Below are 72,089 nucleotides of genomic sequence, written 5' to 3'. Positions count from 1 at the left end.
TCTAGAGTGTAATGAGGGATCTGTGACTATGTTTTACTGTGTTCTGTGCTACATGGGCTTCCTGGCTCTTGTCAGCTTCACTGTGGCCTTCTTTGCCAGGAAGTTACCTGACAGTTTCAATGAAGCAAAATTCATCACTTTCAGTATGCTGGTCTTTTGCAGTGTCTGGGTATCTTTTGTTCCAACCTACCTCAGCACCAAGGGAAAATACATGGTAGCTGTGGAGATCTTTTCTATCTTAGCCTCTGGTGCTGGTCTTCTGGCTTGCATTTTTGCTCCTAAATGCTACATTATTTTGTTGCGACCTGAGTTGAACAACAAGGAACATCTAATAAGAAATAGGTCCTGAAGAATTTGCATCTCTTCATCATACTTTTTAGTTTTTAATTCTATAGTTGCTCTATGTAGATTTTCCGACAGACTTCCACATTCTTCTAATATGAAATTTTAATTTGGGAAACTGAATTATGATTTGTAAGGGGAAAGGATTGTGTCTGTATCCCATCCCTCCATTGTACTGTATTTTTTTGCTTTTCAGTAATTTTTGCCACTGCTGCCCGCCCCACCCCTGGCAAGATGCTTTTTGAATGTTAAGAAGTCAGCTGAAAACAATCTCACTTTCAAAGTGTCCTGCGTCATGTTGTCTCCAAACTTTTGATGGTGGTGTGTAATGCTTGTCACGTTGTTAAAAAAAATCCTCTATACTTTCCAGAGAATGTTAATATGTAGCTAAAGTGTGAGAGAAAACCTTTCTTTAAAATATAACAAACAACCATTCCTTTTTTTCTGGGGGTACTCAAGGGTTATGAGCTACCGGCACATGTTTTGTTTTTCTAAGAAGAAAAGTGCTGCAAATGTTTCTTAATTCCAAAAGGACTCCAAATCCTTCGCTTAAAAATTGCCTTTAATGTAATAATTAACTACACAATTACCTAGTCAGGAGGACAGTAATTAGTTACTATGTTCAACCAAACCCCTGTGGAGTTTCAGTTGCCACTAGGAAAACAAAGAACAAAGACTGTGAAGGTAATCCTAAATATCCCAGTACAATTCAGAGATAAAGAGAGGGATTGGGAACAGACCAAAGCCTACAGTGGTGATCTTTGTTATTCCAGGCTTCAGACCTCTCAGGAAAATGCAAAATGTTCAATGCAGGCAGTTTTAATGGCAAAAGTTTAATGCTTCTACTATAGAAGAAAATATAGGTTTTTATATATAGAGGGAAGATTTGCCCTTGTACCGAGGATGGCGATTTTAATCATTTTCCTGCTGGTCCTGTTTCCGTGCATGACATGCAAGGCACATATTGTTCAATGTAATATCTATTATCCACAGCCTCCTCTTCACACATTCCACCATCCAGGAGATGTCATCATTGGTGGGGTTGCTTATCACGCTGGATTCATCATCAGTGAAATACACTTCATGGAAGAACCCCGGCAAAAACTGGGAGAACGATTTTTGTATGGCCTTACTGACTGTTTTCCTCCTATGTATTTTATTCACTTATTTTATTTAACAAACTATTGTCACAGGGTGAATGGGTGCTATTGCTGCAGCCTTAGAAATCTGGCTGCTTGGCTTGAGCTGTAGGGAAAACATCACTGCACTTCCTGCAGCAGTAGGTAATATTGTGCTCATGAGATGTTGTTGAACTGAACTAGAAGTTCTTATCAGCCCCAGCCAGGATGTCCAATGGGCAGGTATTAGGGAGTTGTGGTACAAAAAGCATTTGGAGGAGGGCAGCACACCCTGAGTTAGTGGGTGGGTATATTATATATACCTACAGATGTATTACAATATATGAGTATGTGTGTTGGCGTGTGTATATACAGTCATACCTCTGTTTACATATCCCTTTGGATATGTAATCTTCAGGTTACAGCCACGGCAAACCTGGAAGTGTATGCTTCTGGGTTCCACCATATGCGCAGAAGCGCTCAATCTCGCTGCGCATGTGCACAGAGTGCACCTCTATTTACATAATTTTTGGGGTGCATATGGACCCCCAGAGGGAGGGTCCACTGTACATCAGTATTTGCCATGGATAGCTAAGGCACATTTCCCTCCATAGTTACTCTCCTCTCTACTTGTGTCTTCCTGTTCATCTCCACTCTTACCTCAGTTGGCTGGCTTTCCTTCTTTTAATAAATTTTCTTCCTTAACAAAATTGGACTTCTCAAAAAGTTTGCTTGAGGCTTGTTTAGTCCTTTTTACTCTATTGGTTATTTATTTAAAACTTATTTTAAGGAGACTTGCATGCTAATACAAAACTAATGGAGCAATCCTATGTGCAAGAAGCTGGTGTAAAGCAAACTGGTATAAATTAAAGCAGCATAAAGTTACACCAGATCCAAACCTAATGCAGCCGAAAAGCAGCTACTAATGCCCTGCAGGGAGAGGGAAAACAAAGAATTTAAAAACGGTATTCTATGCCAGGTTGCCATCTAATGCGACTAAGCAGAACATGCTTATGATCCAGTTTAATGCCCTCCCTCTGTGGTCCCACGCCGCCATGCCCCCAGTATGTCCACATTTCAGATTTAAACTGTTCAGGCAGCTCAAGCTCAGGTGGCTCAATATGGGCATCTTGAAACCCTATAAAGAACAACCATGCAAAGAAAACACAGTAAATAAAATTTCAAGGGAAAAGAAAGCATTATGTTCACCAGCATGTTTAGCAAAGATTTCTTAAGCCTATGGTGAATATTCACCCCTTGCCTCTGTTCAGCTACGCTTTTAGTTTCATTTTGAATTTTCAAAAAAAGAAAAAGCTAATGATGAAATATTATAAGGTGTGTGATCTTCTAAATGTGACCACTCCTATACTTCAGCCTTTATATTTATGTAGGCCAACATAGAAACATTATATATAAATACTGTAATGGTTAATTATTGATAAAGAGGATCCAGAACACAGCAGCAATCACTAAATTAAGTTTGGAATATCCTTCTGATACAGAATCACACTCTTATTCCAGCACAGTCAGTAAGCATTACCAGCATATCCTGGCTTTGGCATTTGCAGTAAAAGAGATCAACGAAAACCCTCAGATTTTACCCAATCTCACATTGGGCTTCCACATCTATGACAGCTATAACAATGCAAGGAAGACTTATGATGCCACAATGCGACTTCTATCATCATTGGAAAGAGTCATCCCTAACTACCTATGTGACAGCCAGAAAAATCTAATAGCAGTTGTTGGAGGACTGGATGTCCAGATTTCCATTAATGTGGGAACTCTCTTGAATAACTATAAAATTCCACAGGTAGGAGAGCTCTGCCCGCTTGTGTGTGTGTGTTGGGAATTTTAACACTCATATTCTTAGTCCCACCATTTTTCCTATTCTATTGTGCCAAGACATTATAGTGGTACCTTGGTTTGCAATCAGTCTGGTTTGCATACGCTTGGATTACAAACATGTCAAGCTTCATATTTTTAGAAATCACACTTCTAAACTGGAAAAATGGGATTCTAATCTGCTGTTGTTTGTACCAATTTTTTATGCTCTGAGCACTGCTGCTTCTTTTGTTTCATTGGTAGGATTATATTTAATTAAAGATGAGTTAAGTGATGAGATGAAAAACAAAAGAAAATACACTTTATGATTCATTCATAATTCAGAAAAAGTGTAAATACAGTTCGGAACTATATAAAAATAGCCTATATAAAAAGGGACCCCACACTGCCAAGTGAATGCTGAATAAAATTTGAAGCAAAGCTATAGTGCTCTGAACTTTGGTAACTGATATCCAGGCAACAGGGAAAGTTTAAAGGGGATAAAGGGGATATTGCATGTGTACACCCAGATATGAGCAAGAGGAAGATTGGCCTCTCCTGAAACCTGGGATAATTCTTTTGTGCACCTATAGCATGTTACGTAGAAATACAGAATATAGGAATTATAGTAAAACATTGAGAACCTTCACTGTCCTGATTATTTACAAACTCTTCTATGAAAATATATATATATATTTGGCAAGAGAATTGCTGTCGGTAGAGCATCCACTTTGCATGAATAAGACTCCAGGTTCAATACCCAGCATTTCCAAGTAGGACTGTCTGAAATTCTGCAAAGCACTAGATTCCAAAAAGGGAACAACACTAGATTCTAACCTACCTTGATTGTTTTGAAACTTTTAAGATGCAACATACATTCTATTTTTACTATCTTTATTCTTTTCCCCCTATCTCTCTCCAGCTCATATATGGCTCTGTCCCAATGATGAACGATAGAAACCTAGGACTTTCTTTCTATCAGATGGTACCCCACGAAGCCATTCAGTACAAAGGGATTCTCTCTTTGCTTCTTCATTTCAGATGGATATGGATTGGCATCCTTGTAATAGACAATGATAGTGGTGAAAGATTGTTACAAACTGTTTTGCCAATGTTTTCCCAGAGAGGTGTCTGTTTTAACTTTATAAAAAGAGTCCCTTTGATAAGATCTGTCTCTAAACTGAACAAAATGCTAGAAGATGGGTCAGAAATACATAATGCAGTAATGAGCAGTACAACCAATGTAGTTGTGTTTTATGGGGAATCAAATTCCATAGTGTTTTTAAGATGGATTCCATATTTTGCAGAATATCCACCAAAGCTACCCAAAAGTATAGTGTGGATAACGACAGCCCAAATGGAACTCACTTCACAATTTTATCAAAGGGACTGGGAAACAGAAATATTCCATGGTATCCTCTCCTTCACAATTCACTCTAATGATGTACCAAATTTCAAACAATTTATTAAGAGTCGAAATCCTTTGAGAACAAAAGAAGATGGTTTTATCAGGGACTTCTGGCAACAAGCCTTTGGCTGTGTATTCCCAAACACTAATGTGGTAGATGTGGAGGGGAATATATGCACCGGGGAGGAGAAACTGGAGAGCCTTCCAGCACCATTCTTTGAGATGGGCATGAATGGCCACAGCTACAGCATCTACAATGCTCTATATGCTGTAGCCTATGCTTTGCACGATATGTCCTTACAAGCAATGGAGGACAGAAGAGGACAGAAGTATCAGTTATGGCAGGTAATAGGCTCAATATTGTCAAGTGGCAGAGAACTACAATTCTGCTACAATAGACCCAAATATATGTAATATTACTGTCTCCCCAAACTCTGACCATCCTCATATTTCCAACTCCCCTTCATTTCCCATCCCAGACCACCAGCCTTCTCTCATTTTGAGCACATTCATAGTATGCATTTTTATTATGTTCCTGATCTATGTAGGCTATATTTAAGTGTTCTTTAGGTTATTGAAATAGTATGCAGTTATCACTTTAGGAACTCTTCTTCTTATCCTTCCTTATCTTCTTGAGTGATCACCATCTGACTGTTTCATCCTTTTAATCAGCCAGGTCCAGCCAATGGACAGTGTCCTCCATATATTGTTAAACTACTGTTCCCATCAACCCAGACTATTGTCCATGCTGTTTAGGGCTGACAGCTATTCTAATAAACAGACATCTGTTGAGTACCACATTGGCTAGTTCTATTCTATATTGTGCAATAGGCAGCATTATGGTTGCCACCTGATTAAGACTTTAATGCATCTGACAAATTTATGATCCAAGGACAGCCTTTCTGGAAGTGGATATATATGAACATGCATGCCTCTGAGTTCACTTTTCTACAAAACAAAACAAAACAAAAACCACATTATGTGGTGTAAGAAGTAGGCTTTTTCACACTGTGTAAACCCAAAGTACAAAGCACGTTCAGTTTGGGTGGTGGTGGAGTGGAGGGTAGCACCTGAGAGATGTGGGGAGCCAGAATGCTAGGTTCCCAGTAGGTGTGTCACTGGCAAATGGGGCAAGCTACCTCTGCCAACAAAACACAAATGAGGGGTATTTTAACTACCACCTCTTCTTTTCCTTTATGGTCCAAGAACTTTCTATATGAAAGTGCATAAAATTATTTTATCAGCCTTTGTACTGGTATGAAAATATTTTGTTGGTATATTGTATTTTGGAAATCACTTTGAAATCTCTAGGAATTGCAGCTAACAATTTCTCCTGTCCCTGAATCACACAGCACATTTGTAATGAATACAACACCATAAACAATATCAGACCTTAATACAGAAGATCCAACTGCAGACTTTTCTTAACTTTTGTCTTTTCCTTTCTTATTGAGCTCCATCACTTTCTCAGAAGTGTCTCCTTTAACAACAGTGGTGGGGACAATATTTCCTTTGACCAGAATGCGATGTTAAAAGCTGGATTTGATGTGATCAACTGGATTGTTTCCCCAAACCAATCATTTCATAGGCTGAAGGTTGGGAATGTTGATCCCAACCAATGGTTGACCATCAATGGGGATGCCATAACATGGCCCAACCATTTTAACCAGGTAAGCCTCAGTTATCACCCATCTGAGAAGACACCTAATTCTGAGTAAGCACTAGATGGGGAAAAACTCACCATCAATGGAGATGCCATAACATGGTCTAACCATTTTAACCAGGTAGGCCCCCACTGTCAGCCATTTGAGAAGAGAGTGGACACTGTCTATCTGTCTTGATGTCAGAAATTAATTTCATCAGACAATGAGGATGTCCAATAAACACAACATAAAAAATTGTAAGAAGCACAATAAATGGATTGAAAAAATGGGGTTCTTTTAGTTGCTATATTCTTGTCTATACAGTGGTACCTCAGGTTAAGAACTTAATTCATTCTGGAGGCCCTTTCTTAATCTGAAACCATTCTTAACCTGAGGTACCACATTAGCTAATAGGGCCTCCCACTGCCGCAGTGCCACCAGAGCACGATTTCTGTTCTCATCCTGAAGCAAAGTTCTTAACCTGAGGTACTATTTCTGGGTTAGCGGAGTCTGTAACCTGAAGCGTCTGTAACCAGAGGTACCACTATATTAATTTAGAAGTTGTTTGGAGGGGGAGAAGTACAACTAATTATATTGACACTAGTTTAAGTATACATGAAATCACAATCAATGTCATTTAACATTTAACCAAGCTCCATTCATTCAAGTAGATGGTTTCTTAAAAGTCTGTGGTACCACAGTTGTGCTAATATAGGGAATGAACACTTGCTCGTAGCATTGATCATACCTTACTAGATGGAGGCATTACTTAGGAAAATAAGAAAAATTTCCCCAAATATTCTTATCTCATTATTCTCAATTTTATCATTATGCTCTCTCATTTGTGGATTAGTCTCTGCCTGTTTCTTTATGTACTGAGAGATGCCATCCTGGCTCTAGGAAGAAAGTGAAAGAGGGAAGGCCATTTTGCTGCTATGATTGTATCCCATGCTCAGAAGGAGAGATTTCAGTCCAGGAGGGTAAGAATTATACAGATACCATACAGAGCAAAGGCTGAAAGTCAGAGGAATGAGTGATATCAGAATTAATTTTCTTGCATGTTTGAAATGTGATACAAACATTTCTCTGTCTTGGGGGACAATAGAGGAGTGTGCCTTTCGGAGTAAAGTCAAACCTTTGGAAGATTATAGTGCCTGCTGTGACTGTAGAGACCAATATGGAAGAGACATGTTTTGTTGCAGCTGGGGCAGCTGAAGGCATCCAGTTGTGCTGCTGCAAAAGCACCATAGCATTTCTTCTCCCTGTGCGCCTGCCAGCAGTCCTTCCTCCTTTGGTTACTGCTACGGATGAGCAATCTGACTGCCTGTTTCAAGGCACTGCAGTTGTCTGACAGGGATACAATATATATTATACTATGAATATCAGAACATGTTTTTTAAAGCCATTAAAATACAGGATTGCTGCACAATATGTCTATTTCCCCCCCCTTCAAAATCAGACTCCCCCCCCCCTCCAGACATGTATGACTGTAAAAAATGCTCAGAAGAAGGCTCTCCAAACAATAATCCCAATATGTGTAAGAAAATAAGCTTTTTGTCCTGTGAGGAAACTCTGGGCATCAGTTTAGCCTTAACTGCTAGCATTATTTTGCTTACAGATTATTCTAACACACAATGTTCTTCACAGATGTCAGTTAAAACTCCAAACACCACTTAATAGGGATTCACCAGACAAGACAGAAAACTTTCGTAATCAAACATCTTTAAAGATTAAACAATAGCCATTAAAACATAGTTCAGGTAGACATGATTTCTACAGAATATGTGTTCACATTCTCTGATTAAGACCATGTATTTCCATTTTCAGACATGAACTATTGTAATATATACTCAGAAGAGTGGGAAGGAAGGTGTGGCCATCACCTCCCCCTCCAGAAATAGGGTATTCCGGTAAAGGAATCTGGGGGTCCTGGATCTCATCTGAAGTCCGCTTGAGGGGCTAGGGCCATGCCAGGACCACAGGAAGACCGGGATGAACTTCAATCGATCTTCACCAATGTTGCTCCCTTATTTGGTGTTTACCCTTACAGACTGCCAACCAGAGAGGCAGGAGTCAGTTATAGCCCCTGGCCAATGCCTAGGACAATACCACGTAATAAAGTTGTGGCCTAAATTTTGCACAAAACCTTAAAACTAAAATGATGTGTCCGTTTAAAGTTATTTACTGGGAAAGGGCTTGGGGGCCTTGGCCGCAACATAATTCAGGTAGACATGATTTCTACAGAATATGTGTTCATTTCTCTGATTAAGACCACGTATTTTCATTTTCAGACATGAACGAGTGTAATATATGCTCAGAAGAAAAATATTCAAATAATAATCAGGATATGTGTATTCCCAAGGAAACAACCTTTTTGTCCTATGAGGAACCTCTGGGCATCAGTTTAGCCTGCTTTGCTTTTACTTTTTCTGTGCTCACAGTTCTAGTCCTGGGAACATTTTTGAAGCACCACCACACACCCATTGTCAAAGCAAACAACAAAGACCTCACTTATATGCTGCTAATTTCACTCCTGCTCTGCTTCCTGTCTGCATTGCTATTCATTGGAAAACCTGAAATTGTGGCGTGCCTCCTCCGACAGACAGCTTTTGGCATTATCTTCTCAGTGGCCGTTTCTTGTGTGTTAGCAAAAACCATGACAGTGGTTTTGGCTTTCATGGCCACCAAGCCAGGATCCAGGATGAGGAAGTGGGTGGGGAAGAGACTGGCTATTGCCATTGTGGTGTCGTGTTCCTTTATTCAAGCAGGCATCTGTACTGTGTGGCTGGCATCTTCACCCCCATTTCCAGATATTGACATGCACTCAATCACTAAAGAAATTGTACTGGAATGTAATGAGGGCTCCGTGACTATGTTTTACTCTGTCTTGAGCTACATGGGCTTCCTGGCTCTTGTCAGCTTCACTGTAGCTTTCTTTGCCAGGAAGTTACCTGACAGTTTCAATGAAGCGAAGTTCATCACTTTCAGCATGTTGGTCTTTTGCAGTGTTTGGGTATCTTTTGTTCCAACCTATCTCAGTACCAAGGGAAAATACATGGTTGCTGTGGAGATCTTTTCTATCTTAGCATCTGGTGCTGGCCTGCTGGGTTGCATCTTTGCCCCCAAATGCTACATTATTGTGTTGCGGCCTGAGTTGAACGAAAGGGAACATCTAATAAGAAATAAGACCTGAGGAATTTGAGTGCATAGAATCCATGTATGAAGAGTGATCACCAGACAAGGGGTTAAAATTGGCTTGTTCTGCTATATTATCTTCTTTTCTTCATTGTTTTGCATGCTCCTGTGTTGAATAAAATTGTTTAATTGTACACTGCAATGGAAAATAAATCTGTAATGTGTCTGTATTTAGGTTGTGAAGCATAGCATGGAAACTTCTATTGAAGCTAAAGAAGAGCTGAGAGAAAAGTTTAGCAGTTGTTTATCTTAGTATCACATGAAACCTCTAAGGTGTTTAGCTTAGAATCACATGAAACCTCTAGTGTTACATGTCCATTTTCTTATCTCTTTCCAAGAAAAGAACCTCAGGCTAATGGAGACTGGAATGGAGGAAAGACAAAGCTTGGAATTTTAGCACTCGAATATATATATATATTGGAATCCAAGTGTGCTACACTTGGACAAGTATAAGACATAATTCAACTATCTGAATGTAACTTTATTTGTTTCAAGTTGCTTCAGAGTAAAGTTCTGCAGTAAATCTTTTGAACCATATTTTTGCACTGAATAATTTTTATTTCAAGGAGTCAGCTATTATTCACATTATTTGCCTCCATATGTGCACTGTCAATGGCCTCAATAGCCCAGGTTCCAAGATCTTTGGGGGAAGTCCCTTTCTAGTTCTTGCCACCCTCACAGGTTCCCTTGGTAGCGAAGCAGGAAATGGCCTTCTCAGTGGCTACATAAAGACTTGGGAACTTCCTCCATAGTGAATTTAGATAGACTCTCTCCCAGTTGTCGTTCATTCAGCAAATGACAGCAGGTGTCAGCAGGTAACAGCAGGGAGACAGGCCAGAATACATATGGAGTCTGTCAGTGCCTATAGCTTGATGGATCACATGTCAATATTACTAAGCGTCTCACAGTTGGCGTTCAAACTCATAACTCTCTGGTAAAAGGGGTGCTTTGAGGCAGTTAATGCTTCTCAAGTGCCCCCCCCCATATCCTGACCAACATCCTCTTGTTTATTGTGGATTTATGAGGGAACATTTATTGAGACCGCTCATAGTGCAATAAGAAGGAGACATGGGCATAAGGTATCCATGAATAAAGGTAAAGGTAAAGGTACCCCTGCTCGTACGGGCCAGTCGTGTCCGACTCCAGGGTTGTGCGCCCATCTCACTTAAGAGGCCGGGGGCCAGCGCTGTCCAGAGACACTTCCGGTTAAGTGGCCAGCGTGACGAAGCTGCTCTGGCAAGCCTGCACCAGCACATCACACGGAAACGCCGTTTACCTTCCCGCTATAAAGCGGTACCTATTTATCTACTTGCACTTAGGGGTGCTTTTGAACTGCTAGGTGGGCAGGAGCTGGGACCGAATGACGGGAGCTCACCCCGCCATGGGGATTCGAACTGCTGACCATACGATTGGCAAGTCCTAGGTGCTGAGGTTTTACCCACAGCGCCACCCGCGTCCCTGAATACCTTGTTGCTAACCCCTACCACAAATATTTGAATCCAGTGTCCTCTTCATGCTGCAGGTCATTCCAAACTTTACCATGCCTTCCTACCTAACTAAAGTGTGAGGGAAATCTTCTCTCCAGGATACATGACAAACAATTTTTCTTAATTCCTAAAGGACTCCACACCCTCCATTTAGGAATTGTTGTTAATGTAATAATTAACTACACAATTAGCTAGTCAGAAGGGCTGTCATTTGTTATGATATTCAGCCAAACCCCTGAGGAACTTTTTTGACTGTTAGCAGAACAGAGAGCAAAGAGTGTGAAGGTTGTCATAAATATATCCAGTAAAAGTCAGGGATATGGAGTGGCTCTGGGTACACACAGGGGTTCACAGCTCTGCTCTTGGATACTCCAGCCTTCAGACTTCTGTACTGAGGATGGTGGTTGTAGTCATTTTGCTGCTGGCTCTGCTTCCTCCAATGGGATGCCAGACTCACGCAGTTCAGTGCAATATCTGTTACCCACAGCCTCCACTTCACAAATATCATCAACAAGGAGATTTCATAATTGGTGGAATTGCTTATGATGCTGGTGTCATGCTCAGTGAACTAGCCTTCAGGGAAGAACCCCTGCCAACATTGACAGAACCATTAGTGTAAATCATGAATGATTGTTTTCTTTTCATTCCAAGTATTGTATTAATTTATTTTATATAATAATAAGATTCCACTAGGACAATTTGTGCTAGAGCTGCAGCTAAAGAACACAAAATGGAGGCATAAATCCTATCCACCAAAAGCTAGTGTGAAGTGAGATGCTGCAAATTAATGCAGCATAAAGTTACACCAGATCTAAACCCTGTTCGGCAGCAGGGCTCCTGCTGCTGCTCTGTCCATGCCTGGCTGAGGAGGAAAAGCATACTATGCTAGATTGCAAGGTCACATGACTAACTGAACATGCTTAGGATCTAGCAAAAGTTCTGCTCTCTGGTTCCACCTCTGCCTTGCCCCTGGCATGCTCCTTTTTTCAGTCTTAGACCAGCTTGGCTCAACCAGCTTCATCACAGCCATCTGAACCCTCCATTTTCTATGATCACTAAGTTATGCTCATGTATGCTAAAATGAACTGGGGTTGAGGAATTAATACCAACTGAGCAAGGTTAAGCCAGAGATCCATTGAATTCTAAAATGCTCATCCTGGTAGATCTTGCCATAGGATTGCCTCCCCAATCTGCTCCATCTTCACCAGTTAAAAAAAACAAAAACAAAAAACCCACCATCCCATCTGTTTTGTTAAAATATAACAAAACAGATGGGATGGTGGGTTGTTTTTTTGCTTATTTTCAAAAAAGCTTTATAATAAAATAAATGATAAAAATCTAAAAACTTATTTTAATCAGAATGGAGAGTTTTATATTGTAAATGTGACTGCTTACATAGTTAATTTTTTATATTTATGTAGGCCACCTTATAATTATATCCAACTTATATATAAATACTGTAATAATTGATTGTTAATAAAGGAGACACAGAACACAGTGATAATAACTAAACTAAGTATGGAATATCCTTCTGAAAAAGAATCTCACACTTCTTTCAGCATAGTCCCTAAGCATTACCAGCACATCCTGGCTTTGGCATTCACAGTCAAAGAGATCAATGAAAACCCTCACCTCTTACCCAATCTCACTTTGGGTTTCCACATCTATGACAGCTATTGCAATGCAAGGAGGACTTATCATGCTACAATGCTACTTTTATCCACAGAGGACAGATTTATCCCTAACTACATATGTGAGCAACAGAAAAATCTAATAGCAGTCATTGGGGGAGTGGATGCCCCAATTTCCATGAATGTGGCAACGCTCTTGGAAAACTATAAAGTTCCACAGGTAGGAGAGCTCTGCCTTTCTCTTTCCCTCCCTCCCTCTATGTGTCCTCCCACATTTCCTATTCTATTATTTCCAGACATTAATGTGAGTCTTAAAAATACGGAGACTTCCTTTTTTATGAATCTCACATGCAAACTGAGTTTTAGGATCCTGTTTCTGATATGGTTTTTAAGATGCTGTGAGTGTTGCTGTTCCTTTGTGTTACTTTATTTATTTCAGGAATTTAAATGTGCAATTTTGGGTTGCTAGTTGACATGGCTGGAAATGATTTTTTCCTCTCAGCCTGATTGGCATTTGATTGGGGTTTGTTGCATATTTCCTTATTTCACTGCTGTCATTTGTCAAATAACGTGCTTAACTGGGCAATAAGAATTTTCTTTTGTGTTACTGCATTTATTTCAGGAGGAGTTTAAAATGCAATTTGGGGTTACTAGGTGACAGGACTGGAAATGAATTTTTTCTCTCTCAACTTGATTGGCATTTGGTTGGGGTTTGTTTCATGTTTCCTTAGTAAAATTGTGTCCTTTTTTGTTAGGTGGAAGAAAATTGTTTGTATGTTTGTATGATGGGGGAAATGGCATCAGGCAGGATCAACATAGTATAGGGAGCCCCCATAAGGGGCCATGAGATGGGCTTGGGCTGGTACAAATCCAGCAGATCCATTCCATCGTCATGGAGCTTGTGGAATATGAACTGATCCTGTCGCTAATGGCATGCCAAATATTACACTTCCTGCTGATGTTAATCAAAATTTGGTCTGATTTTATCCCATAACCGTTGTACAGTCTGATTATTTCACTTCTCTCATTGGTCAAAAAATAAGAATTTTGCTCTGAGAATGTTGCTGTAATCAAGCAATTATAGATGCAAACTTTGAGCAAGGAAATCCTCAGTGTATTTCCTCTCAGTGCATAAATCCGCTTGATCGCTATTGATCATTGTATATTCTTTCAACCATGAATGCCTAACTCAAGGATTTGAATAGTCAAATTCAGTACCTGATGTTGTATTTCTAAGGGTTGCTAATATAATATATGGGTGTAATTCACTGGCAAAATCCATTTATCAGTGGAAATTAGAGCGGGGTGGGGTGGTGTTGGTGTTTTGGGTTGTTGTTTTTTTGCAATTTTCTTGCTTCCTTTTGCCCTCAAACTTGAAAATATCTGCTGGGGTGTGGTCCCCAATCCTCTATAACAGATATATTTCATTCTTCATAGAGATGGAATTGTGAGAATTCATTCTCTGATGGATGGCTATTTATCCTGGGTGCCTTAGTAGAGATTCTTGCTTTGCAAGGGCTTGGACTAAATGACTCTTGGGGTCCCTTCCAACTCTACAATTCTATGAGATTCTATAGTTGGCTTCCATCAGCAGAGGTGAAAGCAGTGGTTTCCAGTTTCCATGAATGGATTTGAAAACTTTAATATGCAATATGCATTCTATTATTATCGCCTTTCTTTTTCTCCACTAAAATTCCTTTAGCTCATATATGGCTCTGCTCCACTGAAGACAGATGGAACCCCAGTAATTTCTTTCTACCAGATGGTACCTAATCAAGCACTTCAATACACAGGAATTCTCTCTTTGCTTCTTTATTTCAAATGGATATGGATTGGAGTACTAGTAATGGATAATGAAAATGGTGAAATTTTTTTACAAACTGCTTTACCAAAATTTTCCCAGAGAGGTGTCTGCTTTGACTTTATAAAAACAATGCCTATCTTTATGTCCACATCTGAATTGGCTGGAATTCTTGAAGATGGATTAAAAATACATAATGAACTTATGAATAGTACAGCCAGTGTGGTTGTGTTTTATGGTGAATCTTATTCCATGTTGATTTTGAGATGGATTCCGTATTTTGCAGAACATCCACCAAGTCTACCAAAGGGATTAGTGTGGATAACAACAGCTGAAATGGAACTCACTTCCTCAGTTTATCAAAGGGATTGGGAAACAGAAATATTCCATGGTGTCCTGTCCTTCTCAATCCATTCCAATGACCTATTAGCATTCCAAGCATTTGTTGAGAACCGAAATCCTTTAAACACAAAAGGAGATGGTTTCATCAGGGACTTCTGGGAACAAGCCTTTAACTGTGTATTCTCAGATCCAAATGTGGAAGATGTAAAGGGGAATATTTGCACTGGGGAGGAGAAATTAGAGAGCCTTCCTGCTCCATTCTTTGAGAAGACCATGAATGGCCACAGCTACAGCATCTACAATGCTGTCTGCGCTGTAGCCTATGCTTTGCATTGCATGTCTTCAACTAGATTCAAATATGAAGCAATGGAAAGAAGAGGTGGATGGAAGTATCACAATCAACAGTTGTGGCAGGTAACATACTAAACATTGTCAAGAGGCAGATCAACATAAGTGTGCTACAATAGTTATTAATTTGCATCAATTTCTTCACATCCTAATGTATTTAAATATCACTTTAATACCCTTTCCCCCTTTCTGTCCTTAAATTCCTAGAAGGTTTCCAAATTACTATTTGATTTCCTCAGACAGCCAAGTTCACCCAACTGGTTGCGCCCTCCATATGTTGTTGGACTTCAATTCCCATCTTCCAGGCCATTTTCCATAGTGACTGGTGCTAATGGCATTTGTAGTGAAAGCCCTGTTATATATTTTGTGATAGGTAGCCATTCTGTTATGAATTTTGCGCATCTGATTCATTTTGTTAAATTACTGAGCCTGACCCAAGCCTTCTGGGAGCAGATCTACATGAATATGTATGTCCCTTGAAGTCACATATTTTATTTAAAAATAATAACATATTATGTTGTCAGAAGTAGGCTTGTTTGCTGACTCAGTTAGCCCAAACTGAAATGGTGTTGGCATTAGAGACTATTAAAATACTAACCGTATAGTTCAACACTCTTGAAAACATAGAAACAGAAGCTTTAGAACCTAAAGTGCTTTAAAGTCAATTTATTATAATTTCCTCTCCCTTCTTTATTAAAATTTATTACCCTTGGTATAGGTTTTTATATTCTCGTCTTGTATTTTGTGTTGTATTTTGCAATGCTACCTTCCAAGTGGCTGCATATGCATGAATAAGTATGGCACTTGAATCACATATTAATTTTTTTAAGAAATACTGTATGGTGTCCAAAGCAAGCTTGTTTTCTCACTGAGTCAACACAAACTAAAATGGTGTTGGCCTTATTTACTATTAAAACATTGTGCTTCAATACTCTCAAAAATATAGAAACAGAAGCTTCAGAACCTAACGTGCTTTAAATTCATTTTATTATAATTTCCTCCTCCTTTTCTGAATTATAAAGAGTGAGCTTCTTTATCATGAATACTTTCTCACTCAAAAACCATAAACAAGGAATGACTTTACTATCAACAATCCAACTGCAGGCTTTTCTCAACTCTTCCCTTCTCCTCTTTAAACCAGCTACATAATTTTCTCAGACGTGTCTCTTTTAACAACAGCAGTGGGGACAAGATTTCCTTTGATGAGAATGGGGAGTTAGTGGCTGGATTTGATGTGATCAACTGGATTGTTTCCCCAAACCAATCATTTCATAGAGTGAAGGTTGGGAATGTTGATCCCAACCAAGGGTTGACCATCAGTGGGGATGCCATAACTTGGCCCAACCATTTTAACCAGGTAACCATTTTAACCAGGTAAGCCTCAATGGTCACCCATTTGAGAAGACACCTGGTTCTCAGTAAGCACTTGCACTCTGCCCTGATGTGTAAATTTAGTAAAATCAGACAATAAGGAAATGCAATAAAATACTGAGGGTCTGATTTGGAACTTTTTAGAACATGGAAAAATTACATTGGATGGATGAGGAAGTAGTTTGGAGCTAGTATTTTTTTAAAAAGATCCACATCTTGACCAGTTTATGTATACATGAAATCACAATCTATGCCATTAACCAAGCTCCATCCTTTCCAGAAGATGGTTTCTTAAAATTCTGTAGTACTATAATTATCATGTTAATTAAAAAAAGGTGCACTTGCTAGCAGCATTTGTGACACATTACTGAAAGGAAGTATCACTTAAGTACACCTAAAAGTTGGCTTCAATATTCTAATCTCACAATTCTCAAAATTACTATTCTGGGCTCTCATGTATGGATTAGTCTCAGCCTCTTTCCTTATGTACTGAGTGGTGCCATCCCGGAACTAGGAAAAGAGTGAAAGATGGGGAGCCATTTTGCTGTTATGATTGCATCCCATGTCCAGAAGGGAAGATTTCGGCTCAGGAGGGTGAGTATTCTGCACACACTGTACAATTGAAAAGTGAATGGGTTTAGCTGGAATTCACAGGAATGTGCCTATTCATTAACAACTTTATACCAGGTTTAGCATGTGATTGAAATGTTTGTTAAGCCTGTAGGTAGTTGCTGAAAAAGAAACTGGTTTGTCTCTGTGATTATTTGCCTCAAAGTCCTTGTCAGGGAAATATGTTGGGTATAAAGTACAGTGGCTTTTGTACAGTAGCTAGATAATGGGCAGTACTAGTAACAGTTTATCAGAGAAGATAACTTCCAAATATTTGATCAAGCTTCAAACACACACAGACACAGAGGGGGAGAGATAAAAAATGATTTTCTGACTTATCATCAGTGGCAATAAACCTGAAAACAAATGTTTTAGGAATGAACTTAACTTGGTCCAGTCTTTGAAGAGTGTTTAGATCCTTCAATTGTTGCAAAAGCAGGAGACCAATTCTTTATGATAGTTGGATCCCACAATCTATTCATCTAACACAACACACAATGCTACAGATACATTTCCATGATAAAATGGAAATTTACAAAGATGGAAGGAAGAAATGAAGAATGAGCAGAATACATGATCAACCTAAACAGAGCAGTACAGACGAAAATAATTGGAAATTCATAAAAAGAAAAATTTAGGGCTTTTTTTAATCCATTAAATTTTAATGGATTTTTTAATCCATTAAATTTAAAAGGGATTGCAACTTTTTGTTCCAGTAGAGGAGGACTTTCAAAATTACTATGCTTTGCATTTTTCTATGTGAATAATTTTTAGCATTTTATTAAGGTGAAAATAATATATATCTAGTCTAGTGGTTAAAACGCGAGGTTTTTATCTGTGACACCAAGGTTTAAAGAACGCTTTCAATACCACACAAAATAGGCATAACTACTAGCCTTATTTTGCTTACAGATTATTCTAACATACAATGTTCCTCGCAGATGTCAGTTAAAACTCCAAACACCACTTAATAGGGCTTTCGCCAGACAAGACAGAAAACTTTTGTATATCAAATGTATGACATTGTACATTAGAATACAAATATCATTACACATGAAAAAAATAGCCGTTACAAATGTGATCCTCCTAAATCGAGGATCCTAGTTGTGCTTGGGACCCTTAAGCCACCCCCACGGGGTGTGTTGTTGCTAGGCGTGGCGATCACACAGGGCCCCTGGACGTTTCACGGTCTATTGACCCTGTGCCAACACTGCGGTTGCTTTCTTCGCTGCTACCACCCCGTTTCTCACGGGGACACACGGAGTCCAGACAGTTGTTAACATAAACAAATAATCAAGTTTATTTTTAAATGCAGGAACAAGCGTATGGTTACAGTTTATTTTTCTCGCATTAGTTTCCTAATCTTAGTTCCTAACACTTCCAAACTGATAATTCCAACTATCTATCTGACTCAACCTAACAATTCCTCTCACTCTCTCACAATACAACTCTACCAACCCCCTGCCTATTCCTCCCTCTTCCTTCTCCAACACCCAAGCTTCAACTCCCAACTGACAAACCTCTACTCCCAACTCCCAAACCTCAACTGACTTTCAAAATCTCCCACTCCTTCTTTTACTCCCCCCTTGCATTCTCACTGGCCAATCACATCACACCCATTTTAACCCTTTACTTGACCCATCCTAGGAGGCAAACGCCACACTAGGTGTGGCCCAAGCCGTGTCTGTTGGGCCCCAGGAACGCGCTTGGCTGTTTGGGCCAATTGGGGCGAGTGGCATGATCCCAGGGACCTATAAATGTGGCAGCACAATGGGGGTGGGGCACTTGCTTCACGCTGATGAACACCCGCCCTCCCTCCCTATTTTAGGTGCTACTGTTTTGGCTTTGCTTTGGATTGGCTCGCCTGCTTTAGAGCAGGGGCTGGGTAGGGATTTTTCCATTTGGCAGATTGGCTTGGTTTTCGCCTATCCCCTTAGCAATCATCACAACTTTGTAAGGTTTGGAGGTTAGGCATTGGTTTATAGAAATGTGTGGGAAGGAAGGTGTGGCCATCACCTGCCCCTCCAGAAATAGGGTATTCCGGTAAAGGAATCTGGGGGTCCTGGATCTCATCTGAAGTCTGCTTGAGGGGCTAGGGCCATGCCAGGACCACAGGAACACCGGGATGAGCTTCAGTCGATCTTCAACAATGTTGCTATCTCAGCTGGTGTTTACCCTTACAGACTGCCAGGCAGAGAGGCAGGAGTCAGTTATAGTCCCTGGCCAATACCTAGGACAATACCACGTAATAAAGTTGTGGCCTAAATTTTGCACAAAAACTTAAAACTAAAATGATGTGTCCGTTTAAAGTTATTTACTGGGAAAGGGCTTGGGGGCCTTGGCCGCAACATAATTCAGGTAGACATGATTTCTACAGAATATATGTTCATTTCTCTGATTAAGACCACGTATTTTCATTTTCAGACGTGAACGAGTGTAATATATGCTCAGAAGAAAAATATCCAAATAATAATCAGGATATGTGTATTCCCAAGGAAACAACCTTTTTGTCCTATGAGGAACCTCTGGGCATCAGTTTAGCCTGCTTTGCTTTTACTTTTTCCTTCATCACAGTTCTGGTCCTGGGATCATTTTTGAAGCACCACCACACACCCATTGTCAAAGCAAACAACAAAGACCTCACTTATATGCTGCTAATTTCACTCCTGCTCTGCTTCCTGTCTGCATTGCTATTCATTGGAAAACCTGAAATTGTGGCATGCCTCCTCCGACAGACAGCTTTTGGTATTATCTTCTCAGTGGCTGTTTCTTGTGTGTTAGCAAAAACCATGACAGTGGTTTTGGCTTTCATGGCCACCAAGCCAGGATCCAGGATGAGGAAGTGGGTGGGGAAGAGACTGGCTATTGCCATTGTGGTTTCCTGTTCCTTTATTCAAGCAGGCATCTGTACTGTGTGGCTGGCATCTTTGCCCCCATTTCCAGATGTTGACATGCACTCAATCACTAAAGAAATTGTACTGGAATGTAATGAGGGCTCCGTGACTATGTTTTACTCTGTCTTGAGCTACATGGGCTTCCTGGCTCTTGTCAGCTTCACTGTAGCTTTCTTTGCCAGGAAGTTACCTGACAGTTTCAATGAAGCGAAGTTCATCACTTTCAGCATGTTGGTCTTTTGCAGTGTTTGGGTATCTTTTGTTCCAACCTATCTCAGTACCAAGGGAAAATACATGGTTGCTGTGGAGATCTTTTCTATCTTAGCATCCGGTGCTGGCCTGCTGGGTTGCATCTTTGCACCCAAATGCTACATTATTGTGTTGCGGCCTGAGTTGAATGAAAGGGAACATCTAATAAGAAATAAGACCTGAAGAATTTGAGTGCATAGAATGCATGCATAGAGTTCACAAGACAAGGGGTTACAATTGGCTTGTTCTGCTATGTTATCTTCTTTCCTTTATCATATTGTGAGCCCCTGTGTTAAATAAAAATGTTTAATTGTACACCGCAATGGAAAATAAATGTGTAATTTGTCTGTATTTAGATTGTGAAGCATCGCATGGAAGCTTCTATTGACCCTAAAGAAGAGCTGAGAGAAGAGTCTAGCAGTTTTAGATTAAGTGGGGCTGTATCTCATATGGGTCCATCACAAGGTGTTTAGCTAAGAATCACATTAAACCTCTAGTCAAAACAAAATAAAAAAATTCCTTCCAGTAGCACCTTAAAGACCAACTAAGTTAGTTCTAGGTATGAGCTTTCGTGTGCATGCACATGTGCATGTATCTGAAGAAGTGTGCATGCACACGAAAGCTCATACCTAGAACTAACTTAGTTGGTCTTTAAGGTGCTACTGGAAGGAATTTTTTTATTTTGTTTTGACTATGGCAGACCAACACGGCTACCTATCTGTAAATAAAACCTCTAGTGTTACAAGTCCATTTGCTTATCTCTCTCCAAGAAAAGAGGCTCAGGCTAATGGAAACTGGAATGGAGGAAGGACAAAGTTTGGAATTTTAGCACTCGAAGACATATATATTAGAATCCAAGTGTGCTACACTTGGACAAGTATAAGACATTATTCAACTATCTGAATATAAATTTATTTGTTTCAAGTTGCTTCAGAGTAAATCAGGAGGAGAGAGGGCCTTCTCAGTGGCTACACACAGACTTGGGAACTCCCTCCATAGAGAATTTAGATAGACTCTCTCCTAGTTCTCCTTCCTTCAGCAAGTGACAACAGGTGACAGTAGGTGACAGCAGGCAGAATACATATGGAGTCTGTCAGTGCCTATAGCTTGATGGATCACAGGTCAATCTTACTAAGCGTCTCACGGTTGGCATTTAAACTCATAACTACCTGGTAAAAGGGGTGTTTTGAGGGAGTTAAAGCTTCTCAAGTGCCCCCCCCCCCCATATCCTGACCAACATCTTCTTGTTTAATTGGATTTATGAGGGAACATTTATTGAGACCGCTCATGATGCAATAGGAAGGAGGCAAAGGCATAAGGCATCCATGAATACCTTGTTGCTAACCCCTACCACAAATATTTGAATCTAGTGTCCTTTTCATGCTGCGGGTCATTCCAAATTTTACCATGCCTTCCTACCTAACTAAAGCGTGAGGGAAATCTTCTCTCCAGAATATGTGACAAACAACTTTTCTTAATTCCTAAAGGACTCCACATCCTTCATTTAGGAATTGTTGTTAATGTAATAATTAACTACACAATTAGCTAGTCAGAAGGACTGTCATTTGTTATGATATTCAGCCAAACCCCTGTGGAACTTCTTTGGCTGTTAGCAGAACAGAGAGCAAAGAGTGTGAAGGTTGTCATAAATATATCCAGTGAAAGTCAGGGATATGGAGTGGCACTGGAAATGGACAGGGGTTCACAGCTCTGCTCTTGGATACTCCAGCCTTCAGACTTCTGTACTGAGGATGGTGGCTGTAGTCATTTTGTTGCTGGCTCTGCTTCCTACCATGGGATGCCAGACTCACGCTGTTCAGTGCAATATCTGTTACCCACAGCCTCCACTTCACAAATATCATCAACAAGGAGACTTCATAATTGGTGGAATTGCGTATCATGCTGGGGCCATCGTCAGTGAACTAGCCTACAAGGAAGAACCCCTGCCAACACTGACAGAACCATTTGCGTAAAGCCTAAAAGATAGTTTGGTTTTCTTTCCAAATATTTATTAATTTATTTTATATAATAAAAATTGCCACTTAGATAATTTGTGCTAGAGCTGCAGCTAAAGAACAAAAAATGTAGGTAGAAATCCTATCCACCAAAACTAGTGTGAATTAAGATACAGAGAATTAATGCAGCATAAAGTCACTCCAGATCTAAACCATGTTCGGCAGCAGGGCTCCTCCTGCTACTCTGTCCATGCCTTGCTGAGGGAAAGCAAGCCTTTAAAATAGTGTACTATGCCAGGTTACCAGGTCACATGACCAAGCTGGACATGCTTAGGATCTAGCAAAGGCTCTGCTCTCTGGTTCCATCTCTGAGATCCAGTACATCCTAAATGCTCCTCTTCGTGGATCTTGCCATAGGATTGCCTCACTAATCTGCTCCATCTTCACCATAACAGCTTTAAAAAATAAACACCATCCCATCTGTTTTGTTATATTTTAACTCTATTTTTAAATGAGCTTTATAATAAAATAAATATTTAAAATCTAAAAACTTACCTAAACCAGAATGGAGTGTTTCTGGAGAGCCTCGGCCCAGTATACCTGAAGGAGGGTCTCTACCCCCATCCTTCAGCCCGGACACTGAGGTTCAGCTCTGAGGGCCTTCTGGAGGTTCCCTCAATGTGAAAAGTGAAGCTACAGAGGGCCTTCTCTGTAGCAGCACCCATCCTGTGTAATGCCCTACCATCTGATGTCAAGGAAATAAACAACTATCTGACTTTTAGAAGACATCTGAAGGCAGCCTTGTTTAGGGAAGTTTTTAATATTTGATGTTTTATTGTGCTTTTAATACAGTGGTACCTTGAGTTACAAATGCCTCAGGTTACAAACGCTTCAGGTTACAAACTCCACTAACCTGGAAGAGTTACCTAGAGTTGAAAACTCTGCCCCAGGATGGGAATGGAAATCATGTACTCGCAGTGCAGTGGCAGCAAGTGCCCCATTAGTGAAAGCATGCCTCCAGTCAAGAACAGTTTCAGGTTAAGAACTAAACTGAATTAAGTTCCCTCCCATGAGATGTCAAATAAATAAACAACTATCTGACTTTTAGAAGACATCTGAAGGTAGCCCTGTTTAGGAAAGGTTTTTAATAGTTTGTTGGGAGCCTCCCAGAGTGGCTGGGGAAACCTGGCCAGATGGGCAGGGTATGAATAATAAATTGTTGTTGTTGATGATGATGGTGTTGTTGTTGTGGTAAATGCCACTTCTGACATAGTTAATATTTTATATTTATGTAGGCCACCTTATCAATATACCCACCTTATATATAAATACTGTAATAATTGATTGTTAATAAAGGATTGTTAATAAACACCGTGGTAATAACTAAACTAAGTATGGAATAATAAGCTTCCATACTTATATGGAATAAGCTTTATAATGAAATAAATGATAAAAATCTAAAAACTTATTTTAATCAGAATGGAGAGTTTTATATTATAAATGTGACTGCTTACATAGTTAATTTTTTATATTTATATCCAACTTATGTATAAATACTGTAATAACTGATTGTTAATAAAAGAGGCACAGAACACAGTGATAATAACTAAACTAAGTATGGAATATCCTTCTGAAAAAGAATCTCATACTTCTTTCAGCATAGTCCCTAAGCATTACCAGCACATCCTGGCTTTGGCATTCACAGTCAAAGAGATCAATGAAAACCCTCACCTCTTACCCAATCTCACTTTGGGCTTCCACATCTATGACAGCTATTTCAATGCAAGGAGGACTTATCATGCTACCATGCTACTTTTATCCACAGAGGACAGATTTATCCCTAACTACATATGTGAGCAACAGAAAAATCTAATAGCAGTGATTGGAGGAGTGGATGCCCCAATTTCCATGAATGTTGCGACGCTCTTGGAAAACTATAAGGTTCCACAGGTAGGTCAACTCTGCTTTCTCTTTCCCTCCCTCCCTCTATGTGACACCCCACATTTCCTATTCTATTAATGTGCGTCTTAAAAATACGGAGACTTCCTTTTTTATGAATCTCACATGCAAACTGAGTTTTAGGATCCTGTTTCTGATAAGGTTTTTAAGATGCTGTGAGTGCTGCTGTTTCTTTGTGTTACTTTATTTATTTCAGGAATTTAAATATGCAATTTTGGGTTGCTAGTTGACATGGATGGAAATGATTTTTTTCTCTCAACCGGATTGGCCTTTGGTTGGGGTTTGTTTCATATTTCCTTATTTCACTGCTGTCATTTGTCAAATAACGTGCCTAACTGGGCATTAAGAATTTTGCTCTGAGATGTTGCTGTAATCTAGCAATTATAGATGCAAAGTTTGAGCCAGGAAAACCTCAGTGCATTTTCCTCTCAGTCATAAATCCACTTGATGGCTCATGATCAGTCTATATTCTTTCAGCTATGAATCCCTAACTTGAGCATTGGAATAGTCTAATTTAGTTTCCTGACGTTGTATTTCTAAGGGCTGCTAATATAATATTTGGGTGGAATCCACTGACAAAACCCATTCATCACTGGAAATTAGAGGGGAATGTTTTGGGGGTTTTTTTTGGCATTTTCTTGCTTCCTTTTGCCCCCAAACTTGAAAATATCTGCTAGGGGGTGGTTCCCAATCCTCTGCAACAGATATATTTCATTCTTCCTGGAGATGGAATTGTGAGAATTCATGCTCTGATAGATGGCTATCTGTCCTTAACAGAGGTTCTTGCTTGGCAAGGGCTTGGACTAGATGACTCTTGGGGTCCCTTCCAGCTCTACAATTCTATGAGATTCTATAGTTGGCTTCCATCAGCAGAGGTGAAAGCACTGACTACCAGTTTCCATCAATGGTTTTGAAAACTTCAGTATGCAACATGCATTCTATTTTTACAACCTTTCTTTCTCTCCCCTAAAATCCCTTTAGCTCATATATGGCTCTGCTCCATTGAAGACAGATGGAATCCCAGGAATTTCTTTCTACCAGATGGTTCCTCATCAAGCACTTCAATACACAGGAATTCTCTCTTTGCTTCTTTATTTCAAATGGATATGGATTGGAGTACTAGTAATGGATAATGAAAATGGTGAAATATTTTTGCAAACTGTTTTGCCAAAATTTTCCCAGAGGGGTATCTGCTTTGACTTTATAAAAAGAATCCCTATGTTTAGGTCCACTTCTGAATTGGATAAAATTCTTGAAGATGGATTAAAAATACATAATGAACTTATGAATAGTACAGCCAGTGTGGTTGTGTTTTATGGTGACTCTTATTCCATGATGATTTTGAGATGGATTCCATATTTTGCAGAACATCCACCAAGTCTACCAAAAGGTATAGTGTGGATAACAACAGCTGCAATGGAGCTCACTTCACAGCTCTATCAAAAGAATTGGGAAACAGAAATATTCCATGGTGTCCTGTCCTTCACAATCCATTCCAATGACATGCCAGCATTCAAAGCATTCGTTGAGAGCAAAAATCCTATAAGCACAAAAGGAGATGGTTTCATCAGAGACTTCTGGCAACAGGCCTTTGACTGTGTATTTGCAGATCCAAATATGGAAGATGTGATGGGGAATATTTGTACTGGGGAGGAGAAACTAGAGAGTCTTCCTGCTCCATTCTTTGAGATGAGCATGAATGGCCACAGCTACAGCATCTACAATGCTGTCTGTGCTGTAGCCCATGCTTTGCATTATATGTCTTCAACTAGATTCAAATATCAAGCAATGGAAAGAAGAGGTGGATGGAAGTACCAGAATCAACCGTTGTGGCAGGTAACATGCTCAACATTATCAAGAGGCAGAGCACCATAAGTGTGCTACAATAGTCCTTAATTTGCATAAATACTGTGTCCCCAATTCCTTCCCATCCTATGGTATGTAACATAAATCTCTTTAATAACTCTTCTTCCTTTCCATCCTTAAATTCCTGGATGTTTTCCAAATTACTGTTTGATTCTCTCAATTCAGCAAGTCCACCCAACTGGTCATGCCCTCCAGATGTTGTTTGACTACAATTCCCATCACCCCAGAACTCTTTCTACATTGACTGGGGCTAATGGCAGTTTTAGTGAAAGCCCTTCTCCGTATTTTGTGATAGGTAGAAATTCTGTTATGAATTTGGTGCATCTAATACATTCTGTTGAATAATTCATCCTGAACCAGGCCTTCATGGAGCAGATATATATGAATATGTTTGCCGTTTGAAGTCACATAGTTTATTTAAAAATAATAATAGATAGAAAAAGAACTTTCAGAAACTAACATGTTTTAAAGTCAGTTTCTAAGCATTCCCCCTACCTTCTTCATTATCAGCTTTATTAAAATTTACTACCCTTGGTATAGGTTTCTATATGTTCATCTTATATTTTGTGTTGTATTTTGCAATCCTACCTTCCGAGTGGGTTCATATACATGAAGAAGTTAGGCACTTGAATCACATTTTTATTTATTTTTAAAAAAATACATTCTGGTGTCTGAAGTTGGCTCATTTTCTGAGTCAACCCATACTAAAATGGTGTTGGCCTTATTGACTATTAAAACATTAACAGTGTTTCAACACTCTTTAAAAATAGAAACAGAAGCTTCAGGACCTAATGCGCTTTAAATTCAATTCATTAGAATTTGCTCCTCCTTTTCTGAATTATAAAGAGTGAGCTTCTTTATCATGAATACTTTCTCACTCAGAGACCATAAACAACGTATGACTTTACTATCAACGATCCAACTGCAGCCTTTTCGCAACTCTTCCCTTCTTTTCTTCAAACCAGCTACATAATTTTCTCAGACGTGTCTCTTTTAACAACAGTTGTGGGGACAAGATTTCCTTTGATGAGAATGGAGAGTTAGTGGCTGGATTTGATGTGATCAACTGGATTGTTTCCTCAAACCAATCATTTCATAGAGTGAAGGTTGGGAATGTTGATCACAACCAAGGGCTGACCATCAATGGGGATGCCATAACTTGGCCCAACCATTTTTACCAGGTAAGCCTCAATGGTCTGGTTTGTAACTTTTTAGAAAATAGAAAAATTACAATGATGGATGGGGGCAAAGGGGGTCGCTAGGAAAGGGGGCCCGCTAGGGGTGCCTTGGAAGATAGCCGACAATACCATCCATCCAGCTTGCACGAGGTAATTAGAGGCTGATTATCGGGAGTAAATCAGTCTCCCTCGTCTTCCCAGGGGTTTGGGAAGATGCTGCCTTGCCCGCGGTTGCCATAAATTACCCCCGGGTTCAGAAGAAGGAGGGGGTGAGAGGCACTGGGTGGAAAGCCCTCAGGCAGGCTTTGGAACTTTCCGACGCTGCTTCCAAGAGCGAAACTGGTTGCGTTGCTTAAGAGAGAAAAAAATTGGAGAAGTAAACGCACATGCTTCGAGTGAGGTCAGGAGTATTTTATCTGCTAAATAATTCCACCACTGAAATGATGAAGAATGGGACGGAAGGAATAGAGGACAGCATCAAAGATCACAGACATATTGGTATGTGGAACGGAACAGAAAGGGGGGGACTTTCTTCTTTTTCAATATGATTTCCCTAACAACCCTCCCCCTTAGAAGAACCGTCACTACAACTAATTGCAAGTGGGATAAAAAATAAACTGTGCGGGGGGAATACAAATTAAGGTTTTATTCTGTGAAAGATTTGGAAAGAAGAAAGGCTCTCTTTGTGACGCAGTTACAAAAGTGATCCAACACCGAGAGGCAGACCTTTGCTGCAAGATCGGTAGTCTTAGGGAGGGTGAGCCGTCGTTCTGTTATCAGGTTTGGATCGTGAATTCAAAAGGGCGATAACTCTCCTAGACAGACTAATTTATGATGCAGCGGGTCTGGGAAAATTAACGAGCGGACATTTAGACTGTATTTCATCAGAACAGAACAAGATGGTGATGCCTGCTCGAATGGGACTATTGGACTATTGGATCTATGTAAGTGAATTACGAGAGAGCATTACAAAGTTCACACAGAAATATAAACAAGACTGTTTCTTTCAACTCACTTGTGGAGATAATTCGGAGGTGACTGAGAAGAAAAAGGGTAACGACAAGGAAGAAGACGGGATTGTGACTATATTGTAAACATCAAAGCAGCAGGAATATAAGATGATTGGACTCCTACTGATCTCGAAGCATGGGTACCCCCCACAAAAATTTAAAATTAGGCAAAATATTTGGATTTTATGATTTGTATTGGTATAATTTGGAATAATTTGTATGATGTGATATGATTTGGTAAATGGAAATTTAATAAAAATTAATTTTTAAAAAAGAATGGATGGGGGAAAATATTCCTGTCTATATTAATTGAGAAGTTGTTTGGAGGAAGTATGAAGAACAAATCTCTTGACTGGTTTATATATACATGAAATCACAATCTATACTGTGAACCAGGCTCCATTCTTTCCAGAAGATGATTTTTTAACAATCTGTAGTACTATGATGATCATGTTAATATAAAAAAGATTCTAGCAGCATTGGTGATACATTACTGAAAGGAGGCATCACTTAAAAACACCTAAAACTCGCATTCAATATTCTAATCTCATAATTCTCAAAATTACTATTCTGGGTTCTCATGTTTGGATTAGTCTCAGCCTCTTTCCTTATGTACTGAGCGGTGCCATCCCGGAACTAGGAAAAGAGTGAAAGATGGGGAACCATTTTGCTGTTATGATTGCATCCCATGTCCAGAAGGGAAGATTTCAGCTCAGGAGGGTGAGTATTCTGTACACAAACTGTACAGTTTAAAAGCAAATGGCTTTAGCTGCAATTCAGAGGAATGTCCCTACAAATTAATGACTATATACCAGGTTTAGCATGCGATTGAAATGTTTGTTAAGGTGGAGCCTGTTGTTGTTGTTGTTTAGTCGTTTAGTCATGACTGACTCTTCATGAACGGACATAAATCGGACATCAGGAATCACAAGACAGAGAAACCAGTAGGAGAACACTTCAATCTCCCAGGACATTCTATACAAGATCTCAAAGTAGCTGTTTTACTACAAAGGAATTTCAGAAATAGACTGGAAAGAGAAGCTGCTGAATTACAACTTATCACCAAACTTAAAACCATGGAGAAACCTGGTCTGAACAAAGACCTTGGATTCTTATCTCATTATACATGACAAAGCCATTTTTCACCTTTTCACCCCTTGCTTTTTCCTGTAAGACCTATTGCAGTCGTTAAGAGTCGTCAACAGGCTCATCACAGCTATCTGCCAATCACCCATTCCCACCACCCTTCTGAGTAATACCCCTCGCCAATTTCTCACTATATAGAAGGGTCTGGAAACTTCTGTTTCAGTGTATCTGAAGAAGTGTGCATGCACACGAAAGCTCATACCAAGAACTGACTTAGTTGGTCTTTAAGGTGCTACTGGAAGGAATTTGTTTTATATGAACCTTTGTTGGCAAGGTGATGTCTCTGCTTTTTAAGATGCTTTCTAGGTTAGTCATTGATTTTCTCCCAAGGAGCAGGCGTCTTTTAATTTCGTGACTGCTGTCACCATCTGCAGTGATCATGGAGCCAAGAAAGTAAAATCTCTCACTGCCTCCATTTCTTCCCCTTCTATTTGCCAGGAGGTGATTGGCCCAGTGGCCATAATCTTCATTTTTTTGATGTTGAGCATCAGACCATATTTTGTGCTCTCCTCTTTCACCCTTATTAAAAGTTTATTTCATTCCTCCTCACTTTCTGCCATCAAGGTTGTGTTATTTGCATATCTGAGGTTGTTGATATTTCTTCCAGCAATATTAATTCCGGCTAGGGATTCATCCTGCCCAGCCTTTCACATGATTAATTCTACATATAATTTTGAACCAATCAGTTGTTCCATATCCAGTTCTAACTGTAGCTTCTTGTCCCACATAGAGATTTCACAGAAGACAAATGCAGTGATCAGGCACTCCCATTTCTTTAAGAACTTGCCATAGTTTGCTGCGATCAACATAGTCAAAGGCTTTTGCATAGTCAATGAAGCAGAAGTAGATGTCTAATCCAGCACATGTTTGCAATTTGGTCTCTGGTTCCTCTGCCCCTTCAAAATCCAGCTTGCACTTCTGGGAATTCTCGGTCCACAAACTGCTTAAGCCTGCCTTGTAGAATTTTAAGCATAACCTTGCTAGCATGTGAAATGAGTGCAATTGTACTGTAGATGGAGCATTCTTTGGCACTGCCCTTCTTTGGGATTGGGATGTAGACCGATCTTCTCCAATCCTCTGGCCACTGCTGAGTTTTCCAGACTTGCAGGCATATTGAGTGTAGCACCTTAACAGCATCATCTTTTAAAATTTTAAATAGTTCAGCTGGAATATCATCACTTCCACTAGCCTTGTTATTAGCAGTGCTTTCTAAGGCCCATTTGACTTCACTCTCCAGGATGTCTGGCTCAAAGTCAGCAACTACACTACCTGAGGTGTACAAACCATCCATATCTTTCTGGTATAATTCCTCTGTGTATTCTTGCCACCACTTCTTGATGTCTTCTGCTTCTGTTACGTCCTTAACACTTTTGTCCTTTATTATGGTAATCTTTGTACGAAATGTTCCTTTCATATCTCCAATTTTCTTGAACAGATCTCTGGTTCTTCCCATTCTGTTGTTTTCCTCTATTTCTTTGCATTGCTCGTTTAAGAAGGCCTTCTTGTCTCTCCTTGCTATTTTTTGAAAATCTGCATTCAATTTCCTGTATCTTTCACTATCTCCCCCACATTTTGCTTGCCTTCTCTCCCCCACTATTTGTAAGGCCTCGTTGGCTCCCCCACTATTTGTAAGGCCTCGTTGGACAGCCACTTTGCTTTCTTGCATTTCCTTTTCATTGGGATGGTTTTAGTTGCTGCCTCCTGTATAATTTTGTGAGCCTCCATCCATAGTTCTTCAGGCACTCTGTCCACCAGATCTAAATCCTTAAACCTGTTCCTCACTTCCACTGTGTATTCATAAGGGATTTGATTTAGATTGTATCTTACCGGCCCAGTGGTTTTTCCTACTTTCTTCAGTTTAAGCTTTAATTTTGCTATAAGAAGCTGATGATCTGAGCCAAAGTCAGCTCCAGGTCTTGTTGTTGTTGACTGTATAGAGCTTCTCCATCTTTGGCTACAGATAATATAATCAATCTGATTTCGATGCTGCCCATCTGGTGATGTCCATGTGTAGAGTCGTCTCTTGTGTTGTTGGAAAAGAGTGTTTGTGATGACCAGCTTGTTTTCTTGGCAGAACTCTATTAGCCTTTGCCCTGCTTTGTTTTGAACTCCAAGGCCAAACTTGCCAGTTGTTCCTTTTATCTCTTGACTCCCTACTTTAGCATTCCAATTCCCAATAATGAGAACATCCTTTTTTTGGTGTCATTTCTAGAAGGTGTTGTAAGTCATCATAGAATTGGTCAATTTCAGTTTCTTCAGCACCAGTGGTTGGTGCATAAACTTGGATTTCTGTGATGTTAATAGGTCTGCCTTGAATTTGTACTGAGATCATTCTATCATTTTTGAGATTGCATCCCAGTACAGCTTTCGCCACTCTTTTGTTGACTATGAGGGCCACTCCATTTCTTTTATGGGATTCTTGCCCACAGTAGTAGATATGATGGTCATCCGAACTGAATTCGCCCATTCCCATCCATTTTAGTTCACTGATGCCCAGGATGTCAATATTTATTCTTGCCATCTCATTTTTGACGACATCCAACTTACCAAGGTTCATGGTTCTTACATTCCAGGGTCCTATGCAATATTTTTCTTTACAGCATTGGACTTTCCTTTCGCTTCCAGGCATATCTGCAACTGAGCGACCTTTGGGCTTTGGCCCAGCCGCTTCATCAGCTCTGAATCTACTTGTACTTGTCCTCCGCTCTTCCTCAGTAGCATGTTGGATGCCTTCCAACCTGAGGGGCTCATCTTCCAGCGTCATAACTTTTATATTCCTGTTGTCTTTGTCCGTGGAGTTTTCTTGGCAGGGATACTGGAGTGGCTTGCCAGTTCCTGCTCCAGGTGGATCAGGTTTGGTCAAAACTCTCCACTATGACCTGTCCATCCTGGGTGGCCCTGCACAGTATAGCTCATAGCTTCTCTGAGTTATTCAAGCCCCTTTACCACGGCAAGGCAGTGATCCATGAAGGAGGTGGATCTTGTAGGTAGTTGCTAAAGAAGAAAATGGTGTGTGTCTGTAATTATTTGCTACAGAGTCCCTGTCAGGGGAAAAGGTGGGGTATTAAGTACAGCAGCTTTTGTAGAGCAGCTAGATAATGGGCAGTACTAGTAACAGTTTATCAGACAAGATAACTTCCAAATGTATGATCAAGCTTCACACACACACACACACACACACACACACACACAAATGGAGCTCTCAAAAATGGTTTTCTGACTTATTAATGACAATAAGCCTGGGGAAAACAGGTTTTAGGAAGGTTAAGAGGAATGTACTTAACTTGGTCCAGTCTTTCAAGAGTGTTTAGATCCTTCAACTGTTGCAAAAGCAGGAGACTGATTCTTTATGATAGGTGGACTCCACAATCTATACATCTGACACAACACACACTGATACAGATACATTTACATGATAAAATACAAATTTACAAAGAAGGAAGGAAGAAATGAAGAATCTACAAAATACATGACCAACCTAAATAGAACAGCACAGATGAAAATAATTGGAATTCATAACAAGAAAAGTTTAGGGTTTTTGCTCTATTTTTTAATCCATTAACTTTAAAAGAGATGCAACTTTTTGTTCTAGTAGAGGAGGACTTTCAAAATTACTTTGCTCTGCATTTTTCTATTTGAATAATTTTTAGCATTTTAATAATATAAAAATAATATCTATCTACTCTAGTGGTTAAAATGTGAGGTTTTTATCTAGGACAGCAAGGTTTAAAAAATGCTTTAAACACCACACAAAACAGCCATAACTCCTAGCATTATTTCGCTTACAGATTATGCTAACACACAATGTTCCTCACAGAGCTTATTAAAAGTCCAAACACCATTTAATAGGGTATTTTCATAATCAAATGTATTACATTGTACAATAGAATACAAATATAATTACACATGAAAAAATAGCCATTAAAACATAAATCAGATAGACATGATTTCTATAGAATATGTGTTCACTTTCCCTGATTAACACCACATATTTTCTTTTTCAGATGTGAACGATTGTAATATATGCTCAGAAGAAAAATATCCAAATAATAATCAGGATATGTGTATTCCCAAGGTAACAACCTTTTTGTCCTATGAGGAGCCTCTGGGCATCAGTTTAGCCTGCTTTGCTTTTACTTTTTCTGTGATCACAGTTCTGGTCCTGGGAACATTTTTGAAGCACCACCACACACCCATTGTCAAAGCAAACAACAAAGACCTCACTTATATCCTGCTAATTTCTCTCCTGCTCTACTTCCTTTCTGCATTACTATTCATTGGACAACCTGAAATCGTGGTATGCCCCCTCCGACAGACGGCTTTTGGCATTATCTTCTCAGTGGCTGTTTCTTGTGTGTTAGCAAAAACCATGACAGTGGTTTTGGCTTTCATGGCCACCAAGCCAGGATCCAGGATGAGGAAGTGGGTGGGGAAGAGACTGGCTATTGCCATTGTGGTTTCCTGTTCCTTTATTCAAGCAGGCATCTGTACTGTGTGGCTGGCATTTTCACCACCATTTCCAGATGTCGACTTACACTCAATCACTAAAGAAATTGTACTGGAATGTAATGAGGGCTCCGTGACTATGTTTTACGCTGTGTTGAGCTACATGGGCTTCCTGGCTCTTGTCAGCTTCACTGTAGCTTTCTTTGCCAGGAAGTTACCTGACAGTTTCAATGAAGCGAAGTTCATCACTTTCAGCATGTTGGTCTTTTGCAGTGTTTGGGTATCTTTTGTTCCAACCTACCTCAGCACCAAGGGAAAATACATGGTTGCTGTGGAGATCTTTTCTATCTTAGCATCCGGGGCTGGTTTGCTGGGTTGCATCTTTGCGCCAAAATGTTACATAATTGTATTGCGACCTGAGTTGAATGAAAAGGAACATCTAACAAGAAATAAGACCTGAGGAATTTGAGTAAATAGAATGCATGCACAGAGTTCACAAGGCAAGGGGTTAAAATTGTCTTGTTCTGCTACGTTATCTTCTTTCCTTTATCATATTGCGAGCTCCTGTGTTAAATAAAAATGTTTAATTGTACACTGAAAAGGAAAATAAATCTGTAATGTGTTGGTATTTAGATTGTGAAGCATGACATGGAAACTTCTATTGAAGCTAAAGAAAAGCTGAGAGAAGAGTCTAGCAGTTTTAGATTAAGTGGGGCTGTATCTCAGCTGGGTCAATTACAAGGTGTTTAGCTTAAAACCACATGAAAGCTCTAGTGTTACAAGTATATTTGCTTATCTCTCTCTGAGAAAAGAGCCTCAGGCTAATGGAGACTGGAATGGAGGAAGGACAAAGTTTGGAATTTAAGGTCTGGAAGAAATATATATTGGAATCCAAGTAAAGTGAGCTATGCTTGGACAAGTATTGGATATTATGCAAGTATCTGAATGTAACTTTGTTTCAAGTTGTTTTGGAATGAAATTCTGCAGTAAATCTTTTGAACCATATTTTTGCACAGAAGAAGTTTTATTTCAAAGAGTCATTTTTTATTCATATGATTTGCCTCCATATGTGCACTGTTAATGGCCTCAGTAGCCCGTGTTCTGAGATATTAGGGGGAAGTCCTTTTCATGTTCTTACCACCATCACAGGTTCACTTGGTAGGGAAGCAGGAAAGGACCTTCTCAGTGGCTACACACAGACTTAGGAACTCCCTCCATAGAGAATTTCCCCATTGTCCTTCCTTCAGCAAGTGACAACAGGTGACAGCAGGTGACAGCAGGCAGCCAAACAAGAATACATATGTCAGTGCCTATAGCTTGATGGATCACAGGTCCATCGTACAAAGTTTCTCATAGTTGGCATTCAAACTCATAACTCTCTGGTAAAAGGGGTGCTTTCCCCTTATATTCTGACCAACATCCTCTTGTTTAATGTGGATTTATGAGGGAGCATTTATTGAGACTGCTCACAATGCAATTGGAAGGAGACACAGGCATAAGGCATTCGTGAATACCTTGTTGCTAACCCCTACCACAAAGATTTGAATCCAGTGTTCTCTTCATGCTGCAGGTCATTCCAAACTTCACCATGCCTTCCTATCTAACTAAAGCATGAGGGAAATCTTCTCTCCAGAATATGTGACAAACAACTTTTCTTAATTCCTAAAGGACTCCACATCCTTCATTTAGGAATTGTTGTTAATGTAGTAATTAACTACACAATTAGCTAGTCAGAAGGACTGTCATTTGTTATTATGTTCAACCAAATCCCTGTGGAACTTCTTTGGCTGTTAGCAGAACAGAGAGCAAAGAGTGTGAAGGTTGTCATAAATATATCCAGTGCAAATCAGAGATATGGAGTGGCACTGGAAATGGACAGGGGTTCACAGATCTGCTCTTGGATACTCCAGCCTTCAGACTTCTGTACCGACGATGGTGGTTGTAGTCATTTTGCTGCTGGCTCTGCTTCCTCCGATGGGATGCCAGACTCACACTGTTCAGTGCAATATCTATTACCCACAGCCTCCATTTCACAAATATCATCAACAAGGAGAATTCATAATTGGTGGAATTGCTTATCATGCTGGTGTCGTTGTCAGTGAACCAGCCTTCAGGGAAGAACCCCTGCCAACATTGACAGAACCATTTGTGTAAAGCCTGAATGATTATTTGCTTTTCTTTCCAAATATTGATTTGTTTTATATAATAAAAAAAATTCCACTGGGATAATTTGTGCAAGAGCTGCAGCCACTGAATAGAAAACTTAGGGAGAAATCCTATTCACCAAAAGCTAGTGTAAAATAAGATGCTATAAATTAATGCAGCATAAAGTTGCACTACATCTAAACTTGTTCAGTAGAAAGGCCCCTGCTTCTATGCCTGACTGAAGGAAAACAAGCCTTTAAAATATGTACTATGCCAGGTTGCCAGGTCACACAACCAAGCTGGACATGCTTAGGATCTTGCAAAGTCTCCCGTCTCTGATTCCACCCCTGCCTTGCTCCTGGAATGCTCCCTTTTCCAGTCTTAGACCAGCTTGGCTCAACCAGTTTCATCACAGTCAGCTTGGTAGAGATGACCAAGTTATGCTGATATATGCTCAGCTGAACTGGGATTGGGGACTTAATGCCAACTGAGCGTAATTGAGCCAGAGATCCTGTACATCCTAAAATGCTCATCCTGGGGGATCTTGCCATAGGATTGCCTCCCCAATCTGCTCCATCTTCACCATGAAAGTTTAAGAAAATAAACACCATCCCATCTGTTTTGTTATATTTTAACTTTATTTTTAAATAAGCTTTATAATGCAATAAATTATAAAAATCTAAAAACTTACTTAAATCAGAATGGAGAGTTTCTGGAGCGCCTCGAATCAGTATACCTGAAGGAGATTCTCCACCCCCATCATTCAGCCAGAACAATGAGGTCCAGCTCCGAGGGCCTTCTGGAGGTTCCCTCCCTACGAGAAATGAGATTATGGGGAACCAGGCAGAGGGCCTTGTCAGTAGTGGTGTCTGCCCTGTGGAACGCCTTCCCTCCAGATGTCAAAGAAATAAACAACTATCTGACTTTTAGATGACATTTGAAGGCAGCCCTATTTAGGGAAGTTTATAATGTTTGGTGTTTTATTGTGCTTTTAATATTCTGTTAGAAGCCGCCCAGAGTGGCTGGGGAAACCCAGCCAGATGGGTGGGATATAAATAATAAATTATTGTTATTGTTGCTGTTGCTGTTGTAGTAAATGTGACTTGTGACATAGTTAATCTTTTATATTTATGTAGGCCACCTTATAAATATTCTCACCTTATATATAAATATTGTAATAATTGATTGTTAATAAAGGAGACACAGAACACAGTGATAATAACTAAACTAAGTATGGAATATCCTTCTGAAAAAGAATCTCACACTTCTTTCAGCATAGTTCCTAAGCATTACCAGCACATCCTGGCTTTGGCTTTCACAGTCAAAGAGATCAATGAAAACCCTCACCTCTTACCCAATCTCACTTTGGGCTTCCACATCTATGACAGCTATTGCAATGCCAGGAGGACTTATCATGCTACCATGCTACTTTTATCCACAGAGGAGAGATTTATCCCTAACTACATATGTGAGCAACAGAAAAATCTAATAGCAGTGATTGGAGGAGTGGATGCCCAAATTTCCATCAATGTGGCAACAGTCTTGAATAACTATAAGGTTCCACAGGTAGGTCAGTTCTGCTTTCTCTTTCCCTCCCTCCCTCCCTCTTTGTGATCCCCCACATTTCCTATTCTATTATTTCAAGACATTAATATGTGCTTTGAAAATAATGTGACTTCCTTTTTTATGAATCCCTCATGCAAACCAAGTTTTAGGCTCCTGTTCCTGTTATGGTTTTTAAGATGCTGCACAGTAAGTGCTGCTGTTTCTTTTGTGTTACTGTATTTATTTCAGGAGTAGTTTAAAATGCAATTTGGGGTTACTAGGTGACAGGACTGGAAATGATTTTTTCCCTCTCAACTTGATTGGCATTCGGTTGGGTTTGTTTCATGTTTCCTTAGTGAAATTGTGAAATTTTTTTGTTAGGCAGAAGAACATTTTTTGTATTAAGGGGGAAATGGCATCAGGCAGGATCAACAGAGTATAGGGGAGCCCCCATAAGGGGCCTGAGAGGAGAACTGACCACAGCACCCTCAAACTTGGGTTCCGTATCTGCCTGGTTGGAATCTCCTCCCTGGATGCCCAGTGAGAACTTGATTGCTTGGCTTGAACCATGGCAAAGTTGAACCCTGGCCAACACCCATGGGATGGGCTTGGGGTGGTCCAAATCCAGCGGACCCATGGCATCAACATGGGACTTGTGGAATGGTGAACTGATCTTGCCCCTAATGCCATGCGAATCCTTACCCTTCCTTTTTATGTCAATTAAAACTTGGTCTAATTTTATCCACTAACCATTGTATAGTCTGGTTATTTTACAAGTCTCATTGGTCAAATAATGTACCTCCCAGGGCACTAAGAATTTTGCTCTGAGAATGTTGCTGTAATCTAGCAATTATAAATGCAAACTCTGAGACAGGAAAACCTCAGTGCATTTTCCTCTCAGTCATAAATCCACTTGATAGCTAATGATCAGTCTATGTTCTTTCAGCTATGAATTCTTAACTCAAGCATGGGAATAGTCAAATTCAGTTCCCTGACATTGTATTTCTAAGGGTTGCTAATATAAGGTATGAGTTTAATCCACTGACAAAATCCATTCATCAGTGGAAATTGGAGTGGGGTGGTTTTTTGGCAATTTTCTTGCTTCCTTATGCCCCCAATCTTCAAAATATCTGCTGGGGAATGGTCCGAAATCCTCTGTAACAGATATATTTCATTCTTCCTGGAGACAGAATTGTGAGAATTCATTCTCTGATGGATGGCTTTCTGTCCTAGGTGCCTTAGCAGAGGTTCTTGCTTTGCAAGGGCTTGGACTAGATGACTCTTGAAGTCCCTTCCAACTCTACAATTCTCTGAAATTCTATAGTTGACTTTCATCAGCAGAAGTGAAAACACTGACTACCAATTTCCATGAATGGTTTTGAAAACTTCACTATGCAACATGCATTCTATTTTTACAACCTTTCTTTCTCTCCCCTAAAATCCCTTTAGCTCATATATGGCTCTGCTCCATTGAAGGCAGATGGAAACCCAGGAATTTCTTTCTACCAGATGGTTCCTCATCAAGCACTTCAATACACAGGAATTCTCTCTTTGCTTCTTTATTTCAAATGGATATGGATTGGAGTACTAGTAATGGATAATGAAAATGGTGAAATGTTTTTGCAAACTGTTTTACCAAAATTTTCCCAGAGAGGTGTCTGCTTTGACTTTATAAAAAGAATCCCTATGGCTATGTCCACCTCTGAGTTGGATGAAATTCTTGAAGATGGATTAAAAATACATAATGAACTTCTGAATAGTACAGCCAGTGTGGTTGTGTTTTATGGTGAATCTTATTCCATGGTAATTTTGAGATGGATTCCATATTTTGCAGAACATCCACCAAGTCTACCAAAAGGTATAGTGTGGATAACAACAGCTGCAATGGAGCTCACTTCACAGCTCTATCAAAAGAATTGGGAAACAGAAATATTCCATGGTGTCCTGTCCTTCACAATCCATTCCAATGACGTACCAGCATTCAAAGCATTTGTTGAGAGCAAAAATCCTTTAAGCACAAAAGGAGATGGTTTCATCAGAGACTTCTGGCAACAGGCCTTTGACTGTGTATTCTCAGATCCAAATATGGAAGATGTGATGGGGAATATTTGTACTGGGGAGGAGAAATTCAAGAGTCTTCCTGCTCCATTCTTTGAGATGAGCATGAATGGCCACAGCTACAGCATCTACAATGCTGTCTGTGCTGTAGCCTATGCTTTGCATTACATGTCTTCAACTAGATTCAAATATGAAGCAATGGAAAGAAGAGGTGGATGGAAGTACCAGAATCAACAGCTGTGGCAGGTAACATGCTCAACATTATCAAGAGGAAGCATCATAAGTGTACCACAATAGTCGTTAATTTGCCTAAATACTGTGTCCCCAATTTCTTCCTATCCTAAGGTACATAACATATATTGCTTTAATAGCTCTTCTTCCTTTCCGTCCTTAAATTCCTGGATGGTTTCTAAATTACTATTTGATTCTCTCAATGAGCCAGGTCAAACCAACTGGTTGCGCTCTCCAGATTTTATTCAACTACAATTCCCATCACCTCAGACCACTTTCTACACTGACTGGGGCTAATGGCAGTTTTAGTGAAACCCTGCTCCATATTTTGTGATAGAAAGAAATTCTATTATGAATTTGGTGCATATATTTCATTCTGTTAAATGCCTGTAATTGATCCTGAACCAGGCCTTCTGGGAGCAGATATACATAAATATGCATGGCCCTTGAAGTCACATATTTTATTTAAAAATAATAATTCATAGAAATGGAAGATTCAGGAACTAACATGTTTTAAAGTCATATTGTTAGAATTTCCCCTGATTTCTTCATTACCATATTTATTAAAATTTACTACCCTTGGTATAAGTTTCTATGTGTTCATCTTATATTTTTGGTTGTATTTTACAATGTAAATTCCTAGTGGGTGAATACATGAACTAGTATGGCACTTGAATCACATAAAGAAATACTTTATGGTGTCCAAAGTAGGCTCGTTTTCTCACTGAGTCAACCCAAACTAAAACCGCCTTGGCCTTATTGACTATTAAGACATTAACAGTGTTTCAACACTCTCAAAAATATAGAAACAGAAGCTTCAGAGCCTAATGAGCTTTAAAGTCAATTTATTAGAATTTCCTCCTCCTTTTTTGAATTATAAAGAGTGAGCTTCTTTATCATGAATACTTTCTCACTCAGAAACTGTAAACAAGGTATGACTTTACTATCAACGATCCAACTGCAGCCTTTTCTCAACTCTTCCCTTTTTCTCTTCAAACCAGCTACATAATTTTCTCAGACGTGTCTCTTTTAACAACAGCCATGGGGACAAGATTTCCTTTGATGAGAATGGGGAGTTAGTGGCTGGATTTGATGTGATCAACTGGATTGTTTCCCCAAACAAATCATTTCATAGAGTGAAGGTTGGGAATGTTGATCCCAACCAAGGGTTGACCATCAGTCGGGATGCCATAACTTGGCCCAACCATTTTAACCAGGTAAGTCTCAATGGTCTGGTTTGTAACTTTTTAGAGAATGGAAAAATTACAATGGATGGGTGGATGGAAGGAAAAGATATTTCTGTCTATATTAATTGAGAAGTTGTTTGGGGAGAGCATAAAAAGCAAAACTCTATATCTTGTCTGGTTTATGTATGCATGAAATCAGAATCTATGCCATTAACCAGGCTCCATCGTTTCCAAAAGATGATTTCTTAACAGTCTGTTGTACTATAATCATGTTGATTAAAAGAAAATTGCACTTGCTAGCAAAATTGGTGATACATTACTGAAAGGAAGTATTACTTAAGAACACCTAAAAGTTGGCTTCAATATTCTAATCTCAAAATTCTCAAAATTAATATTCTGGGCTCTCATGTATGGATTAGTCTCAGCCTCTTTCCTTATGTACTGAGCGGTGCCATCCCAGAACTAGGAAAAGAGTGAAAGATGGGGAGCCATTTTGCTGTTATGATTGCATCCCATGTCCAGAAGGGAAGATTTCGGCTCAGGAGGGTGAGTAGTCTGCACAAACTGTACAGTTGAAAAGTGAATGGCTTTAGCTGGAATTCAGAGGAATGAGCCTACAAAATAACAACTATATACCAGGTTTAGCATATGATTGAAATGTTTGTTAAGGTGGAGCCTGTAGGTAGTTGCTGAAGAAGAAACTGGTATGTGTCTGTGATTATTTGCCTCAGAGTCCCTGTCACAGAAATATTTTGGGTATTTTGTACAGTAGCAAGATAATGGGCAGTACTAGTAACAGTTTATCAGAGAAGATAACTTGCAAATGTATGATCAAGCATCAAACACACACACACAGAGAGAGAGAGAGAGAGAGAGAGAGAGAGAGAGAGAGAGATAAAAAATGGTTTTCTGACTTATCATCAATGGCAATAAACCTGAAAGAAAAAGTTTTAGGAATGAACTTAACTTGGTCCAGTCTTTGAAGAGTGTTTAGATCCTTCAATTGTTTCAAAAGCAGGAGACCAATTCTTTATGATAGTTGGATCCCACAATCTATTCATCTGACACAACACACAATGATACAGATACATTTCCATGATAAAATGGAAATTTACAAAGATGGAAGGCAGAAATGAAGAATGAGCAGAATACATGACCAACCTAAGCAGAGCAGTACAGACAAAAATAATTGAAAATTCATAAAAAGAAAAGTTTAGGGTTTTTGCTCTATTTTTTAATCCATTAACTTTAAAAGGGATTGCAACTTTTTGTTCCAGTAGAGGAGGACTTTCAAAATTAGTATGCTTTGCATTTTTCTATGTGAATAATTTTTAGCATTTTAATAAAGTGAAAATAATATCCATCTTGTCTAGTGGTTAAAATGTGAGGTTTTCATCTGAGACAGCAAGGTTTAAAGAACGCTTTCAATACCACACAAAATAGGCATAACTCCTAGCCTTATTTTGCTTACTGATTATTCTAACATACAATGTTCCTCGCAGATGTCAGTTAAAACTCCAAACACCACTTAATAGGGCTTTCGCCAGACAAGACAGAAAACTTTTGTAATTAAATGTATGACATTCTACATTAGAATACAAATATCATTACAAATGAAAAAAAAATAGCCATTACAAATGTGATCCTCCTAAATTGAGGTTCCTGGTTGTGCTTGGGACCCTTAACCCACCCCCACGGGGTGTGTTGTTGCTAGGCGTGGCCAAAGCCTTGTCTGTTGGGCCTCAGGATCGCGCTTGGCTCTTTGGGCCAATTGGGGCGAGTGGCGTGATCCCAGGGACCTATAAATGTGGCAGCACAATGGGGGTGGGGCACTTGCTTCGCGCTGCCGAACACCCGCCCTCCCTCCCTATTTTAGGTTCTACTGTTTTGGCCTTGCTTTGGATTGGGTCACCTGCTTTGGAGCAGGGGCTGGCTAGGAATTTTTCCATTTGGCAGATTGGCTTTAGCCAGTTAGCAATCGTCACAACTTGGTAAGGTTTGGCGGTTAGGCATTGGTTTATAGAAATGTGTGGGAGGGGAGGTGTGGTTATCAGCTGCCCCTCCAGAAATAGGGTATTCCGGTAAAGGAATCTGGGGGTCCTGGATCTCATCCGCTTGAGGGGCCATTTGAAGACCACAGGAACAACGGGGTGAGCTTCAATCAATCGTCACCAATGTTGCTCCCTCATTTGGTGTTTACCCTTACAGACTGCCAGCCAGAGAGGCAGGAGTCAGTTATAGTCCCTGACGAATGCCTAGGCAATAAAGGTAAAGGTAAAGAGACCCCTGACCATTAGGTCCAGTCATGACTGACTCTTGTGTTGCAGCGCTCATCTTGCTTTATTGGCCGAGGGAGCCTGTGTACAGCTTCCAGGTCATGTGGCCAGCATGACTAAGCATGGCGAACCAGAGCAGTGCACGAAATGCTGTTTACCTTCCCGCCAGAGTGGTACCTATTTATCTACTTGCACTTTGACATGCTTTCAAACTGCTAGGTTGGCAGGAGCAGGGACCAAGCAACGGGAGCTCACCCCGTCGCGGGGATTCAAACCGCCGACCTTCTAATCATCAAGTCCTAGGCTCTGTGGTTTAACCCACATCGCCACCCGCGTCCTGCCTAGGCAATACCATTCAATAAAGATGTGGCCTAAAATTTGCCCCAAAATTTAAAATTAAATTTATGTGTCCATTTGAAGTTATTTACTGGGAAAGGGCTTGGGGCCCTTGGAGCGCAACATAATTCAGGTAGACATGATTTCTACAGAATGTGTGTTCACTTTCCCTGATTAAGACCAGGTATTTTCATTTTCAGACATGAACGAGTGTAATATATGCTCAGAAGAAAAATATCCAAATAATAATCAGGACATGTGTATTCCCAAGGAAACAACCTTTTTGTCCTATGAGGAACCTCTGGGCATCAGTTTAGCCTGCTTTGCTTTTACTTTTTCCTTCATCACAGTTCTGGTCCTGGGAACATTTTTGAAGCACCACCACACACCCATTGTCAAAGCAAACAACAAAGACCTCACTTATATCCTGCTAATTTCTCTCCTGCTCTGCTTCCTGTCTGCATTGCTATTCATTGGAAAACCTGAAATTGTGGCATGCCTCCTCCGACAGACAGCTTTTGGCATTATCTTCTCAGTGGCTGTTTCTTGTGTGTTAGCAAAAACCATGACAGTGGTTTTGGCTTTCATGGCCACCAAGCCAGGATCCAGGATGAGGAAGTGGGTGGGGAAGAGACTGGCTATTGCCATTGTGGTTTCCTGTTCCTTTATTCAAGCAGGCATCTGTACTGTGTGGCTGGCATCTTTGCCCCCATTTCCAGATGTTGACATGCACTCAATCACTAAAGAAATTGTACTGGAATGTAATGAGGGCTCCGTGACTATGTTTTACTCTGTCTTGAGCTACACAGGATTCCTGGCTCTTGTCAGCTTCACTGTAGCTTTCTTTGCCAGGAAGTTACCTGACAGTTTCAATGAAGCCAAGTTCATCACTTTCAGCATGTTGGTCTTTTGCAGTGTTTGGGTATCTTTTGTTCCAACCTACCTCAGTACCAAGGGAAAATACATGGTTGCTGTGGAGATATTTTCTATCTTAGCATCCGGTGCTGGCCTGCTGGGTTGCATCTTTGCCCCCAAATGCTACATTATTGTGTTCCGGCCTGAGTTGAATGAAAGGGAACATCTAATAAGAAATAAGACATGAAGAATTTGAGTGCATAGAATGCATGCATAGAGTTCACAAGACAAGGGGTTAAAATTGGCTTGTTCTGCTATGTTATCTTCTTTATCATATTGTGAGCTCCTGTGTTAAATAAAATTGTTTAATTGTACACTGAAAAGCAAAATAAAGCTGTAATGTGTCTGTATTTAGATTGTGAAGCATGGCATAGAAACTTCTATTGAAGCTAAAGTAAAGCTGAGAGAAGAGTCTAGCAGTTTTAGATTAAGTGGGGCTGTATCTCAGCTGGGTCAGTTACAAGGTGCTTAGCTTAGAATCACATGGAAGGTCTAGTATTACAAGTCTATGCATATGCTTATCTCCCTCTGAGAAAAGAGCCTCAGGCTAATGGAGACTGGAATGGAGGAAGGACAAAGCTTGGAATTTTAGCACTTGAAGATATATATATTGAAATCCAAGTGTGCTATGCTTGGACAAGTATAAGACATTATTCAACTATCTGAATGTAACTTTATTTGTTTTACGTTGCTTCAGAGTAAAGTTGTGTAGTAAATCTTTTGAACCATATTTTTGCACGGAAGAATTTTTATTTGAAAGAGTCAGCTTTTATTCACATTATTTGCCCCTATATGTGCACTGTTAATGGCCTCAATAGCCCGGGTTTTGAGATCTTTGGGGGAAGTCCTTTTCTAGTTCTTGCCAGCCTCACAGGTTCACTTGGTAGGGAATCAGGAGAGGGCCTTCTCAGTGGCTACACACAGACTTGGGAACTCCCTCAATAGAGAATTAAGACAGGCTCCCTCCTGGTTGTCCTTCCTTTAGCAAGTGACAGCAGGCTGCCAGGCCAGAATTCATATAGGGGTCTCTCCACCCTCCCATTTCGACTCTCTGGCACTGTATCTGCATAACCCAGAAATTCGAAAATATTGATGCGCTTTTACTCTTGTAAGATTGAGTGCGTTGCCCTCGGATGTACTTAAGGGACGATTCCAACAGATTCCACAGGAAAAACGCTTATATCCCTGAGGAGATGGCAGTACCAGATTGTTGGCGCATGTCCTTCTGGCCTGCACTCTTTATAAAGACTTGAGAAATGAGATTATCACCCCTCTTTTATTGTCCATTCTGGGTTGCCCAACCACTACCACAGTGTTCTTTCTCTTGGCAGGCAAAGGTTTTTAGCTGGGGCAATCAGAATAAGAGATACTATTTGACTATTGATCCAAAACCCAAAAATAATTTTTATGTAATTGACTTTTTATTTCTATTCTTTGTATATTGTATACAGTGGTACCTCTGGATATGAACGGGATCTGTTCTGGAGCCCCATTCGCATCCTGTAGCGAATGCAATCCGCGTCCACGCATCTGCGCATGCGCAGGTCGTGAATCACATCACCACGCTTGCATGTGATGTCATTTTAACTGCCTGCGCATGAGCGAGCGGCGAAACCCGGAAGTAACATGGTGCCCAACCCCAAAGCATTCAACCTTAAGCAACTTGAACCTGAGGTATGATTGTAGTTTTTTATTGCTATGGCTGATGACTGACACATATTAAGGTTCATTCATTCATTCATATATCTAGGGGTGAGTCAGTGCCTATAAATTGATGGATCACAAGTGGCATAGATCTTACTTAGTGTCTCATAATTGACATTCAAACTCATAGCTGTCTGATAAAAGGGGTGCATTAATGAGATTAATGTCTCTCAGCTGCCCCCCCCCCATTATATTCTGACCAACATCCTCTTGTTTAATGTGGATTTACGAGGCAGCATTTATTGAGACTGCTCATGGTGCAGTAGGATGGAGATGCAGCCATAAGGTATCCATGATACCTTGTTGCTAACCCCTACCACAAAGATTTGAATCCAGTGTCCTCTTCATGCTGCGGGTCATTCCAAACTTCATCATGCCTTCCTATCTAACTAAAGCGTGAAGGAAATCTTCTTTCCAAAATATGTGACAAACAACTTTTCTTAATTCCTAAAGGACTCCACATCCGCCCTTTAGGAATTGTTGTTAATGTAATAATTAACTACACAATTAGCTACTCAGAAGGACGGTCATTAGTTATGATGTTCAGCCAAACCACTGTGGAACTTCCTTAGCTTTTAACAGAACAGAGAGCAAAGAGTGTGAAGGTTGTCATAAATATATCAAGTGAAAATCAGGGATATGGAGTGGCACTGGGGAAAGACTGGGGTTCACAGCTCTGCTCTTGGATATTCCAGGTTTCAGACTTCTGTACCGAGGATGGTGGTTGTAGTCATTTTGCTGCTGCCTCTGCTTCCTCCCATGGAATGCAAGACTCACGCTGTTCAGTGCAGTATCTATTACCCACAGCCTCCACTTCACAAATATCATCAATTAGGAGACTTCATAATTGGTGGAATTGCTTATCATGCTGGTGCCGTCGTCAGTGAAGTAGCCTTCAGGGAAGAACCCCAGCCAACATTGACAGATCTATTTGTGTAAGACCTAATGATTGTTTGATTTTCTTTCCAAATATTGTGTTAATTTATTTTATTCAATAAAAATTGCCACTTAGATACTTTGTGCTAGAGCTGCAGCTAAAGAACAAAAAATGTAGGGAGAAATCCTATCCACTAAAAGCTGGTGTGAATTAAGATACAGCAAATTAATGCGGCATAAAGTTACTCCAGATCTAAACCCTGTTTGCCAGCAGGGCTCCTGCTGCTATTCTGTCTCCGCTCTCTGATTCCACCTCTGCCTTGCTCCTGGAATGCTCCCTTTTCTAGTCTTGGACCAGCTTGGCTCAACCAGCTTCATCACAGCCAGCTTGGTTGAGATGACCAAGTTATGCTGATATACAGTATGTTCAACTGAACTGGGGTTGGGGACTTAATGCCAACTGAGCATGGTTGATCCAGAGATCCAGTGCATCCTAAAATGCTCCTCCTTGTGGATTTTACCATGGGGTTGCCCAAACAGTCTGCTCCATCTGCCAGCTTTAAAAAAGAAACACCATCCCATCTATTTTGTTATATTTTAACTCGATTTTCAATAAGCTTTATAATGAAATAAATGATAAAAATATAAAAACTTATTTTAATCAGAATGGAGAGTTTTATATTGTAAATGTGACTGCTTACATAGTTAATTTTTTATATTTATATCCAACTTATGTATAAATACTGTAATAATTGATTGTTAATAAAAGAGGCACAGAACACAGTGCTAATAACTAAACTAAGTATGGAATATCCTTCTGAAAAAGAATCTCACACTTCTTTCAGCATAGTCCCTAAGCATTACCAGCACATCCTGGCTTTGGCATTCACAGTCAAAGAGATCAATGAAAACCCTCACCTCTTACCCAATCTCACTTTGGGCTTCCACATCTATGACAGCTATTGCAATGCAAGGAGGACTTATCATGCTACCATGCTACTTTTATCCACAGAGGAGAGATTTATCCCTAACTACATATGTGAGCAACAGAAAAATCTAATAGCAGTCATTGGGGGGGTGGATGCCCCAATTTCCATGAATGTGGCGACGCTCTTAAAAAACTATAAGGTTCCACAGGTAGGTCAACTCTGCTTTATCTTTCCCTCCCTCCCTCTATGTGACCCTCCACATTTCCTATTGTATTATTTCAAAACGACATTAATGTGTGTCTTAAAAATACTGAGACTTCCTTTTTTATGAATCTCACAAGCAAACTGAGTTTTACGATCCTGTTTCTGATAAGGTTTTTAAGATGCTGTGAGTGCTGCTGTTTCTTTGTGTTGCTGAATTTATTTCAGGAGTTTAAATATGCAATTTTGGATTGCTAGTTGACATGGATGGAAATGATTTTTTTTCTCTCAACCTGATTGGCCTTTGGTTGGGGTTTGTTTCATATTTCCTTATTTCACTGCTGTCATTTGTCAAATAATGTGCCTAACTGGGCATTAATAATTTTTCTCTGAGATGTTGCTGTAATCTAGCAATTATAGAAGCAAAGTTTGAGCCAGGAAAACCTCAGTGCATTTTCCTCTCAGTCATAAATCCACTTGATGGCTCATCATCAGTCTATATTCTTTCAGCTATGAATCCCTAACTTGAGCATTGGAATAGTCAAATTTAGTTTCCTGACGTATTTCTAAGGGCTGCTAATATAATATTTGGGTGGAATCCACTGACAAAATCCATTCCTCACTGGAAATTAGAGGGGAATGTTTTTTAGGGGGGAATGTTTTTTAGGTTTTTTTGGGCATTTTCTTGCTTCCTTTTGCCACCAAACTTGAAAATATATGCTAGGGGGTGGTTAGATTTAATGTGTTCCCCTCAAATGTGCTGAGCAATAGATTTTCTAACGGTAAAACCTCTGTGTTATGCACATGTGACAACAAATCAATAGAATCCCTTTATCATATCTTGTTTAATTGCCCTTTATACATTGTTCCCCAATCAAGGATTCTGAGTTCAATCATTCTGGAAATTGTTGCTAAACCACCTGAATTACATCTCGCTTATTTACTCCAGGATATTGACTCTTATAGAACATTACAGGTTGCCAGATTCCTGTTTTCAGTTCTTTCATATAAAAGACTTCATGGAATGCTGCATGACTATTAAAAGTCTAGTAAACTCTATGCACCAGCTTTATCTTCAAGGCCACAATACGGTATATCTAGAGATTGTAAGTAATGTGAAGGAGATTATGCGTTGAAATATTTTAGTTGATATTTTAGAATGTAAAATGTTATTTTATTTATTGATTTGTTTTACCTTGTGGGCTTATAGCCGAATAAAGTATTATCTATCTATCTATTTCAAGACATTAATGGGGGCCTTAAAAATACTGAGGCTTCCTTTTTTATGAATCCTACATGATAACTGAGTTTTAGGATCCTGATTCTGATATGGTTTTTAAGATGCTGTGAGTGTTGCTGTTTCTTTGTGTTACTGAATTTATTTCAGGAGTTTAAATGTGCTATTTTGGGTTGTTAGTTGACAGATCTGGAAATGATTTTTTTTTCTCAACCTGATTCGCATTTGGTTGGGGTTTGTTTCATATTTCCTTATTTCGCTGCTGTCATTGGTCAAATAATGTGCCTAACTGGGCAATAAGAATTTTGCTCTGAGAGTGTTGCTGTAATCTAGCAATTATAGATGCAAAGTTTGAGCGAGGAAAACCTCAGTGCACTTTCCTCTCAGCCATAAATCCACTTGATGGCTATTGATCAGTGTATATTCTTTCAGCCTTGAATCCCTAACTTGAGCATTGGAATGTTGTTGTTGTTTAGCCATTTAGTCGTGTCCGACTCTTCGGGACCCCATGGACCAGAGCACGCCAAGCACTCCTGTCTTCCACTGCCTCCGCAGTTTGGTCAAACTCATGCTGGTAGCTTCGAAGACACTATCCAACCATCTCGCCCTCTGTCGTCCCCTTCTCCTTGTGCCCTTCATCTTTCCCAACATCAGGGTCTTTTCCAGGGAGTATTCTCTTCTCATGAGGTGGCCAAAGTATTGGAGCCTCAGCTTCAGGATCTTTCCTTCCGGTGAGCACTCAGGGCTGATTTCCTTCAGAATGGATAGGTTTGATCTTCTTGCAGTCCATGGGACTCTCAAGAGTCTCTTCCAGCACCATAATTCAAAAGCATCAATTCTTCAGCGATCAGCCTTCTTTATGGTCCAACTCTCACTTCCATACATCACTAATGGGAAAACCATAGCTTTAACTATACGGACCATTGTTGGCAAGGTGATGTTTCTGCTTTTTAAGATGCTGTCTATGTTTGTCATTGCTTTTCTCCCAAGAAGCAGGCGTCTTTTAATTTCGTGGCTACTGTCACCATCTGCAATGATCATGGAGCCCAAGAAAGTAAAATCTCTCACTGCCTCCATTTCTTTCCCTTTTATTTGCCAGGAGGTGATGGGCCCAGTGGCCATGATCTTCGGGGGTTTTTATTTTGAGCTTCAGACCATATTTTGCGCTCTCCTGTTTCACCCTCAATAAAAGGTTCTTTAATTCCTCCTCACTTTCTGCCATCAAGGTTGTGTCATCTGCATATCTGAGGTCGTTGATATTTCTTCCGACAATCTTAATTCCGGCTAGGGATTCATCCAGCCCAGCCTTTCGCATGATGAATTCTGCATATAAGTTAAATAAGCAGGGAGACAATATACAGCCTTGTCGTACTCCTTTCCCAATTTTGAACCAATCAGTTGTTCCATATCCAGTTCTAACTGTAGCTTCTTGTCCCACATAGAGATTTTTCAGGAGACAGATGAGGTGATCAGGCACTCCCATTTCTTTAAGAACTTGCCATAGTTTGCTGTGGTCGACACAGTCAAAGGCTTTTGCATAGTCAATGAAGCAGAAGTAGATGTCTTTCTGGAACTCTCTAGCTTTCTCCATAATCCAGCGCATGTTTGCAATTTGGTCTCTGGTTCCTCTGCCTCTTCTAAGAGTTCTCGGTCCACAAACTGCTTGAGCCTTCCTTGTAGAATTTTAAGCATAACCTTGCTAGCATGTGAAATGAGTGCAATTGTGCGGTAGTTGGAGCATTCTTTGGCACTGCCCTTCTTTGGGATTGGGATGTAGACTGATCTTCTCCAATCCTCTGGCCACTGCTGAGTTTTCCAAACTTGCAGGCATATTGAGTGTAGCACCTTAACAGCATCATCTTTTAAAATTTTAAATAGTTCAGCTGGAATACCACCACTTCCACAGGCCTTGTTATTTGCAGTGCTTTCTAAGGCCCATTTGACTTCACTCTCCAGGATATCTGGCTCAAGGTCAGCAACCACACTACCTGGGGTATACGAGACATCCATATCTTTCTGGTATAATTCCTCTGTGTATTCTTGCCACTTCTACTTGATGTCTTCTGCTTCTGTTAGGTCCTTACCACTTTTGTCCTTTATTATGGTAATCTTTGTACGAAATGTCCCTTTCATATCTCCAATTTTCTTGAACAGATCTCTGGTTCTTCACATTCTGTTGTTTTCCTCTTTTCTTTGCATTGTTCATTTAAGAATGCCTTCTTGTTTCTCCTTGCTATTTTTTGGAAATCTGCATTCAATTTCCTGTATTTTTCACTATCTCCCTTGCATTTTGCTTGCCTTCTCTCCCCTGCTATTTGTAAGGCCTCTTTGGACAGCCACTTTGCTTTCTTGCATTTCCTTTTCATTGGGATGGTTTTTGTTGCTGCCTCCTGTATAATGTTAAGAGCCTCCATCCATAGTTCTTCAGGCACTCTGTTTATCAAATCTAAATCCTTAAACGTGTTCCTCACTTCTACTGTGTATTCATAAGGGATTTGATTTAGATTGTATCTTACCGGCCCTGTGGTTTTTCCTACTTTCTTCAGTTTAAGTTTGAATTTTGCTATAAGAAAGCCTTTCCTACTCCCAGGAGGGAAGGGGTTGTGAGCGGGAGACGATTCCTGCATCATGCAGGGGGCGCTCTGCCCCCTGCTTCAACTCCAGGGCTGGCGCCACGCCCCTCCCCGGTTGTGCACCCAATAGGGGAGCTCGGCAGGGGCGTGGCTTGCAGCTCAAACGCAGCCGCTCCAGCCTTCCCCACCATTGCACACACATTTTCTTCGAGTCAAGAGGTCGTTGTCGCTATGCTCATGGAAGACAGGGAAGTACATTGCCACAAGGCTTGGAGGGGGGGTATTGTGTTCTCTTGCTACTGGCCAGCTTAATATGAGCTTAATCTGTGTTGTTGGTGTTTCGGGGGGCAAGGTGTGGCCATCGCCTTCCCCGACAATTTTGGGTATTCCACTAAAGGAATCCGGCGGTCATGGATCCTGTCCAATGCCTTTTTGGCAGGGGGCCATGGCACGACCCTCGGTGAGATCAGGAAGAGAGCCTATAGTTGGATTAGCATCAACAGGCTTCCCCTACTGGTGGTTAACCCCTCCTCAGACTCACCCCTCTACAAGTGGGTGGAGTCTAATGTTCCGTGGCCCAATGCCTAAGCCAATACCTTCTCACATGCTGTAATCAATAAAGTTGTGGCCTTTACCTTACCCATTAACCTTACATTCTGTGTCCACGTGTCTTTATTCCCAAAGCAGGGATTGGGTCCTCGAATGACAAGCTGATGATCTGAGCCACAGTCAGCTCCAGGACTTGTTTTTGCTAACTGTATAGAGCTTCTCCATCTTTGGCTGCAGAGAATATAATCATCTGATTTTGATGCTGCCCATCTGGTGACGTCCATGTGTAGAGTCATCTCTTTTGTTGTTAGAAAGAAGTGTTTGTGATGACCAGCTTGTTCTCTTGACAGAACTCTATTAGCCTTTGCCTGGCTTCATTTTGATCTCCAAGGCCAAACTTGCCAGTTGTTCCTTTTATCTCTTGATTCCCTACTTTTGCATTATTCAATTGTATGATATTCTATAGTTGGCTTCCATCAGCAGAGGTGAAAGCACTGGTTTCCTATTTCCATGAATGCTCTTGAAAACTTCAATATGCAATATACATTGTATTATTACAACTTTTCTTTCTCTCCCCTAAAATCCCTTTAGCTCATATATGGCTCTGCTCCATTGAAAACAGATGGAAACCCAGGAATTTCTTTCTACCAGATGGTTCCTCATCAAGCACTTCAATACACAGGAATTCTCTCTTTGCTTCTTTATTTCAAATGGATATGGATTGGAGTACTAGTAATGGATAATGAAAATGGTGAAATGATTTTGCAAACTGCTTTACCAAAATTTTCCCAGAGAGGTGTCTGCTTTGACTTTATAAAAAGAATCCCTATGTTTAGGTCTGCCACTGAATTTGATGAAACTCTTGAAGATGGATTAAAAATACATAATGAACTTCTGAATAGTACAGCCAGTGTGGTTGTGTTTTATGGTGACTCTTATTCCATGATGATTTTGAGATGGATTCCATATTTTGCAGAACATCCACCAAGTCTACCAAATGGTATAGTGTGGATAACAACAGCTGCAATGGAGCTCACTTCACAGCTCTATCAAAAGAATTTGGACACAGAAATATTCCATGGTGTCCTGTCCTTCACAATCCATTCCAACGATCTACCAGCATTCAAAGCATTTGTTGAGAGCAAAAATCCTTTAAGCACAAAAGGAGATGGTTTCATCAGAGACTTCTGGCAACAGGCCTTTGACTGTGTATTCTCTGATCCAAATGTGGAAGATGTGATGGGGAATATTTGTACTGGGGAGGAGAAACTAGAGAGTCTTCCTGCTCCATTCTTTGAGATGAGCATGAATGGCCACAGCTACAGCATCTACAATGCTGTCTGTGCTGTAGCCCATGCTTTGCATTATATGTCTTCAACTAGATTCAAATATCAAGCAATGGAAAGAAGAGGTGGATGGAAGTACCAGAATCAACAGTTGTGGCAGGTAACATGCTCAACATTATCAAGAGGCGGAGCACCATAAATGTACTACAATAGTCCTTAATTTGTGTCCTTAATGTGTCCCCAATTCCTTCCCATCCTAAGGTATATAACATATATCGCTTTAATAACTCTTCTTCCTTTCCGCCCTTCAATTTCTGGATGGTTTCCAAATTACTGTTTGATTTTCTCAACTCGCCAAGTCCACCCAACTGGTCATGCCCTCCAGATGTTGTTTGACTTCAATTCCCATCATCCCAGAACTCTTACTATATTGACTGGGGCTAATGGCAGTTTTAGTGAAAGTCCTGCTCTATATTTTGTAATAGGTAATAATTCTGTTATGAATCTGGTGCATCTAATTCATTCTGTTAAATTAAGAGCCAGTGTGGTGTAGTCGTAAACTGTTGAACCGTGTTCGTGTCTCCGCTCCTCCACATGCAGCTGCTAGATGACCTTGGGCTTGTCACACTTTTTTGAAGTCTCTCAGCCCTACTCACCTCACAGAGTGTTTGTTATGGGGGAGGAAGGGAAAGGAGAATTTTAGCCACTTTGAACTCCTTCGTGTAGTGATAAAGCGGGATATCAAATCCAAACTCTTCTTCTTAATGAGCCTGAACCAGGCCTTCTGGGAGTAGATCTACATGAATATGTATGCCCCTTGAAGTCACATATTTTATTTAAAAATAATAATACATAGAAACAGAAGTTTCAGAAACTTCAGAAACATGCTTTAAAGTCAATTTATAAGAACTCTCCCTGCCCTCTTCATTACCATCTTTATTAAAATTTACTAGCCTTGGTATAGGTTTCTATATGTTCATCTTATTTTTTTTTGTTGTATTTTTAATGCTACCTTCCAAGTGGGTGCATATACATTAATGAGTTAGGCAGTTGAATCACTTTTTTTTTTTTTTAAATACATTGTGGTGTCAAAAGTTGGCTCTGACTGTGTCATCCCAAACTAAAATGGTGTTAACCTTATTGACTATTGAAACATTAACTGTGTTTCAACACTCTGAAAAATATAGAAACCAAACCTTCAGAACCTAACATGCTTTAAAGTCAATTTATTAGAATGTTTTCCTCCTTTCGGAATTACAGAGAGTGAGCTTCTTTATCATGAATGCTTTCTCACTCAGAAACCATAAACAAGGTATGACTTACTATCAACGATCCAACTGCAGCCTTTTCTCAACTCTTCCCTTTTTCTCTTCAAACCAGCTACATAATTTTCTCAGACGTGTTTCTTTTAACAACAGTGGTGGGGACAAGATTTCCTTTGATGAGAATGGAGAGTTAGTGGCTGGATTTGATGTGATCAACTGGATTGTTTCCTCAAACCAATCATTTCATAGAGTGAAGGTCGGGAATGTTGATCCCAACCAACAGTTGACCATCAATGGGGATGCCATAACTTGGCCCAACCATTTTAACCAGGTAAGTCTCAATGGTCTGGTTTGTAACTTTTTAGAAAATAGAAAAACTACAATGGATGGATGGATGGAAGGATGGCAAAGATATTCCTATCTATATTAATTGAGAAGTTGTTTTGGGGAAGTATAAAAAGCAAAACTCTATATCTTGTCTGTTTTGTGTATGCATGAAATCGGAATCTACGCCCTTAACCAGGCTCCATCCTTTCCAAAAGATGGTTTCTTAACAGTCTCTTGTAGTATAATTATCATGTTGATTAGCAAAATTAGTGAACCATTATTGAAAGAAAGCATCACTTAAGAACACCTAAAAGTTTCCTTAAATATTCTAATCTCAAAATTCTCAAAATTACTATTCTGGGTTCTCATGTTTGGATTAGTCTCAGCCTCTTTCCTTATGTACTGAGCGGTGCCATCCCGGAACTAGGAAAAGAGTGAAAGATGGGGAGCCATTTTGCTGTTATGATTGCATCCCATGTCCAGAAGGGAAGATTTCGGCCCAGGAAGGTGAGTATTCTGCACAAACTGTACAGTTTAAAAGTGAATGACTTTAGCTGGAATTCTGAGGAATGTGCCTACAAATTAACGACTATATACCAGGTTTAGCGTGTGATTGAAATGTTTATTAAGCCTGTAGGTAGTTGCTGAAGAAGAAACTGGTTTGTGTCTGTGATTATTTGCCTCAGAGTCCTTGTCAGGGAAATATGTTGAGTATTAAGTACAGTGGCTTTTGTACAGTAGCTAGATAATGGGCAGTACTAGTAACAGTTTATCAGAGAAGATAACTTCCAAATGTATAAAAAAAAATTCCTTCCAGTAGCACCTTAAAGACCAACTAAGTTAGTTCTAGGTATGAGCTTTCGTGTGCATGCACACTTCACTATTCCAAATATATGATCAAGATTCAAACACACACACACACAGAGAGAGAGAGAGAGAGAGAGATCAAAAATGATTTTCTGACTTATCATCAATGGCAATAAGCCTGAAAGAAAAAGTTTTAGGAATGAACTTAACTTGGTCCAGTCTTTGTAGAGTGTTTAGATCCTTCAATTGTTGCAAAAGCAGGAGACCGATTCTTTATAATAGGTAGACTCCACAATCTATCCATCTGACACAACACACACTGATACAGCTACATTTACGTGATAAAAATGGAAATTTACAGAGATAGAAGGAATTAATGAAAAATTAAAAGAATATATGACCAACCTAAATAGAACAGCAAAGACAAAAATAATTGGAAATTTAAAAAAATAAAGTTTAGATTTTTTGCTCTATATTTTTATCTATTAACAGGGATTGCAACTTTTTGTTCCAGGAGAGGACTTTCAAAATTACTATGCTTTGCATTTTAATAAAATGAAAATAATATCTATCTAGTTTAGAAGTTAAAATGTGAGGTTTTTATCTGTTACACCAAGGTTTAAAAAATCCTTCCAACACTACACAAAATAGCCATAACTCCTAGCCTTATTTTGCTTACAGATTATACTATTCTAACACACAATGTTCCTCGCAGATGTCGGTTAAAACTCCACACACACCACTTAATAGGGCATTCACCAGACAAGACAGGAAAAATTCATAATCAAATTTAATATGTTGTTCATTAGAATGCAAAAACCATTGCATATTAAATAATAACAATTAAAACATAGTTCAGATAATTTCTACAGAATCTGTGTTCACTGTCCCTGATTAATGCCAAATATTTTCTTTTTCAGACATGAATGAGTGTAATATATGCTCAGAAGAAAAATGTCCAAATAGTAATCAGGATATGTGTATTCCCAAGGAAATAACCTTTTTATCCTATGAAGAACCTCTGGGCATCAGTTTAGCCTGCAGTGCTTTTGCTTTTTCCTTCATCACAGCTTTGGTTCTGGGAACATTTTTGAAGCACCACCACACACCCATTGTCAAAGCCAACAATCAGGACCTCACCTACACTCTCCTCATTGCCCTTCTCTTCTGCTTCCTTTGTGCATTGCTATTCATGGGAAAGCCTGAGAAGGTGACATGCCTCTTCCGACAAACTGCTTTTGGCACCATCTTTTCAGTGGCTGTTTCTTGCGTGTTGGCAAAAACCATGACAGTGGTTTTAGCTTTCATGGCCACCAAGCCAGGATCCAAGATGAGGAAGTGGGTGGGGAAGAGACTGTCTATTGCCATTGTGGTTTCCTGTTCTTTTATTCAAGGAGGCATCTGTACTGTGTGGTTAGCATCCTCACCCCCATTCCCAGATGTTGACATGAACTCAATGGTTCAAGAAATTGTACTGGAATGCAATGAGGGATCCGTGACTATGTTTTACTGTGTCCTGGGCTACATGGGCTTCCTGGCTCTTGTCAGCTTCACTGTGGCTTTCCTTGCCAGGAGGTTACCTGACAGTTTCAATGAAGCCAAGTTTATCACTTTCAGCATGTTGGTCTTTTGCAGTGTTTGGCTGTCCTTTATTCCCTCCTACCTCAGTACCAGGGGGAAATACATGGTTGCAGTGGAGATATTTTCTATCCTAGCCTCTGGTGCTGGACTCCTGGGATTCATCTTTGCCCCCAAATGCTACATTATTGTGTTGCGGCCTGAACTAAATAACAGGGAACATCTAATAAGAAATAAGACCTAAGGAATCTGAGGGCCTTCAATGTACTTTATTTTGCTTGTTTGTTAGTTTTTTATTTATAAAAAATGTTGAACTATATAATTTTTCCCATAGCCTCCCACATTCTCTGAACATTTAAATTTTATTTGGAGAATTTAATTAAGATTTTGCAGCCAAAAAGGGAGGGGGGAATATATGTATCCTGGCCTTGCATTTATTGTTCAGGCAACTCCCCATTTACTTGGGGGTTGCATTACTTTCTTTCCTGTAGCCCTTTTGGACCCCTTAGAATGGGGGTGGGGCACTTGCTTCACGCTGCCGAACACCCTCCCTCCCTATTTTAGGTGCTACTGTTTCGGCCTTGCTTTAGATTGGGTCGCCTGCATTGGAGCAGGGGCTGGGTAGGAATTTTTCCATTTGGCAGATTGGCTTTAGCCGCTTGGTTTTAGCCTACCCCCTTAGCAATTGTCACAACTTTGTAAGCTTTGGCGGTTAGGCATAGGTTTATAGAAATGTGTGGGAAGGAAGGTGTGGCCATCACCTGCCCCTCCAAAAATAGGGTATTCCAGTAAAGGAATCTGTGGGTCCTGGATCTCATCCGAAGACCGCTGGAGGCGCTAGGGCCATTCCAGGACCACAGGAACACCGGGATGAGCTTCAATCGGTCTTCAAAAATGTTGCTCTCTCGGCTGGTCTTTACCCTTACAGACTGCCAACCAGAGAGGCAGGAGTCAGTTATAGTCCCTGACCAATGCCTAGGACAATACCACTCAATAAAGTTGTGGCCTAAATTTTGCACAAAAACTTAAAACTAAAATGATGTGTCTGTTTGAAGTTATTTACTGGGAAAGGGCTTGGGGGCCTTGGCCGCAACATAATTCAGGTAGACATGATTTCTACAGAATATGTGTTCACTTTGTCTGATTAAGACCACATATTTTCATTTTCAGACGTGAACGAGTGTAATATATGCTCAGAAGAAAAATATCCAAATAATAATCAGGATATGTGTATTCCCAAGGAAACAACCTTTTTGTCCTATGAGGAACCTCTGGGCATCAGTTTAGCCTGCTTTGCTTTTACTTTTTCCTTCATCACAGCTTTGGTCCTGGGAACATTTTTGAAGCACCACCACACGCCCATTGTCAAAGCAAACAAAAAAGACCTCACTTATATGCTTCTAATTTCTCTCCTGCTCTGCTTCCTTTCTGCATTGCTATTCATTGGACAACCTGAAATTGTGGAATGCTTCCTCCAACAGACAGCTTTTAGCATTATCTTCTCAGTGGCTGTTTCTTGTGTGTTAGCAAAAACCATGACAGTGGTTTTGGCTTTCATGGCCACCAAGCCAGGATCCAGGATGAGGAAGTGAGTGGGGAAGAGACTGGCTATTGTCATTGTGGTTTCCTGTTCCTTTATTCAAGGAGGCATCTGTACTGTGTGGCTGGCATCTTCGCCCCCATTTCCAGATGTTGACATGCACTCAATCACTAAAGAAATTGTACTGGAATGTAATGAGGTCTCCGTAACTATGTTTTACTCTGTCTTGAGCTACATGGGCTTCCTGGCTCTTGTCAGCTTCACTGTAGCTTTCTTTGCCAGGAAGTTACCTGACAGTTTCAATGAAGCGAAGTTCATCACTTTCAGCATGTTGGTCTTTTGCAGTGTTTGGGTATCTTTTGTTCCAACCTACCTCAGTACCAAGGGAAAATACATGGTTGCTGTGGAGATCTTTTCTATATTAGCATCTGGTGCTGGTCTGTTGGGTTGCATCTTTGCACCAAAATGCTACATTATTGTGTTGCGGCCTGAGTTGAACGAAAGGGAACATCTAATAAGAAATAACACCTGAAGAATTTGAGTGCATAGAATGCATGCATGCATGAAGAGTGATCACCAGACAAGGGGTTAAAATTGGCTTGTTCTGCTATATTATCTTCTTTCTTTTTATATATTGCGAGCTTCTGTGTTAAATAAAAATGTTTAATTGTACACTGAAAAGGAAAATAAATCTGTAATGTCTTGGTATTTTCATTGTGAAGCATAGCATGGAAACTTCTATTAAAGCTAAAGAAGAGTTGAGAGAAGAGTCTAGCAGTTTATGATTAAGTGGGGCTAAATCTCATCTGGGTCCATCACATGGTGCTTAGCTTAGAATCACATGGAAGGTCTAGTATTACAAGTCTATGCATATGCTTATCTCTCTCAAATAAAAGAACCTCAGTTTAATGGAGACTGGAATGAAGGAAAGACAAAGCTTGGAATTTTAGCACTTGAAGATATATATATTGGAATCCAAGTGTGCTACGCTTGGACAAGTATAAGACATTATTCAACTATCTGAATGTAACTTTATTTGTTTCACGTTGCTTCAGAGTAAAGTTGTGCAGTAAATCTTTTGAACCATATTTTTGCACTGAATAATTTTTATGTCAAAGAGTCACCTTTTATTCACATTATTTACCTCCATATGTGCACTGTCAATGGCCTCAATAGCCCAGGTTCCAAGATCTTTGGGGGAAGTCCCTTTCTAGTTCTTGCCACCCTCACAGGTTCCCTTGGTAGCGAAGCAGGAAATGGCCTTCTCAGTGGCTACATAAAGACTTGGGAACTTCCTCCATAGTGAATTTAGATAGACTCTCTCCCAGTTGTCGTTCATTCAGCAAATGACAGCAGGTGTCAGCAGGTAACAGCAGGCAGACAGGCCAGAATACATATGGAGTCTGTCAGTGCCTATAGCTTGATGGATCACAGGTCAATCTTACTAAGCATTTCACAGTTGGTATTCAAACTCAGAACTCTCTGGTAAAAGGGGTGCTTTCAGGCATTTAATAACTCTAAAGGGCCCCCCCTTATATCCTGACCAACATCCTCTTGTTTAATGTGGATTTACAAGGCAGCATTTATTGAGACTGCTCATGGTGCAGTAGGACGGAGATGCAGCCATAAGGTATCCATGATACCTTGTTGCTAACCCCTACCACAAAGATTTGAATCCAGTGTTCTCTTCATGCTGCGGGTCATTCCAAACTTCACCATGCCTTCCTAACTAACTAAAGCATGAGGGAAATCTTCTTTCCAAAATATGTGACAAACAACTTTTCTTAATTCCTAAAGGACTCCACATCCTCCATTTAGGAATTGTTGTTAATGTAACAATTAACTACACAATTAGTTAGTCAGAAGGACGGTCATTAATTATGATGTTCAACCAAACCCCTGGGGAACTTCCTTGGCTGTTAGCATAACAGAGAACAAAGAGTGTGAATGCTGTCATAAATATATCAAGTGAAAATCAGGGATATGGAGTGGCACTGGGAACAGACAGGGGTTCACAGATCTGCTCTTGGATATTCCAGGTTTCAGACTTCTGTACCGAGGATGGTGGTTGTAGTCATTTTGCTGCTGCCTCTGCTTCCTCCCATAGAATGCAAGACTCACACTGTTCAGTGCAGTATCTATTACCCACAGCCTCCACTTCACAAATATCATCAAGAAGGAGACTTCATAATTGGTGGAATTGCTTATCATGCTGGTGCTGTCATCAGTGAACCAGCCTTCAGGGAAGAACCCCAGCCAACATTGACAGATCTATTTGTGTAAGGCCTAAATGATTGTTTGATTTTCTTTCCAAATATTGTGTTAATTTATTTTATTCAATAAAAATTGCCACTTAGATAATTTGTGCTAGAGCTGCAGCTAAAGAACAAAAAATGTAGGGAGAAATCCTATCCACTAAAAGCTAGTGTGAATTAAGATACAGCAAATTAATGCGGCATAAAGTTACTCCAGATCTAAACCCTGTTCGGCAGCAGGGCTCCTCCTGCTATTCTGTCCATGCCTGGCTTAGGGAAAACCTGCTTTTAAAATATGTACTATGCCAGGTTACCAGGTCACATGACCAAGCTGGACATGCTTAGGATCTAACAAAGTCTCCGCTCTCTGATTCCACCTCTGCCTTGCTCCTGGAATGCTCCCTTTTTCAGTCTTAGACCAGCTTGGCTCAACCAGCTTCATCAGTTATTATTACCAAGTTATGCTGATATACAGTATGTTCAACTGAATTGGGGTTGGGGACTTAATGCCAACTGAGCATGGTTGATCCATAGTTAATTTTTTTATATTTATAGTTATATATATATTATACATTATACATAGTTAATTTTTTATATTTATATCCAACTTATGTATAAATACTGTTATAATTGATTGTTAATAAAGGAGACACAGAACACATTGGTAATAACTAAACTAAGTATGGAATATCCTTCTGAAAAAGAATCTCACACTTCTTTCAGCATAGTCCCTAAGCATTACCAGCACATCCTGGCTTTGGCATTCACAGTCAAAGAGATCAATGAAAACCCTCACCTCTTACCCAATCTCACTTTGGGCTTCCACATCTATGACAGCTATTGCAATGCAAGGAGGACTTATCATGCTACCATGCTACTTGTATCCACAGAGGACAGATTTATCCCTAACTACATATGTGAGCAACAGAAAAATCTAATAGCAGTCATTGGGGGACTGGATGCCCCAATTTCCATGAATGTGGCGACGCTCTTGAAAAACTATAAGGTTCCACAGGTAGGTCAACTCTGCTTTCTCTTTCCCTCCCTCCCTCCCACATTTCCTATACTATTATTTCAAGACATTAATGTGGGCCTTAAAAATACTGAGGCTTCCTTTTTATGAATCTTACATGGAAACTGAGTTTTAGGATCCTATTTCTGATATGGTTTTTAAGATGGTGTGAATGCTGCTGTTTCTTTGTGTTACTGAATTTATTTCAGGAATTTAAATGCGCTATTTTGGGTTGTTAGTTGACATGGCTGGAAATGATTTTTTTTTTCCTTTATCAACCTGATTGGCATCTGGTTGAGGTTTGTTTCATATTTCCTTATTTTGCTGCTGTCACTGGTCAAATAACGTGTCTAACTGGGCAATAAGAAGAACACTCTGATAGTGTTGCTGTAATCCAGCAATTATAGATGAAAAGTCAGTGCAGTTCCTCTCAGCCATAAATCCATTTGATGGCTATTTATCAGTGTATATTCTTTCAGCCTTGAATCCCTAACTTGAGCATTGGAATAGTCAAATTCAGTTCCCTGACATTGTATTTCTAAGGGTTTCTAATATAATGTATGGGTGGAATTCACTGACAAAATCCATTCATCAATGGAAATTGGAGCAATGTGGGGGGTTGTTGGTTTTTTTTTGCAATTTTCTTGCTTCCTTATGCCCCCAAACTTGCTGCGGGGGGGGGGTCCCCAATCTATAATTGATATATTCCATTCTTCCTAGAGATGGATTTGTGACAATTCATGCTCTGATGGATGGCATCTGTCCTAGGTGCCTTAGCAGAGATTCTTGCTTTGCAAGGGCTTGGACTAAATGACTCTTGGGGTCCCTTTCAACTCTACAATTGTATGAGATTCTATAGTTTGCTTCCATCAGCAGAGGTGAAAGCAGTGGTTTCCAGTTTCCATTAATGGTTTTGAAAACTTCAATATGCAACATGCATTCTATTTTTACAACTTTTCTTTCTCTCCCCTAAAATCCCTTTAGCTCATATATGGCTCTGCTCCATTGAAAACAGATGGAATCCCAGGAATTTCTTTCTACCAGATGGTTCCTCATCAAGCACTTCAATACACAGGAATTCTATCTTTGCTTCTTTATTTCAAATGGATATGGATTGGAGTACTAGTAATGGATAATGAAAATGGTGAAATGATTTTGCAAACTGTTTTGCCGAAATTTTCCCAGAGGGGTATCTGCTTTGACTTTATAAAAAGAATCCCTATGTCTAGGTCTGCCACTGAATTTGGTGAATTTCTTGAAGATGGATTAAAAATACATAAAGAACTTCTGTATCGTACAACCAGTGTGGTTGTGTTTTATGGTGACTCTTATTCAATGATGATTTTGAGATGGATTCCATATTTTGCAGAACATCCCCCAAATCTACCAAAAGGTATAGTGTGGATAACAACAGCTGCAATGGAGCTCACTTCACTGCTCTATCAAAAGAATTTTGACACAGAAATATTCCATGGTGTCCTGTCCTTCACAATCCATTCCAATGACGTACCAGCATTCAAAGCATTTGTTGAGAGCAAAAATCCTTTAAGCACAAAAAGAGATGGTTTCATCAGAGACTTCTGGCAACAGGCCTTTGACTGTGTATTCTCTGATCCAAATGTGGAAGATGTGATGGGGAATATTTGTACTGGGGAGGAGAAACTAGAGAGTCTTCCTGCTCCATTCTTTGAGATGAGCATGAATGGCCACAGCTACAGCATCTACAATGCTGTCTGTGCTGTAGCCTATGCTTTGCATTACATGTCTTCAACTAGATTCAAATATGAAGCAATGGAAAGAAGAGGTGGATGGAAGTACCAGAATCAACAGCTGTGGCAGGTAACATGCTCAACATTATCAAGAGGCAGAGCACCATAAGTGTACTACAATAGTCCTTAATTTGTGTCCTTAATGTGTCCCTAATTCCTTCCCATCCTAAGGTATATAACATGTTGTTGTTGTTTAGTCGTTTAGTCATGTCCGACTCTTCGGGACCCCATGGACCAGAGCACACCAGGCACTTCTGTCTTCCACTGCCTCCCGCAGTTTGGACAAACTCATGCTGGTAGCTTCGAAGACACTATCCAACCATCTTGTCCTCTGTCGTCCCCTTCTCCTTGCGCCCTCCATCTTTCCCAACATCAGAGTCTTTCCCAGGGAGTATTCTCTTCTCATGAGGTGGCCAAAGTATTCGAGCCTCAGCTTCACGATCTGTCCTTCCAGTGAGCACTCAGGGCTGATTTCCTTCAGAATGGAGAGGTTTGATCTTCTTGCAGTCCATGGGACTCTCAAAAGTCTCCTCCAGCACCATAATTCAAAAGCATCAATTCTTCGGCGATCAGCCTTCTTTATGGTCCAGCTTTCACTTCCATACATCACTACTGGGAAAACCATAGCTTTTACTATACGGACCTTTGTTGGCAAGGTGATGTCTCTGCTTTATAAGATGCTGTCTAGGTTTGTCATTGCTTTTCTCCCAAGAAGCAGGCGTCTTTTAATTTCGTGGCTGCTGTCACCATCTGCAATGATCATGGAGCCCAAGAAAGTAAAATTCCTCACTGCCTCCATTTCTTCCCCTTCTATTTGCCAGGAGGTGATGGGCCCAGTGGCCATGATCTTCATTTTTTTGATGTTGAGCTTCAGACCATATTTTGCGCTCTCCTCTTTCACCCTCAATAAAAGGTTATTTAATTCCTCCTCACTTTCTGCCATCAAGGCTGTGTCATCTGCATATCTGAGGTTGTTGATATTTCTTCTGGCAATCTTAATTCTGGCTAGGGATTCATCCAGCCCAGCCTTTCGTATGATGAATTCTGCATATAAGTTAAATATGTAGGGAGACAATATGCAGCCTTTTCGTACTCCTTTCCCAATTTTGAACCAGTCAGTTGTTCCATATCCAGTTCTAACTGTAGCTTCTTGTCCCACTTAGAGATTTCTCAGCAGACAGATGAGGTGATCAGGCACTCCCATTTCTTTAAGAACTTGCCATAGTTTGCTGTGGTCGACACAGTCAAAGGCTTTTGCATAGTCAATGAAGCAGAAGTAGATGTCTTTCTGGAACTCTCTAGCTTTCTCCATAATCCAGCGCATGTTTGCAATTTGGTCTCTGGTTCCTCTGCCTCTTCTAAATCCAGCTTGCACTTCTGGGAGTTCTCGGTCCACATACTGCTTGAGCCTGCCTTGTAGAATTTTAAGCATAACCTTGCTAGCGTGTGAAATGAGTGCAATTGTGCGGTAGTTGGAACATTCTTTGGCACTGCCCTTCTTTGGGACTGGGATGTAGAGTGATCTTCTCCAATCCTCTGGCCACTCCTGAGTTTTCCAAACTTGCTGGCATATTGAGTGTAGCACCTTAACAGCATCATCTTTTAAAATTTTAAATAGTTCAGCTGGAATAGTTCAGCTGGAATAGTTAAATAGTTCACTTCCACTGTCCTTGTTATTTGCAGTGCTTTCTAAGGCCCCTTTGACTTCACTCTCCAGGATGTCTGGCTCAAGGTCAGCAGCCACACTACCTGGGGTGTACGAGACATCCATATCTTTCTGGTATAATTCCTCTGTGTATTCTTGCCACCTCTTCTTGATGTCTTCTGCTTCTGTTAGGTCCTTACCACTTTTGTCCTTTATTATGGTAATCTTTGTACGAAATGTTCCTTTCATATCTCCAATTTTCTTGAACAGATCTCTGGTTCTTCCCATTCTGTTGTTTTCCTCTATTTCTTTGCACTGCTCATTTAAGAAGGCCTTCTTGTCTCTCCTTGCTATTTTTTGGAAATCTGCATTCAATTTCCTGTATCTTTCACTATCTCCCTTGCATTTTGCTTGCCTTTTCTCCCCCGCTATTTGTAAGGCCTCAGACAGCCACTTTGCTTTCTTGCATTTCCTTTTCATTGGGATGGTTTTCGTTGCTGCCTTCTGTATAATGTTGTGAGCCTACATCCATAGTTCTTCAGGCACCCTGTCCACCAGATCTAAATCCTTAAACCTGTTCCTCACTTCAACTGTGTATTCATAAGGGATTTGGTTTAGATTGTATCTTACCAGCCCAGTGGTTTTTCCTACTTTCTTCAGTTTAAGCTGGAATTTTGCTATAAGAAGCTGATGATCTGAGCCACAGTCAGCTCCTGGTCTTGTTTTTGCTGACTGTATAGAGCTTCTCCATCTTTGGCTGCAGCGAATATAATCAATCTGATTACGATGCTGCCCATCTGGTGATGTCCATGTGTAGAGTCATCTCTTTTGTTGTTGGAAAGGAGTTTTTGTGATGACCAGCTTGTTCTCTTGACAGAACTCTATTAGCCTTTGCCCTGCTTCGTTTTGATCTCCAAGGCCAAACTTGCCAGTTGTTCCTTTTATCTCTTGCTTCCCTACTTTAGCATTCCAATCCCCTATAATGAGAAAAACATCCTTCTTTGGTGTCACTTCTATAAGGTCTTGTAAGTCTTCATAGAACTGGTCAATTTCAGTTTCTTCAGCACCAGTAGTTGGTGCATAAACTTGGATTACTGTGATGTTAAAAGGTCTGCCTTGGATTCATATCGAGATCATTCTATCATTTTTGAGATTGCATCCCAGTACAGCTTTTGCCACTCTTTTGTTGACTATGAGGGCCACTCCATTTCTTAAGAGCCAGCGTGGTGTAGTGGTTAAGAGCGGTAGTCTTGTAATCTGGTGAACCAGGTTTGCTTCCCCGCTCCTCCACATGCAGCTGCTGGGTGACCTTGGGCCAGTCACACTTCTTTGAAGTCTCTCAGCCCCACTCACCTCACAGGGTGTTTGTTGTGGGGGAGGAAGGGAAAAGGAGAATGTTAGCCGCTTTGAGACTCCTGAAGGGGAGTGAAAGGCAGGGTATCAAATCCAAACTCTTCTTTTACGGGTTTCTTGCCCACAGTGGTAGATATGATAGTCATCTGAACTGAATTCACCCATTCCCGTCCATTTACGTTCACTGATGCCCAGGATGTCAATATTTATTCTTGCCATCTCATTTTTTACCACATCCAACTTACCCTGGTTCATGGTTCTTACATTCCAGGTTCCTATGCAATATTTTTCTTTACAGCCTTGGACTTTCCTTTCGCTTCCAGGCATATCCGCAACTGAGCATCCTTTCGGCTTTGACCCAGCCACTTCATCAGCTCTGGATATACATGTACTTGTCCTCCGCTCTTCCCCAGTAGCATGGTGAACGCATTCCGAACTGAGGGGCTCAACTTCCAGTGTCATAACTTTTATATGCCTGTTTTCTTTGTCCATGGAGTTTTCCTGGCAGGGATACTGGAGTGGCTTGACGGTTCCTCCTCCAGGTGGATCACGTTTGGTCCAAACTCTCCACTATGACCTTTTCATCTTGGGTGCCCTGCTCGGCATAGTTCATAGCTTCTCTGAGTTATTCAAGCCCCTTTGCCATGGCAAAGCAGAGATCCATGAAGGGGGTATATAACATATATCGCTTTAATAACTCTTCTTCCTTCCTGCCCTTAAATTTCTGGATGGTTTCCAAATTACTGTTTGATTTTCTCAACTCGCCAAGTCCACCCAACTGGTCATGCCCTCCAGATGTTGTTTGACTACAATTCCCATCATCCCAGAACTCTTACTATATTGACTGGGGCTAATGGCAGTTTTAGTGAAAGTCCTGCTCCATATTTTGTAATAGGTAGAAATTCTGTTATAATTTGGTGCATCTAATTCATTCTGTTAAATTAAGAGCCAGTGTGGTGTAGTCATAAACTGGTGAACCGGGTTCACGTCTCCGCTCCTCCACATGCAGCTGCTGGGTGACTTTGGGCTTGTCACACTTCTTTGAAGTCTCTCAGCCCCACTCACCTCACAGAGTGTTTGTTATGGGGGAGGAAGGGAAAGGAGAATGTTAGCCACTTTGAGACTCCTTCGGGTAGTGATAAAGCGGGATATCAAATCCAAACTCTTCTTCTTAATGAGCCTGAACCAGGCCTTCTGGGAGTAGATCTATATGAATATGTATGCCCCTTGAAGTCACATATTTTATTTAAAAATAATAATACATAGAAACAGAAGTTTCAGAAACTTCAGAAACATGCTTTAAAGTCAATTTATAAGAACTCTCCCTGCCCTCTTCATTACCATCTTTATTAAAATTTACTACCCTTGGTATAGGTTTCTATATGTTCATCTTAGATTTTTTTGTTGTATTTTTAATGTTATCTTCCAAGTGGGTGCATATACATTAATGAATTAGGCAGTTGAATCGCATTTTTATTTTTATTTTTTAAAAATACATTCTGGTGTCAGAAGTCGGCTCTGATTGTGTCATCCCAAACTAAAATGGTGTTAATTTAATTGACTATTGAAACATTAACCGTGTTTCAACACTCTGAAAAATATAGAAACCAAACCTTCAGAACCTAACATGCTTTAAAGTCAATTTATTAGAATTTCTTCCTCCTTTTCGGAATTACAAAGAGTGAGCTTCTTTATCACAAATACTTTCTCACTCAGAAACCATAAACAAGGTATGACTTACTATCAACGATCCAACTGCAGCCTTTTCTCAACTCTTCCCTTTTTCTCTTCAAACCAGCTACATAATTTTCTCAGACGTGTTTCTTTTAACAACAGTGGTGGGGACAAGATTTCCTTTGATGAGAATGGAGAGTTAGTGGCTGGATTTGATGTGATCAACTGGATTGTTTCCTCAAACCAATCATTTCATAGAGTGAAGGTCGGGAATGTTGATCCCAACCAACAGTTGACCATCAATGGGGATGCCATAACTTGGCCCAACCATTTTAACCAGGTAAGCTTCAATGGTCTGGTTTGTAACTTTTTAGAAAATAGAAAAACTACAATGGATGGATGGATGGATGGATGGATGGATGGATGGCAGGCAAAGATATTCCTATCTATATTAATTGAGAAGTTGTTTTGGGGAAGTATAAAAAGCAAAACTCTATATCTTGTCTGTTTTGTGTATGCATGAAGTCAGAATCTACGCCCTTAACCAGGCTCCATCCTTTCCAAAAGATGGTTTCTTAACAGTCTGTTGTACTAAAATTATCATGTTGATTAGCAAAATTAGTGAAACATTACTGAAAGAAAGCATCACTTATGAACACCTAAACGTTGCCTTAAATATTCTAATCTCAAAATTCTCAAAATTACTATTCTGGGTTCTCATGTTTGGATTAGTCTCAGCCTCTTTCCTTATGTACTGAGCGGTGCCATCCCGGAACTAGGAAAAGAGTGAAAGATGGGGAGCCATTTTGCTGTTATGATTGCATCCCATGTCCAGAAGGGAAGATTTCGGCTCAGGATGGTGAGTATTCTGCACAAACTGCACAGTTTAAAAGTGAATGGCTTTAGCTGGAATTCATAGGAATGTGCCTACAAATTAACGGCTATATACCAGTTTTAGCATGTGATTGAAATGTTTATTAAGCCTGTAGGTAGTTGCTGAAGAAGAAACTAGTTTGTGTCTGTGATTATTTGCCTCAGAGTCCTTGTCAGGGAAATATGTTGGGTATTAAGTACAGTGGCTTTTGTACAGTAACTAGATAATAGATAAACAGTTTGTCAGAGAAGATAACTTCCAAATGTATGATCAAGCTTCAAACAAACACACACACACACACACACACAGAGAGAGAGAGAGAGAGAGAGAGAGAGAGAGAGAGAGAGAAAATGATTTTCTGACTTATCATCAATGGCAATAAGCCTGAAAGAAAAAGTTTTAGGAATGAACTTAACTTGGTCCAGTCTTTGAAGAGTGTTTAGAATCATAGAATCATAGAGTTGGAAGAGACCACAAGGGCCATCGAGTCCAACCCCCTGCCAAGCAGGAAACACCATCAGAGCACTCCTGACATATGGTTGTCAAGCCTTTGCTTAAAGACCTCCAAAGAAGGAGACTCCACCACACTCCTTGGCAGCAGATTCCACTGTTGAACAGCTCTTACGGCCAGGAAGTTCTTCCTAATGTTTAGGTGGAATCTTTTTTTTTTGTAGTTTGTAACCATTGCTCCGTGTCCGCTTCTCTGGAGCAGCAGAAAACAACCTTTCTCCCTCCTCTATGTGACATCCTTTTATATATTTGAACATGGTTTAGATCCTTCAATTGTTGCAAAAGCAGGAGACCGATTCTTTATGATAGGTAGACTCTACAGTCTATCGATCTGACACAACACACACTGATACAGATACATTTACATGATATAAATGGAAATTTAGAGAAATAGAAGGAATAAATGAAAAATTGAGAGAATACATGACCAACCTAAATAGAACAGCACAAACAAAAATAATTGGAAATTAAAAAAAAAATAAAGTTTAGAGTTTTTGCTCTATATTTTTATCTATTAACAGGGATTGCAACTTTTTGTTCCAGGAGAGGACTTTCAAAATTACTATGCTTTGTATTTTAATAAAATGAAAATAATATCTATCTAGTTTAGAAGTTAAAATGTGAGGTTTTTATCTGTTACACCAAGGTTTAAAAAATCCTTCCAACACTACACAAAATAGCCATAACTCCTAGCCTTATTTTGCTTACAGATTATAGTATTCTAACACACAATGTTCCTCGCAGATGTCGGTTAAAACTCCACACACACCACTTAATAGGGCATTCACCAGACAAGACAGGAAAAATTCATAATCAATTTTAATATGTTGTTCATTAGAATGCAAAAACCATTGCATATTAAATAATAACAATTAAAACCTAGTTCAGATAGACATAATTTCTACAGAATATGAGTTCACTCTCCCTGATTAATATCAAATATTTTCTTTTTCAGACATGAATGAGTGTAATATATGCTCAGAAGAAAAATGTCCAAATAGTAATCAGGATATGTGTATTCCCAAGGAAATAACCTTTTTATCCTATGAAGAACCTCTGGGCATCAGTTTAGCCTGCAGTGCTTTTGCTTTTTCCTTCATCACAGCTTTGGTTCTGGGAACATTTTTGAAGCACCACCACACACCCATTGTCAAAGCCAACAATCAGGACCTCACCTACACTCTCCTCATTGCCCTTCTCTTCTGCTTCCTTTGTGCATTGCTATTCATGGGAAAGCCTGAGAAGGTGACATGCCTCTTCCGACAAACTGCTTTTGGCACCATCTTTTCAGTGGCTGTTTCTTGCGTGTTGGCAAAAACCATGACAGTGGTTTTAGCTTTCATGGCCACCAAGCCGGGATCCAAGATGAGGAAGTGGGTGGGGAAGAGACTGTCTATTGCCATTGTGGTTTCCTGTTCTTTTATTCAAGGAGGCATCTGTACTGTGTGGTTAGCATCCTCACCCCCATTCCCAGATGTTGACATGAACTCAATGGTTCAAGAAATTGTACTGGAATGCAATGAGGGATCTGTGACTATGTTTTACTGTGTCCTGGGCTACATGGGCTTCCTGGCTCTTGTCAGCTTCACTGTGGCTTTCCTTGCCAGGAG

The 72,089-nt window shown here is 40.0% G+C and overlaps 4 protein-coding genes and 1 pseudogene across 5 annotated transcripts in view; all 5 read left to right on the top strand.

Moving 5' to 3' along the window:
- Positions 1-1,468, top strand: part of LOC309327305 (vomeronasal type-2 receptor 26-like) — a 7,313-nt gene extending 5,845 nt beyond the window's left edge. The window contains exon 5 of the mRNA XM_081836478.1: positions 1-1,468. This exon is cut by the window's left edge and continues 553 nt beyond it. Within this exon, the coding sequence (XP_081692604.1) occupies positions 1-349 (349 nt within the window). The 3' untranslated portion in view covers positions 350-1,468.
- A 1,569-nt stretch (positions 1,469-3,037) lies between these two features.
- On the top strand, positions 3,038-6,079 carry LOC309327306 (vomeronasal type-2 receptor 26-like). The gene is made up of 2 exons (XM_081836479.1): positions 3,038-3,273; positions 4,207-6,079. The coding sequence occupies exons 1-2, from the start codon at positions 3,130-3,132 to the stop codon at positions 5,104-5,106; spliced, it is 1,044 nt and encodes a 347-aa protein (XP_081692605.1). The 5' UTR covers positions 3,038-3,129; the 3' UTR covers positions 5,107-6,079.
- Positions 6,080-7,299: 1,220 nt separating this feature from the next.
- LOC309327307 (vomeronasal type-2 receptor 26-like) lies at positions 7,300-9,753 on the top strand. Its single transcript, XM_081836480.1, has 2 exons — positions 7,300-7,315; positions 8,627-9,753. The coding sequence occupies exon 2, from the start codon at positions 8,629-8,631 to the stop codon at positions 9,526-9,528; it is 900 nt and encodes a 299-aa protein (XP_081692606.1). The 5' UTR covers positions 7,300-7,315; positions 8,627-8,628; the 3' UTR covers positions 9,529-9,753.
- A 3,240-nt stretch (positions 9,754-12,993) lies between these two features.
- LOC309326906 (vomeronasal type-2 receptor 26-like) lies at positions 12,994-20,650 on the top strand (the record flags this gene model as incomplete). Its single annotated transcript, XM_081835934.1, has 5 exons — positions 12,994-13,046; positions 14,351-15,205; positions 16,978-17,104; positions 19,544-19,864; positions 20,619-20,650. Exons 2-5 carry the CDS (start codon positions 14,411-14,413, stop codon positions 20,648-20,650), a joined length of 1,275 nt encoding a protein of 424 aa, XP_081692060.1. The 5' UTR covers positions 12,994-13,046; positions 14,351-14,410.
- A 32,669-nt stretch (positions 20,651-53,319) lies between these two features.
- LOC309326905 (vomeronasal type-2 receptor 26-like) lies at positions 53,320-60,465 on the top strand (annotated as a pseudogene). The gene is made up of 4 exons (XR_014161587.1): positions 53,320-54,030; positions 55,251-55,466; positions 55,843-55,969; positions 58,997-60,465. The product of XR_014161587.1 is annotated as a vomeronasal type-2 receptor 26-like (transcript).
- The last annotated feature ends 11,624 nt before the right edge of the window (positions 60,466-72,089 follow it).

This window comes from Podarcis erhardii (assembly GCF_964252035.2).
Source record: "Podarcis erhardii genome assembly, chromosome: 13".
In the NCBI taxonomy this organism is placed as follows: domain Eukaryota; kingdom Metazoa; phylum Chordata; class Lepidosauria; order Squamata; family Lacertidae; genus Podarcis; species Podarcis erhardii.
This window is presented reverse-complemented; position numbering and strand designations above follow the sequence as displayed.

Excerpts from the sequence above, each read along its gene's own strand:
- LOC309327306 (XM_081836479.1), top strand. The coding sequence starts at position 3,130 with ATGCGACTTCTATCATCATTGGAAAGAGTCATCCCTAACTACCTATGT. Across the intron at positions 3,274-4,206 it reads ATAACTATAAAATTCCACAG|CTCATATATGGCTCTGTCCC; the intron begins GTAGGAGAGCTC and ends ATCTCTCTCCAG.
- LOC309327307 (XM_081836480.1), top strand. The coding sequence starts at position 8,629 with ATGAACGAGTGTAATATATGCTCAGAAGAAAAATATTCAAATAATAAT.